Source organism: Borostomias antarcticus, assembly GCF_949987555.1.
Source record: "Borostomias antarcticus genome assembly, chromosome: 6".
Classification (NCBI taxonomy): Eukaryota; Metazoa; Chordata; class Actinopteri; order Stomiiformes; family Stomiidae; genus Borostomias; species Borostomias antarcticus.
This window is the reverse complement of record NC_140239.1, coordinates 19,186,247-19,258,335: the sequence shown is the minus strand read 5'-3', so window position 1 is coordinate 19,258,335 and position 72,089 is coordinate 19,186,247. Positions and strand designations below refer to the sequence as shown.

Below are 72,089 nucleotides of genomic sequence, written 5' to 3'. Positions count from 1 at the left end.
CCCTCCCTCTGTTGAATGTTGACCTGCATTTCTCTGTTAGCACCACAAGAGGCAGTAGTCGCAGCACACAAAAATAAAGAAGGACACCAAAATCAACCCACCAATCTCCACTGTACAAGTAGAGTAGTGGTGAGAGCATTGGACTCCCACCTGGGAGACCGGGGTTCAAGGCCCCTGTGGGGATGACTTTATGGGACTATACCCCAAACCTCCACATGTTCATCCTTTCACTCCAGCCTTTACCCCTTGCCTTATAGGTCAGATCCTGTCCCAAACCTTATTCTAACCCCAACCCTTATTCTAACCCCAACCCAGACAAGGGGCTGGAAGAAGGACACCAAAACCAACCCACCGATCTCCACTGCACAAGTAGAGTAGTGGTGAGAGCATAGGACTCCCACCCGGTGGGGATGACTTTATGGGACTATACCCCAAACCTCCACGTGTTCATCCTTTCACTCCAATCTTTACCCTTTGCCTTATAGGTCAGATCCTGTCCCAACCCCAACCCTTATTCTAACCCCAACCAACACTAGGGACTGGAAGAAGGACACCAAAATCAACCTGTCAATCTTTTTTTATCCCTTACCTTTGTTCAGAAACAGAAGTTGAACCAATTGCAGCAAAATAGCTAAATTTACAGGAATCATCAGTGTAACTGCTTTAGCCACTGACCGCTACCATTAATACATGGTACCATTAATACATGTATGATGGAAGCTGCTGCAAGATTGTTGTGAGCTAATGAGTTAACTGGCTGTCCTGCTCTTATTGTGCTGGATTAGCATTGAAAGCATTGAAACTGATGTGTCCAGGCAACAAGACCTATCTTAATTTATCAGACATTATTTCATGTCATTTCAATTCACAGCTATTTCAGTGGCATGACTAGCTTCCGTCCTACCAGTCCTGAACAGAAACAAGCCAGCCATGCACATAAGCTAGGCTGGACCTGGCCAGGTTATTTTCTTGTTGAGGCATGTTGTTATTAGTTATATCAGAATAATCATTTCTGAACCAGACAACCCATATTGCTAATTAAAAATTGTACCATTACAATTATTTTCACACTAATCTGTCTGAAATCAATTATATGGATTTTGTCTCTACAGATGATACGGTTATCATCTAGGCTACATTAGATTAATTGAAGACAGGGCCAAACAAATCCAACTTGCCACTAATCTCTAGTTTTCAAGTTCCCCGATAGTAAGCATGGACTCACTGACAGCAGTGCTGACTGTTAACTTTGAATAGCAAGGGATGCTTGAATGCACCTGAGTACAATCTCAGAATAGTGTTCTCCCTGTCTGCTACCCTTCCCTCCCTCTTGTCTGCTCACCATTGATAAACACATCACTACAGAGGTGGCTGGATCTCTTCAATGGGATTACATTAGTTCAATGGGACTCTTTAATTAGGTATTTCAGTATGCTGCACACACACACTCTCTCTCTCTCTCTCCCTCTCTCTCTCTTTCGCCCCCCTTCCCTCCTGGATATACCAGCATGTCAGGGACAGGATAGGAGCTGAGCTTGTTAAACAGCATGAAAGCCAAGGTTTGTAAGATGGTGTTTGCAAGCTGACTCAGACTTGAGCAGAGAAACGTCCTTTACACGCCTCCAAGGTGCTAGAGGTTCAGAGGAGGTGCCAAGGAGATACAGGTTTTACCCTGATACCCCAACATGCATTATTCATGGTCTCTTCAAGACCAGGGGTGGAGTAGGGGGAGTAGGGGGAGGACGAAGCGGAGTAGGGGGCGTGGTGGTGGTGGAGTAGGGGGAAGAGGAAGAGGAGTAGGGGGGCGTGGTGGTGGAGTAGGGGGAAGAGGAGTAGGGGTGCGTGGTGGTGGAGTAGGGGGAGGAGGAGTAGGGGGGCGTGGTGGTGGAGTAGGGGGAGGAGGAAGAGGAGTAGGGGGGCGTGGTGGAGGAGTAGGGGGAGGAGGAGTAGGGGGGCGTGGTGGTGGAGTAGGGGGAGGAGGAGTAGGGGGGCGTGGTGGTGGAGTAGGGGGAGGAGGAGGAAGAGGAGTAGGGGGGCGTGGTGGAGGAGTAGGGGGAGGAGGAAGAGGAGTAGGGGGGCGTGGTGGAGGAGTAGGGGGAGGAGGAAGAGGAGTAGGGGGGCGTGGTGGAGGAGTAGGGGGAGGAGGAAGAGGAGTAGGGGGGCGTGGTGGTGGAGTAGAGAGAAGAGGAAAAGGAGTAAGGGTGCGTGGTGGTGGAGTAGGGGGAGGAGGAAGAGGAGTAGGGGGCGCGGTGGTTGAGGAGTAGGGAAGAGGAAGAGGAGTAGGGGGGCGTGTTGGAGGAGTAGGGGGAGGAGGAAGAGGAGTAGGGAGGTGTGGTGGAGGAGTAGGGGGAGGAGGAAGAGGAGTAGGGGGGCGTGGTGATGGAGGAGTAGGGAAGAGGAAGAGGAGTAGGGGGGCGTGGTGGAGGAGTAGGGGGAGGAGGAAGAGGAGTAGGGGGCGCGGTGGTTGAGGAGTAGGGAAGAGGAAGAGGAGTAGGGGGGCGTGGTGGAGGAGTAGGGGGAGGAGGAAGAGGAGTAGGGGGGCGTGGTGGTGGAGGAGAAGGGGGAGGAGGAAGAGGAGTAGGGGGGCGTGGTGGTGGAGTAGGGGAGGAGGAAGAGGAGTAAGGGGGCATGGTGGAGGAGTAGGGGGAAGAGGAAGAGGAGTAGGGGGGCGTGGTGGAGGAGTAGGCGGAAGAGGAGGAGGAGTAGGGGGGCGTGGTGGAGGAGTAGGCGGAAGAGGAGGAGGAGTAGGGGGGCGTGGTGGAGGAGTAGGGGGAAGAGGAAGAGGAGTAGGGGAGGAGGAAGAGGAGTAGGGGGGCGTGGTGGAGTAGGGGGAGGAGGAAGAGGAGTAGGGGGACATGGTGGTGGAGTAGGGAAGAGGAAGAGGAGTAGGGGGAAGAGGAAGAGGAGTAGGGGGGCGTGGTGGTGGAGTAGGGGGAGGAGGAAGAGGAGTAAGGGGGGCATGGTGGTGGAGTAGGGGGAGAGGAAGAGGAGTAGGGGGGCATGGTGGTGGAGTAGGGGGAAGAGAAAGAGGAGTAGGAGGGCATGGTGGTGGAGTAGGGGGAAGAGGAGGAGGAGTAGGGGGAAGTGGAAGAGGAGCACAAAGACACCAAGCTGTCCCAGATCAAATTCGGACTACACTTGTAGACCATGTTATCAACCATGGCCTCACAATGGCAGAGGCAGGTCGTGGAGTGCAGCCTAATGTACCCCGCTCTACAGTCCCTTCCATCACCCAAACCTTCCTAAAGTACCCCTCTCTACAGTCCCTTCCATCACCCAAACCTTCCTAAAGTACCCCTCTCTACAGTCTCTTCCATCACCCAAACCTTCCTAATGTACCCCTCTCTACAGTCTCTTCCATCACCCAAACCTTCCTAATGTACCCCGCTCGACAGTCTCTTCCATCATCCAAACCTTCCTAATGTACCCCTCTCTACAGTCCCTTCCATCACCCAAACCTTCCTGAAGTACCCCTCTCTACAGTCTCTTCCATCACCCAAACCTTCCTAGTGTACCCCTCTCTACAGTCTCTTCCATCACCCAAACCTTCCTCAGGGAGAACAGGTATGTACTCAGTCTACAATGGAATGTTGATTGATGGTACAGTTAACAGTGGTAATCCAGTAACTGTACAACAATGCATTAGAATTGCAGTTACAGTAAGTTACAGTAACAAACAGTACACAATTACATTGGTAACTCATTCTATAAGAAATTCATAAGGCATACAGTAGGCCTGCTACAGCACAGGACATCGCATTACAAATGGTAATATTGTCCATTTGTGAATTCTATGTCTAGGATTGAACGACAACCTCGTACGGGTGGCAGAAGAACACTTCTAAAAACAGCAGGAACAAGAGATCTGCAATATGGTGATGGTAAATAAAGCCATCACACTGAGACAAATTTGCACTACCATTCTACAGGACAGTGTTCCAGGATATGAACTCTATCAGCATCTCAACAATAGACAGGGTGTTGAACAAGCATCAGATGAGCATGAAACAACTGTACAAGGTACCATTTGAGAGGAACTCTGATAGAGTGAAAGACCTGCGGTTCCATTATGTACATGTAAGTCAGTGGTGTGTTACTGGTTGTCTATCATTATAACCTGTTTACAGAGGCTAGTATATTGAACTTGTGGAGGAGAACACAGAACATTCCTATGTCATTTGCTGTTACATGTATTGGATGATTCTATGTATAACTGATTTGATGTTTACTGTATTGTAGAGAATAATGGCATTGGAAGGGAATGAGACCCCTCATACCCTCATCTTTGTGGATGAAGCCGGCTTCAACCTGGCCAAAGGACGAAGACATTACATTACATTACAGTCATTTAGCAGACGCTTTTATCCAAAGCGACTAACAATAATTGCATTTAACGTAGGAAAAGCCAATGTACTACTACTTGCCAGAACTCACAAGTGCATCTTCTTTCTAAAACAAGTGACTAAGAGCATAATCTAGTGCTGAAGGCAAAGTGTAAGAATAGCAATCTAAAGTACAGTGCAATACAATACAATACAATAAGTGCTTAGGAGGGAGGATTGTTGTAGTACTTCTTGAAGAGATGAGTTTTGAGCCTGCGACGAAAGATGGGCAGCGACTCTGCTGTCCTGACATCAGTGGGCAGTTCATTCCACCACTGCGGGGCCAGGACAGAGAAGAGCCGTGACCGCGTCGATCGACCGCAGGGGCCCCGGAGTGACGGGGCAACCAGTCTCCCCGAGGTAGCAGAGCGTAGCGGTCGGGAGGGGGTGTAGGGTTTGACCATGGCCTGGAGGTAGGAGGGGGCTGTTCCTTTCATTACCCTGTAGGTTAGCGCCAGAGTTTTAAACTGGATGCGAGCCGCTACAGGGAGCCAGTGTAGGGAACGGAGGAGGGAAGTTGTGTGGGAGAACTTGGGGTGGTTGAACACCAGGCGAGCAGCGGCTTTTTGGACAAGTTCCAGAGGTTTAATGGCTGACGCTGGGGCCCCAGCGAGGAGGGAGTTGCAGTAGTCCAGGCAGGACATGACCAGGGCCTGGATGAGTACCTGCGCCGTTTCATCAGTGAGGAAAGGGCGAATCCTCCTGATGTTGTAGAGCATGAATCTGCAGGAGCGTGTGACGGATGTGACATGTGCGGAAAACGGCAGTTGGTCATCCAGGGTCACACCCAGATTCCTCGCAGTCCGAGTCGGGGTCACCACTGTGTCTTCAATGGTGATGGCCAGGTCCCGGTGCGGGCAGCCCTTCCCCGGGAGGAACAGCAGCTCAGTCTTGTCCAGATTAAGCTTGAGGTGATGTGTCGTCATCCACTCCGAGATGTCAGCCAAGCACCCAGCTATGCGTGTCTCCACTTGTGTATCAGAAGGGGGAAATGACAGGACCAGTTGGGTGTCATCGGCATAGCAGTGATAGGAGAAGCCATGCGAGCGAATGACAGAGCCCAGAGATGTAGTGTAGAGGGAAAACAGGAGAGGACCCAGGACAGACCCTTGTGGAACCCCCGTAGTCAGACTACGCGGTTCCAACATCGACCCTCTCCATGTCACCTGGTAGGAGCGGCCCATCAGGTAGGATGCAAACAGGGAGTGTGCAGAGCCAGCGACGCCTTTCGCCTCGAGGGTGGAGAGGAGGATCTGGTGGTCTACCGTATCAAATGCTGCTGACAGGTCTAGGAGTATCAGGACAGAGGAGAGAGAGTTCGCTCTTGCGGAATATTATCGGCCACCGGGCGTCGGTGGATGTCCCAGGCCAGCGTGGGAGCAATATAACTTTGTGTGCTGCCATTTCTGAAAATGGTGTGGCCGCCCACATTCCCAGTCTTGGCCCATACAATACTCAGAAACTCCTGGTGTTCTTGGATCACCTTCATTCAGATCTGATACCGGAAAATGAGAGAGGCTTGATACAGCCTCACTTACCAGAATTTGTCATTGTGTGGGACAATGTCAGCTTCCACCGTGGCCCGCTCATCAGGGCCTGGTTCACTGCCCACCCAAGAATGTGAATGGTGTTCCTACCCCCTTGTTCCCCATTCCTCAATCCCATGGAGGAGTTTTTTCTGCTTGGAGGTGGAGGGTCTATGAGCATCGGGCTCAGAACAAGAGGTCCCTGATCCAAGCAATGGATGCAGCTTCTGACGGTGTCACAGCGGACCAGTGTAGGGGATGGCTGCGGCATGCATGTCGATTCTTCCCCCGGTGCATCGCAAGAGAGAACATCCGGTGTGATGTGGACTAAAATCTGTGGCCAGACAGACAGCAGCTTGAGGACAACCACGAGGGTGAGGAGGACGGCCAGGAGACTGAGGACGCGGAGGACGACCAGTGAGGTGGAGTTACAGTGTGAAACTTCAGTTACTGTAGGCTACATATCACTTTCATTTTTTTGTGTTGATGTGTTTATATTACAGTATTTTGCTGTATATATTTTGTTTTTACTGTAATGTATGGCAGTTACTTTATGTTACTTTACACTATGTATGAGAATAAAAATACAGTAACAATTTCCATGGCAGTGTGAGTGCAATGTGTGATGTCAAACCTTGTAGGTGTAGCATGGTCCACTCTGCGTTGTGTAGAATGATGACACTGCCACAACATTTTGGAGATTTTGGTAGTTTACGTATTGTACTGTACCAGTCTGTGCGAAGAGAGAAACCAGTTAGCTACTTCGCTCCGCACGCACATTCAGCTCTCCTTCGCTAAGCAGCACCTAGCATCACAAGCACAGGAAATCTTTTAGCTGAAACATGGTACAGTGGACTGCATAACTTAGCTAGCCAGCTGAATACAATGTGGTGTTCATACAATACATGGTGTATCATTACTGTAACATGTTTATAAACAGTGGAGCAGCAGAACCACAGCATACCTTGCTACTTGCGCGAACAAGAGAACGAGGGGTGCACTGGGACACACACAACCCCCCATGGACCAAACCAAATACGTAACATACAGTACATGGGTACCTGTACCACTTTACCGTAAGTAAAACAGAATAGAGTATAACCAAATACTTACACATAAATTATAACAACAGCAACGCTGTGATACTGTAAAAAATAAAAAGCATGTTTTGGAATATTTCTACAGTATTACGTAGTATGACCATGTTGAGGTCACGTCTTGACCTGACCCACTTGGGCTGCTCCACCCACTCTATACAAACACAGTGGATAATCTAGTGTAACAACATCTCATTGCTACATAGGGTACTCTTGAAATCATATATTTCTTCAGTTTGATACACAATTGTTAGCAGACAAAAACATCTAGTACAGTAACCATTCAGTGTCAATGAAGGACTGGGCCGAGACTGAAATGTGGGCATGATATATTTCCATGATCCACTGCCAAGTGACAAAACGGTGTTTACACAATGCCAAAGGGACTTTGCATTTTGGGGGCACTGACTATTTATATGAGAAAATTATTTAGTTTTGACACACAAGTTAACTGTTTTGGTAGAGATATGACCTTTTGCTGTGGCAGTGGCTAGTTGCAAAACTAGAATGGAGAAGTAAGACGCCTCCTTCCCTCCACTAGTCTGGGGGTCCACCTTGGGCAAGTGGTAGTACCCCCTAGCCCCCCTACCTGGGGTTACAGGCAAAAACTCTGATGACAAAACAACCTAAAGGAAGAGAGACCCGGCCCGGAGGAAGCCCGGGGCCCTTGTCTGGAGCCAGGCCCAGACGGAGGGCCCGCATGCGAGCGCCTGGTGGCCGGGCTTAGCCCAGCCCGAATAAGCAACGTGGAAGCACCATCTCCTCCTCCATCGTCCCGTGGACCCACCACCCGCGGGAGGAATTGTCGGGGTCGGGTGCGCTGCCAACTAGGTGGCGGTGAAGGCGGGGGACACCGACGGACCGGACCCGGGCGGCAAAGGCTGGCTCTGGGGACATGGAATGTGACCTCGCTGGGGGGGAAGGAGCCGGAGCTTGTGAGGGAGGTGGAGCGATACCAATTACACCTGGTGGGGCTAACCTCCACGCACAGCACCGGCGCCGGAACCAAACTCCTGGATAGGGGTTGGACCCTGTTCTTCTCCGGAGTTGCTCACGGTATGAGGCGTAAGGCAGGTGTGGCTATACTAGCTAGCCCCCAGCTGAGCGCCTCTGCGCTGGAGTTCACCCCAGTGGACGAGAGGGTCGCCTCCCTGCGCCTTAGGACTGTGGGGGGGGGGGCTCTGACTGTGGTTTGTGCTTATGCACCGAACAGCAGTTCAGAGTACTCAGCCTTCCTGCAGACCCTGAGTGGAGTCCTTTTGGGGGCTCCTGCAGGGGACTCCAGTGTCCTACTGGGGGACTTCAATGCACACGTAGGCAATGATGGAGAAACTTGGAGGGGCGTGATTGGGAGGCATGGCCACCACGATCTGAACCCGAGTGGTGTTTTGTTGTTGGACTTCTGTGCTAGTCACGGTTTGGCCATAACAAACACCATGTTCGAACACAAGGATGCCCACAAGTACACCTGGCATCAGAACACCTTAGGCCGAAGGTCGATGATCGATTTCGTTATCGTATCATCTGATCTGAGGCCATGCGTTTTGGACACTCGGGTAAAGAGAGGGGCAGAGCTGTCCACTGATCACCACCTGGTGGTGAGCTGGTTTCGATGGCGGGGGAAACTTCTGGACAGACCTGGAAAACCCAAGCGTGTAGTGAGGGTGAACTGGGAACGTCTGGAGGAAGAGCCTGTCCGGAGAGATTTCAATTGCCACCTCCGGCGGAGCTTCTCAGGCATCCCTGTGGAGGTTGGGGACATCGAGCATGAGTGGTCGGTGTTCAAAGCCTCCATTGCTGAAGCTGCGGCTGGGAGCTGTGGCCTGAGGGCCATAGGTACCTCAAGGGGCGGTAACCCTCGGACACCGTGGTGGACAGCGGTGGTGAGGGAAGCCGTCCGACTGAAGAAGGAGGCCTTCCGGGTTATGTTAGCCCGGGAGACCCCAGAAACAGTTGCAGGGTATCGACTGGCCCGGAGGGCTGCGGCTTCGGCCGTGACCAAGGCAAAGCAGCGGGTGTGGGAGGAGTTCGGAGAAACCATGGAGAAGGACTTTCGGTCGGCACCAAAGTGTTTCTGGAAGACCATCAGACACCTCAGGAAGGGAAAGCGGGGGACCATCCAAGCTGTATACAGCAAGGAGGGGACACTGCTGATCTCAACTGAGGAGGTTGTTGAGCGTTGGAAGGAGCACTTTGAGGAACTCCTGAACCCAACTAATCCACCCTCTACGATCAAGGCAGAGCCGGAAGATGATGGGGGGTCGTCAATGTCCTTGGAGGAGGTCACTGAGGTAGTCAAACAACTCCACAGTGGCAGAGCCCCAGGGACTGATGAGATCCGTCCAGAAATGCTGAAAGCGCTGGGTGTAGAGGGGCTGTCTTGGTTGACACGCCTCTGTAACTTTGCGTGGAAGTCTGGGTCAACGCCGAAGGAGTGGTAGACTGGGGTGGTGGTCCCAATATTCAAAAAAGGGGACCAGAGGGTGTGTGCGAATTATAGAGGCATCACATTACTCAGCCTCCCAGGGAAAGTTTACTCCAAGGTGCTGGAAAGGAGGGTCCGGCCGATAGTCGAACCTCAGATCGAAGAGGAACAATGCGGATTTCGTCCTGGTCGTGGAACTACCGACCAGCTCTTCACTCTCGCAAGGATCTTGGAGGGGGCTTGGGAGTTTGCCCAACCTGTCTACATGTGTTTTGTGGACTTGGAGAAGGCTTACGACCGGGTCCCCCGAGAGGTCTTGTGGAGGGTTATGCGGGAGTATGGGGTGAGGGGGTCCCTACTTAGGGCCATCCAATCCCTGTACACCCAGAGCGAGAGCTGTGTCCGGGTCCTCGGCAGTAAGTCGTCTTCCTTTCCGGTGGGTGTTGGCCTCCGCCAGGGCTGCGCTTTGTCACCAATCCTGTTTGTGATTTTCATGGACAGGATATCGAGGCGTAGCCGGGGGGAGGTGGGTTTGCAGTTCGGTGAGCTGGGGATCACGTCACTGCTTTTTGCAGATGATGTGGTCCTGATGGCATCAGCTGCCTGCGACCTCCAGCACTCTCTGGATAGGTTCGCAACTGAGTGTGAAGCGGCTGGGATGAGAATAAGCACTTCTAAATCTAAGGCCATGGTTCTCAGCAGGAAACCGGTGGCCTGTCCGCTCCGAGTAGGAAATGAGTCCTTACCCCAAGTGAAGGAGTTCAAGTATCTGGGGGTCTTGTTCACGAGTGAGGGAACCATGGAGAGGGAGTTTAGCCGGAGAATCGGAGCAGCTGGTGCGGTTCTGCAGTCGCTTTACCGCACTGTTGTGACGAAAAGAGAGCTGAGCCAAAAGGCAAAGCTCTCGATCTACCGGTCTATCTTCGTCCCCACCCTCACCTATGGTCATGAAGGATGGGTCATGACCGAAAGAACGAGATCACGGATACAAGCGGCCGAAATGAGTTTTCTCCGGAGGGTGGCTGGGGTCTCCCTGAGAGATCGGGTGAGAAGTTCAGTCATCCGGGAGAGACTCGGAGTAGAGCCGCTGCTCCTTTGCGTCGAAAGGAGCCAGTTGAGGTGGTTCGGGCATCTAGTGAGGATGCCTCCTGGGCGCCTCCCTAGGGAGGTGTTCCAGGCGTGTCCGGCTGGGAGGAGGCCGCGGGGTAGACCCAGGACTAGGTGGCGGGACTACATCTCCGCACTGGCCTGTGAGCGGCTAAAGATTCCCCAGGCAGAGCTGGTTGATGCTGCTAGGGAAAGGGATGTCTGGGGCCCCCTGCTGGAGCTGCTGCCTCCGCGACCCGACCCTGGATAAGCGGATGAAGATGATGATGATGATGATGACCTTTTGCAGCTGAGCTATGGTGTTGTGCTGAACCATATAGCCTACTGTATATTGCCAAATGCATCTAGAGCTTTTAGAATATAATTTCTGTTTCAAGAAGTGAGCCAAAGCAATCGAGAAAAACTGTAATTCCTGCGGTGCCAATCAGATTCAATCCTAAAACACTATTTTGCAAGGGCACCGCTGAACCAGGCCAGGTCGAGCCTGACTTATGGCTGATGGGCATACATATACCGTAGATGTTCTTTTGATAGCACTGGATACATTTCATTTCCCCATGCACTTCCTTTTAGGTGGTTAAGTAAGTAGGCCAAGACACAGTGGCTTATCTGGACATTGAGTCAGCAGGTAGCATTATCAGCAGGTAGCATCATGAGTGTGTTGCATTGACCTTGAGTGGTGACCATGTTAAATTGTGCTTATTGACCCTCATGGAACGTGCATATTACAATAACTAGAATGTTAAATGCGTTAAGCAATGAGAATACACTTTCTGTTTATGCTGCGTTGCAATGTTAAAGGGATAACACAGTGAAAACCTTACTTTCTGGTGTTTTGTATGATATTGTTACCACACCCGATCTCACCCATCTGTATTATGCGCAGAATTGCGATTTGGCGTATGATATGAACGGTGTAAAAGCGTGTTATTTATACGCAGATTTGCGAAATTGGGCTGTTGGTACATTGTGTGAACACCATCAACCTATCAAATGTGTGTGTTCTTTTGTTTTGGAGAACTAGAAGATTACATTTTTTTGTCCTGTTTTCAGCTCGTTTCTCATGTGACGTCACATGAGAGATGACCACTTTCCCGTGTCTCAGGAGCAGTCCCCCATCCCCCCACAAAAAAAGGTGACTTTAATGCCATAACCACCATCGGTTGTTACTGCTTTAACACAGAGTATGATTGATTACCATCTCACCAGTGATAACATCCATGATCAACCATAGCTACATAAGTTACCAACATTTTAAAACATTGACTTTTTACAATATCTCACCAATTTACAACCTCGACACAAGGGTAGTTTTAGGCTAACGTTAGCCCGCTAGCTGACTGAGCATGTGGCTATATACTGTAGCTAGTTTGATAACGTTAACATTACAAAAGTTGTCTAGAAGTTGGTTGTGTCCACATATATATCTCACTCAAACTAACATACAACCATCCTGCTGACATTAAGCTACTGTATGCATTTGCTTTTGGTAAGCCCTCCTGTGCAATGGCAGTAACATGCACAGCGCACCATAGTGACTGTATCCTTCCCTGGCATTAAACACCGAATTAATCAGGTGCAAACTGTGCTGTAAGGTTTGCTTAAGTGATACTGTTGTGACTGTGTTGTATAGGCCTATAGGCAATGTTATAAAGTCAAAGTTGGTTTGAAGTCAATTTATCTCCCCAAGAATCCCCCGACTGTTCTCTCTTGCTGAAACTACAGATATGCTGTAGACTTACCGATAAATAGCCTATTGTTGTAATTTCTGCTGTTTTGTATATACTATTACTAATCGCTTTTATTAGTCCCCTTTTAGCCCCTCTTGTAGCCCGATAACTACATTTCCAATACTGGGACTCAGGAGGTCCAGGTCCCGTGCTTCAGGGCTCTGGAGGTGTGCAGGTTCCTGGAAGGCGGGTTGTTATCAATGTCACCTACAGCGGGAGCAGAGGTGATGTCCCACGTTGCTGTAGCGAGTGCCGCAACCGCAGAATCTATCAGGCAGACTAGGCAGCGCAGACCGGGGGTCCCCGGTGAGTCTGTGTGTAGTCATCTTCGGTTCTTCTCTTTTTAGTCATCTTCGTTTCTTCTCCTCTCAGTCATCTTCGCGAGCTGAAATTTTCAAAGGAGCAGTTGTGCAGGCGAAGCCCGCTTATACACTGGTTGGACACAGGTGCGTGTATGTTTTTTTCTTCTTCTTCAGTCAATTGGTAAATGGACTGCACATATATAGCGCTTTTATCCAAAGCCCTTTACAATGGCCTCTCATTCACCCATTCACACACACATTCACACACCAATGGCGGGAGCTGCCATGCAAGGTGCTAGCCTGCTCATTGGGAGCAATTTGGGGTTCAGTGTCTTGCCCAAGGACACTTGTGGACAGGAGGAGGTGATATTCCCCGTAATTGTAGTTAGCTAGCTAGGTTTAAAAGCTAGCTAGCAGGTTTTAGCTAGCTACGTTTTAGTATATAGGAGCTAGCCCTGTGGGGCTTTGCTCCACTCATAGAGCTAGGGTTATAATGCGTAACCGTCTTTATGCGAGACTAGGGTTAGAGTGAGGCTTAGGCTTTGGGTTAGGGTATGGGGATATGGAAAGAATGTAAGTCAATATAATGTTCTCAAAAAATTTAAAAGTCAACGTGTGTGTGTGTGTTTATGTGCGTGTGTGTGTGTGCTGGTGTATGCGTATTGTGTGTGTGGGCGTGTGTTTGTGTAAGCCTTTCCACACCCTGATCAGGAGAGTTTGTGTGATGGTCAATTCCTGCTCAAGGGAAACACCATTGGCTTCTGTTCTTTCATATTTTCTCTATAATTTCATTCAATTTCACGAATACCGAAACCTTGGCACTAAGCTATTTCTGTGAAGGGCTTCTGAGTCACATTGGCCAAATGAAATTTCTCAGAATCATTCTCCTGCAGCAGATGCAATGACATAACTTTCCCTGAGCCAGAGTTATGAAACAATCATGAGTCATAAACCGATCCCTCATGCATTATGATCCAAATGGAATAAGTTGGTGAGATGAGAACATTGTTTTGCAGAATAATTTGCATTGTTTATCGTAGGTGAGCCATATTTCATAGACAGTGACCTCAGTGGGTGGATGGTAGCTATCGTTTCTACTGCTGTAGCCTTCCTCTTCTTCTCAATATGCATCAATTTGATGGCTTTTGAGAATTTGCTAACAGGAGTCCTGGAGGAGTTTCTACGGTTCAGATGGATTCTTGAGGTATTTCAGAGACCTCTGAAATACTTTTATTTTCTTTATCCACTACAGTATCTTACTGTACATTTGCAGTTTTGGAGAACAATATATTTCTCCCTTGCTCTCTTTAGATCTCTCTCTCGCTCTCTCTCTCTCTCTCCTATCTCTCTCTCTCTCTCTCTCTCTCTCTCACACACACACATGCAGGCTCCTACTAATAACCCCCCCCCCCCCACACACACACACAAACACACTCACTCACTAACTCTCTCTCTACCTCTATCAATCTAGAGTATGTAAAATACAAAACACTAATCAAAGGCTTCAGCACTGGGATCAATTAGAGACCATGAAGCTCACCGGCTATAGTAGTTCTCTAATTGCCACGAATTGAGTAGGCTGTTATAGAATTTCATTCCATCTATGATTGATAGCATTGTGAAGATGACTTCTGACACTAAGCAGAAGCAGATCATTTCCTGTCTTTCTGTAGAAGATAGTTTCTTACGTCTCGCAGTAGCAGATAGTTTCCTATTTCCTACGTCTCAGTAGAAGATCATTTCCTATGTCAGTAGGAGATAGTTTCCTACAGGTATGTCTCTCTGTAGGAGATAGTTAGTAGCTGAATCCCAAATCGCGCACTTAGGCGAAAGTGCAGAGCACTCGCGGCCTTGTGGCCTTACATGCGCGTTCCCGCTAAGTCCACAAGGGCTCAGGGTAGTCCCAAAACGGAATTGCTAGGTCCACAAGTGCGCCACTGCCGCCACTTTGCGCACTTTAACCGCACTTACCGAAAGTCCACAATTTCGCGGACTTGGGAGCAGAAAATACCCACAGACCACCGCGTCTCATGTGATGCATCCGAGTCATGATCCGAGTGCATCACATATAAATGATGACATTTGCCGATAACACAACATTTATCTTGAAATCCACATGCTGCAAACATATCCCACCCAACATCATTTTTAAATTATTATTCAATTAAAACAGACGTCAGTCGGTCAATTTGCAGTGCAAGAGCGGAGAGCTGAGGAGCGCGTCAGAGCAGCCTCTGCGTCGGAGGGACGCGGCAGCCAATGAAAACGAAGTGGGAGGGGCATTGAGCTAAACTGGCTTGGGAATCGCTGGAAGTGCTGTCCCATTTAATTCACGGCCGTGCACCCTCTGGCCCTTCCAGCTGACGTCAATTAAGTGCTCAGGCCTCAGGCAAGTGCGAGGGGCCGCAAGGGTGATTTGCACACTCAGATTGGGATTCAGCTTATGTCTCTCAGTTTGAGATAGTTTCCTATGTCTGTCTGTAGGAGATAGTTTCCTATGTCTGTCTGTAGGAGATAGTTTCCTACGTCTCTAAGTAGCAGATAGTTTCCTACAGTTATCTCTCTGTAGGAGATAGCTTCCTACATCTCTCAGTAAGTGAAAGTTTCCTACGTCTCTATGTAAAACAAAGTTGTGAACTTGTAGGGGAGGGGGATTGGGCATATAAAAAGGAGTTTTATAGTACAAATGACGGAATAACAACACTAATGGACATATTCACTTTGATTTTACCTAAAGATAACTGGCATGTGTCACATTTAACCACTGTATTATCCCTTTAAGTAAGGTAGCCTATACCTTAGCTAAGGAGGCTCTGGAAAACTGAGGTGAGGTGCTCGGTAATCCCGGGCTGGAATCAAGTGAAGGGGAGCGAGAACGCACCCTTGTCCTGGCAGGGGAGGGCGGGAACTCCACATGAGTCCGAATGCCGTGGGGAGGAGCTTGGGCCTCACACAGAATTGCGCATTGATCACCTGGAGCACACAGGGGACCCGGAGGAGGCAGAGAGGGACGGTTGTGGAGGCGAAGAATTGTGGAGCCGTAACAATTTTGACTGGGATTGTTTACAATTCTGCTTATTATTTCTTGCTCGGTTGCATAAGCATTTACCCCCCTCACCCCGCTCTTTCTCTCAGAAACTGTTACAACTCTCAACCTGTGTATCTGATGGATCATTACCAATGCAGCACCACATGAAGCAGGAGGATGATTCTTTTGGCATGTCTCCTTGTTTGGGTTGTTCAACAGCGCTGCAAAAAATCATTGTTCTTCTTTTGGCCTTCCTCCCTCACTAATGCAATCTGCTGCCTTGCTTTGTGTCATGTTCTACAGCATGTTTATCACTCTGCCGAAACAATGGAATCGTACTGAGTAAAATAATGCATTTCAAACCGTTGTTTCCTCCAGAGGACTAGGTGAGCTGTGCTGTACTGTTTAGGTTCAGGCTCCTGACAGCCAGGGAGCTGGATGGAGAGTACTACTCACTTGGCAGAAGATGTAGGCATCCCACCCATCTCTCTCTCTCTCTATCTCTCTCTCTCTCTCTCTCTCACACACACACACACACACACACACACACACACACACACACACACACACACACACACACACACACACAGACAGAAAGACCAGACAAGAGGATTGGCCTGCATGGTGGGGTTTAGCTGTGTGGGAGTGTTCAATCAATCAATCAAAGCTTTATTTATATAGCGCATTTCATACCCAGAGGCAACACAATGCGCTTTACAGAGAACAAGGGAGGTGGGCAGACATCCCACCCCTACATATTCCAGAGTGTTGAGACAAAGCCCTTTCATGTAGGGGATAATGAGAGAAACAGGCTCCCAGATAATTGTCACACACGTATGGTAGAAAGTCTTTAATTGGCAGAAAGTCAGACCCTGCCCGAGTGTGGTTAACTACATGAGAAAGCTGTGAAATCTGTTGTCTGTTGTGGAATGCTGCCAGCTGTGAGTGTGTAGGTGCTTAAGAATGATTACGCATCATGGATCCATGATCAATAAAACAGTTGATAGCATTTGCTCAGGCTGAACAAGTTACTGTAATGACATTCAGTCATTATTGCAAGCCAGACCATAGAGATATCCATGTCAAAAATACTCCAGTAAGATTCCCAGCAGAGCATTTTGAGACTGGTCAGTCTTTGAGGTTCTCTAAAGCCAGGTTCACATACATACAATAGCCAAGAGCAGTTTTGTGACTGCCAGTTTGGAGCCTTGAAAGTGCTTCTGAAACTGCCGTTTTCTTACATAGATGCTCACGATGTAGTCTCACAATAACAGATAATCGGAGATCTTCGGCTACCAATCATCTGTAGATTTCTACATTTAAGCTAGTCGCTAAAAAATACACCAGAACGGCCACTAACTAGACTATGCCTACTACCTAAGTGTCAAGGATACGCCTTACCGGAAATTATATCTTCATCCCTATAGTGAAATGTGGAGAGCGTCTATGTCAGGACCATGCTGGCTGACTACGGGGTTTCCACAAGGGTCAATTCTGGGTCCTCTTCTTTTTTCCTCTACACTACATCCCTGGGTTGCATTTGCTCACATGGCTTCTCCTACCATTGTTATTCCAGTGACACCCAGCTGGTCCTGTCATTTTCCCCCTCTGACACACAAGTGGAGGTGCACATTGCTGCGTGCTTGCCTGACATCTCGGAGCGGATGGTGACTCACTACCTTAAGCTTAACCTGGACAACACTGAGCTGCTGTTCCTCCCTGGGAAGGGTTGCTCCCATCGTGACCTGCCCTCACCAAATCTGATCTAGTGGCAGCACCAACTTGGACTGCGAGGGATCTGGGATTCTCTAGTTGAGCGAAGCGTTTAGAGACTGATTTGTGAGTCTACTCAAGATGAGAAACATTCTAGCTTTTCATCTCAGCTATTGTACCCGAACTCAGCTGACTGGATTGAGACTTACCTAACAACAGACAGTCATCATGATCTTCTCTTTTGTTTTATTTTACATTACATGGAACATTTCTCTTATTTGCACTATTTACATATTTTCTTCACACAAGAGGAGCAAATCCAAAACAATAGAGGAAATTAAAAATAAATTTAGGTTGTTTAGGTCTGTTTTATTTTGCCAGATATCACAATACTAAGATAACACGATCACCCTGGTATTGAGGAATGCAGCCACCAAAAGCCTTTGAAACAGACAGACCTTTAACTTCAACAAGGACTATCATTGACATTCATGTACTATTAGCCCCACATTGAACAATACCAGGTTACCAAGAGGCAGATAAAACACATCATTTGAATGACACGGTACAGAACACAAAGCATTCATCGTTATCAGCAATGAAACGTTTCCTCGAAAGATAAAACAAACATACATTGTCTCTCCATATAGTTTACAGTGTAGGTCATAAATGTGGGACGGGTTGCCATGACAACACGTTGGTGGAAGGGGGGGGGGGGGCGTCGGCACAAGGTCGTAAGGCCAAAAAGGACATGGTACTGTAGGTTTCAGGTTATGACGTTGTGATTGAGGAAAATACTGAGGGCCACACAAAGGCAGTGGAAACCAATTAATCCATAATGGTTTGTAATCTGGCCACCAACCATCCAACCACGTCTCATTTACGTGTACTGATAAGCGTGGTCAGAAAATGGCTGCCAAGTAATACTGCTGCATCTGCAGTGAGCTTTTAATGATGAACTTTCTAGCTAAACAGTTTTAGCTTCTACTCTCTGGAGCAAAATCACCATTGTTCACATTCAATTAGGTCACTTGAATTGTCTTCCCATTTGTTCCAAGTAGTTTGCAAAGGATGAGGTTGTGCAAATGAGAATGTGCAAATGCTTTGTCATAAGTCTTGATTGCAACCTGCGACTAGCAAACTGGCTTATTTGTGAAATGAATTTGCTTGTGCTGTTTTCGGGCTGTGCTCCACAGAGTGCAGATAGATTCTGTCTCAGAAAAAGCCATTATGGGGAGCTATGGAAAGCTAATTGTGAACCATAAATGTCAGATATGACTAATGTATGACCTGCACTGAGAAACAGAGTGTATAATGTTGCCTCTCAATGCTTCACTGCTCTTACTGTACGTGGGATGCAGTTGTTGAGGTGTTTATTTCCTAGAGGGACCTGGGAGTTTAAACGTTTCAGTAAGAGTTGAGCTGAAGTGTCTTAAAGTGAACTATGAGTTCTCCTTTTCTCTCAAAGGTGACAAATTAATGAAAAAAGACTTGGCTAAATATCTTAAGAACCAGGGATGGAAACGATCCTGGAGACTATGTTGACACTGGTGCCTGTAGCATTTTCAACTTCATACATCATAAAAAGAGATGAATTGAATCAAATTTGAAGCCAAGTACTGCAGTTTACAGTACTCATGCGCAGCAGTATACTGTTGGCTTGATATCATGCAATACATTTTCCAGTACCCAAACCTAGTATCCTTCTATCCCACGAGGATATGAATGACCAACCTGATCTGACATATATCTGATTCATAGCTACATCGTAGACATTGGTATGAGCCCTACATGCGAACACTTCATAAGAAGACCGTAACCAGTCTTCACGAGCCTGAGAAATAACATCCTTTATTTTGATATGATCCATGGTCAGCCATCACATCATGCTGTGCTGTCAGACAGGGTCAATCTTTTGCTCAGAAATACTGAATAGATCAAGACGAGTACACAGCCCTCTGTCATTCTTCTTGTTATTCTGATGTGTTGGCTACATCTGAGCTTTGTTCCAGGGGGGGATTGAGTGCTCCAGGCAAGGTAACATAGCCTGGCACCGCCAGATTTAATTCGCAAATGCGTAGAGAGAAATAGAATGGGAGACCACGTGATCAGGATGGCAAAGCCAGGCTAAGGGGGCGGCTGTAGCTCAGTTGGTAGAGCGGGTCGTTCAGTGATCGAAGGGTCAGTGGTTCGAATCCCAGCTCCAACTGTCTGCATGTCGAAGTCTCCTTGAGCAAGACACCTAACCCCAAAATTGCTCCCAATGAGCAGGTTAGCATCTTGCATGGCAGCTACCACCATTGGTGTGTGAATGTGTGTGTGAATGGGTGAATGAGAGGCCATTGTACAGCGCTTTGAGTGCCGCTAAGGTGGAAAAGCGCTATATAAGTGCAGTCCATTTACCATTTAATGGGACTTAAAGTTAGAGGGAACCTATAGAAGATTCTGATGTATGAAGTCTAACCCACAGAAACGGACGCTGTTAGTTTTCCAGGCCTATCTCTTTCAAAGCATATCTCTTTAACGGAGGACTGACAATGACACCTCTTCAGGGGAGAAAACAGCAATGAGGCATGTTATCTGTTTCCAACATTCGCTCGGGGATGGCAATGAGCCTTTTCCCTCATTCAATTCATGCCAATGCATTTGGATCAGATAGGAAATAGACACATATGAATGTATTTTCATAGACAACTGGTGATTATATCTGTCTGTGAGTTTGCCAGTGTTTTATTTTGTTGATATTTTCATTTGAAATTGAACACATGCCTTTGTCTAGGCAGTATTAGGAAAATCTTTGTCTTTCAGTCAAAAGGTGATTAGTGATATGTTACGATAGCATGTGTGTAAAGTCATCTCTCTCTACAAGTCCAGAGAGTGAGTGAGAAACAGGCAAAGTCTGCCCACAGTTCACAAAGGACAGAACTGGGAGGGCTGTTTTTTTTTTGTGGCCGCTGAGGAAAATATCTGAAGGTGAATTACAAGATAGACTGTAGACTGCCTTAGGGGCTTCAGTTCAAATGTCTCTCCAAAATGTCTCTTCACTGCCAAAAGCAGTTCAGATGATACAGATGGAAATGGTGAGAGAATAAATTCAAGGCAGTGTTTTGTGTTGAGTTGTAATCCTCCCTCACAGACCTTTGCTGCGATGGCGTCCCTTGAAGTTCGCTAAAGTTCCAGTAATTGGCTCCCATGTTTTTTCTCTCCCCAGTCTTTTCTCCCACTGCTGCTGTAGTGGCCTCTGATGTAAAAAAAACACACATCAGAGTGCAAAGAGCCGACAGGAGGGGGGGGGGGGGGCGGCTAGGCCGACGAGACGCAACCCGGGCTCCAAATTGGAATGTTCACATTACCAAGGTACTTCTCATTCCGACACCCCCTTAGCAAAACTGTGTCTCTCCCCTCACAACAGCCCCCCCCCCAAAAAACTGTGTCTCTCTGTCCCCAGCCCTCCTTCCTGTCCCTTCATCTAATATTAGCTGTCAGGAGGTCTGTGGGGAAGGGAGGTTGGTGAGAGAGAAAGGTGGATGAATAAGCCCCAAGAAGAACATCCCAGGCAGCACTGTCCCCGGAGGGGGTGTCTCCTCCGCTGTGGGTCCCTGGGGGCCTGGTGGGCGGGGGGATGATGGAGCTGCTATATGTGTCCTGGTTTGGAGAGGTAGGCGATGAGGGCCACCACCACCCCCACATAGACGCCCGTCCCTATGGTGATGGAAAGGGCGGCCAGGAACAGAGCCCTCCGTGATGCAATGCTGGCCAGAGGGAAGTCGCCCTTGGTCACCGCCTTGCTGGTCTGGAAGACAGGAAGGGGACAGGAGGGAGAAATAAGGAAAGAGAAATGGAGGACTCAAAGGAAAGAGAGAGGGAGAGAAAGAGAGAGAGAAATTGAGGTCTCATCGGAGAGAGAGAGAGAGAGAGAGAGAGAGAAGGGGGGTGAGAGAGAGAGAGAAACATAATGACCCATTTTTTCCCAAGCAGGAATAATTTCAAGAGATACAGTATCTATCATTTCTCTATCGGTGTACTGAGGTGGACTGGAATGGTAAGGAGAGATTGTTGGCAGGGACATAATGGAATCAAGTTGAGTTTGAGTTTGTCTTGCATTGTGGGATTGAAATATGGCAGTGTTGTCAGGGACATAAGACTGCGAGTTGAGTTGAATGAAGAATGGTGGATGATGAATTATGCCTGTTCATTTTCAGCAAATCTTCTTCAACGTGATAAGTGTGTTTCCTGAAAGGAGACGGGATAATGAAAGCCTTCCTGAAGTGATGGATCACTCCTTGAAGAGGACGGCACATGGTGCCAGGAATCAGTGTTCTTGAAAAAAACACATAATTCTGTGATTTAAATAACAAAGGTCTTGTTTATACTACTGTAGTTATCTTAGGTGAGCTCTCTCTCAAGGCCTGAGGCCTGTTGGTGTAACAGCGTCCTCACTCTGCCCAGAGCAAAACCACCAGATGGAGGATTTTCATATGTCAACATTTCCTCTCTACTCCTCTCTTTTCATTCACACCCAATTATATACTTTTTCCACAAATGCGGGGAAAGTTTCAGGAGACAACAGATAGAAAGTGAGACAGCCACCCTGCCGGCAGCAATAACCGAGGTTGCAATACCAAATTAAACAACGCAAAATATATTCAGGATGCAATCATTCGTTTCCATGCCGACAAAGTGAATATTGAAACAATGGCATCATTAAGGGGGTCTTATGGGAAATGAGCTCCAGGAGCGGTTTCAAAACAGGGAGGAAACACACCCCTTTTGTGCTTGTAATTGTGCCTCTTGTATGGCTGTTGGGGGAATGAGTCTTTAAAAGTGTCTTAATGAGTCTTAATTTGACAGTGGATGGCTTTATTTGGATTGTGTGTGATTGTGTGTGTGTGTGTGTGTGTGCGGGTATGGGTGTGTGCAGGTATGTGTGTGTTTTTAATGCTGTGTTCACACCGGCCAGGATTCGCCACGCGGCGACATTCGCAAAAGTTCAATTTTTTGAACTTTCTGCGGCGGATTCGTGTGGCGACCCATTGATCCCGCGGCGAGATTGGGCGAACTGGGCGGCGCGAATTTTCTCGCCGTGCCCGGTGTGAACACAGCATAAGGATCGTTATTTGTCATATGTACAAACTAGAAGTGCACTCAGGGAGATCTAGCCTCAGTGTACACTGAAATGCTCAAATTGTGTGTGTGTGTGTGTGTGTATGTCTACAGTATGTGTGTGCTGTGTGTTTGTGTGAATACTGTACGTACAGTGGGTAGGTGTCTGTGAGCTTTCCCTTTAATCCCCTTGGGTAGTAAATGGCCAAGGCATTAGAGCTTTATCTCCACAACCTTGACAGGATGACAAACGTGCGGTTCTAGAGGTAGATAACATCACAGATTCTGCTCCCTGCTCGCTCATCCTCAGACATGCTATTGAAAGTCAGCTCAACACTTCCTCCATAAGGACCACTCCACTCCACAGAGCCCAGGCAAAATAAAAATACAAAATGTCTGTCCAATGACATCCAATGACATGACATTCCTTATATTTTCTCATTCTGGATTACGACTCAGGCTATGATTATGACTCAGACTACGTATAGTAAATCTCTGATTATCATATTTGGACAGTGAAATAAATACATCTTCTATATTTCTATAAGCTGTGAGCTGAGATGCTTTGCTGGATTTCATTTCTAAAGCTGAAAGGAGCATTCATCTGCATCTCCAAACAAGGGTGCCAGGCCAATTAGTCTAAGTAATTACAGTATAAGTAATTTTCCTGCTATCTGGAGCTTATTAACTCAGACACACATGTAATACACTACATTATCAGTTTGAATGTTTGCGTTGGATAGCGGACACTGATTCCTTGAACTTTTAGAGAAGCGCAAAAGAACTCCACTGAAGAAAGGACTCCAAAAGTTGCAATTGAAAACGGTGTGTGTGTGTGTGCGTGCATGCATGTGTGTTTTTCCTTGCCATTGCCTGACCTTCTATTCTGAGGAAAACACCATCGATCCACTGCTCCCCTGCCTCTATGACAGTCACTAATATGTCATCTGGACATGTCCTCACGTCACCACAGAAATGCTGCTGGGTTAATAATCTCACACACTCCGTGGCTCCGTCCCTTCATCTACCTCCTGTGAAATCCAGTGTGATAATCCCATTGAGGAGTGTTGCATTTAATCTCCCCAGTCAAGACTAGGGATGAGACGGTATACCGTAAAACCGTGAACCGTGGTATAAAATGTCCACGGTATTAGAACCATGACATTCCCTGTGTTTACGGTATGACGTTTACGGTATTACACAATAATGTGCTGCTGAAACTTCACATTTCAATTTGCTTGCAACAGTTAATTTTGTAATTTAATATAAGCTTGCTATTAAACTGACACACTAATGTTCAATAAAGCTGTTTTCCTTCAAAGTAAAATACTTTTTATGTGTGTTGGGGAGGTGAAATGCCGTATACCGTGAAATACCGTTAACCGTACCATGTAACTAGATACCGTTCGGTAATGCAAAAATCTATACAGTCTCATCCCTAACCAAGACATTTGATGTTTTATGAGATTACGAGATTATGATTCTTTTTCTATTTCTCAGCAGGCTCGTCGCCACCCATCATGTGATCTGCATGGCTAGGTGTCGAGGATGCATTTCTGAAGTAACGTGCTACGAGATAGATAGATGGTGGACAGCAAACTGAGCCCAGTCAACACCCAGGCCATTTTCTCTCGAATATTGATGAAACTGACATGGAAAATGATGGACATGAACATTATAACACTGGTAGGAATAGAGAGAGAGACGGGAGAGAGGGATGGAAATAGGAATGGACAAAACAGGAAACAGAAAATCAATGCAGATTTTGGGTTACCAGAATAGATCTAATGAAAAGGGTGGGAAAACATTGTGCTTTTGTAGGAAACAAAAACCAGGGACTAATGCTTTACATTCACAGCCTTATTTCAGATGTAATGTCTTACTCCGTGCTCTGTTATGGTGGTCAATTAGAGAATCAGTTGTTATGTGATTAGTACATTGTGACCACCACATTACCCTGTTGTTTCAGGAAATACAATGACAGGAAACGCTGAATGGAAAGATAATGCCTGTAGCTTCCAGGAGCTTCCTGATCGTCTTATTGAGAGGTCAGGGAAGATTTATTTACAGTTTCTGCCACAATGGCCCGAATGGGTGAACTGTTTTACTTCCCTCTGAAAAATGAGTGTTAGTAAAACCCTTTTTCATCTTTTCTCTGAAGCACATTGTGTTGACTCTGTGTATGTGAAGTGTGCTATGTAAATAAAGTTAGATTTGATGTGGTCCACCATGTCATATTTTCATTACATTTCATTAGGTCTGGAGTGTTCTTTCTTTCTCTCTTTCTGGGGGAGATTGACAGAAGAATCAGCCAGCTCTAAACACTAATTATTTCCCAAGATTACACAGGAAGAATTCAATTAGCCCCTGACGATAATTCTGTCATTCGTCATCTACCTCGGTTGCATCAACCGATAAGACTTCTAAATGGTTAGCCTTTTGATAAAAATTCACACTTGAGGTAGAATTACATTTTTAATGGAAAGTCAGCTGTCTGCATTTGAACGATGCTTGCCGAGAGAAATTTGCATTGATTGGATTTTTGCAGCAAGCCCTCAGAGTAATATGAGGGATGTGCACACATGCATGTGTGCTTGTGTATCTGTGTGTGTATCTGTGTGTGTGTGTGTGTGTGTGTGTGTGAGAGAGAGAGAGAGAGAGAGAGAGAGAGAAGGTCAAGTGTCTATTTTATGCAGATGAACTACTGCTGCTATCAAAAACAGGGGAAGGACTTCAAGAACACTTAAATATACTCCATAACTACTGAAACTGAAAATTGGGCACTGAAATTAAATCTAGATGAAACCAAAATTATGATATTTAAAAAAAAGCAAGATCACAAATTAAGAAATATCAGTTCTTGGAGACACAACACTGAGCCACACAATGGAATACACATACTGTACTGTACTGTACCTTGGTCTGATAATCAGTGCTTTGGGAGATTTTGGCAAGACTATGAAGACACTGGCAGATAAAGTTCATAGAACGTATTATAGTATAAGGAGGTTTCTATCTAAATTAAATCTCCCAATAACAATTTAGTTCAAAATCTTTCAAAGTATTATCGAACCAATCCTTTTATACAGTTTTCTGGAACAAACTTCCAGAAAACTGCAGGTCTGCTGCAACTCTTGGTTCTTTTAAAACAAGCCTGAAGACTTTTCTTTTTGCCACTGCTTTCTAAGAGGAGTTATGTTTATCAGTATACTGCACTGTAACTTTTATTCCTGTATTCTATTTGTCCTGCTTTTTGTTTAAATGTCTATAATGACTTGCTTTTTGTTTTAATGCTTTTAATTTGTCCTGCCTTTTGTTTTAAATGTCTATAATGTCTTGCTTTTTGTTTTAATGCTTTTAATGTCTCATGTAAAGCACCTTGAATTGCCCTGTGGCTGAAATGTGCTATATAAATAAACTTGACTTGCCTTGCCTTTATATGGAAGTGACATTTGGGGCCCAGTGATGAAACAAGACCAAATGGCAGTCCCTCCAGAAAAACGCAATTATGCAATTGCATAATTCATTGCATAATCAGGCAAAAGGCGCAGATTATGCAAGGGTCACATAATTTTAGAAAGAGCGCATTTTCATCGCGATAATCACTGAACAACGCGCAAAAAACAATGAATATGTATGCAGGGCTCGCTTGATTTCATACTTCCTGCATTTTTCTGCTTAACGTTTTAATGTTTTTCACCTTGTTTGGAATAAAACCAAGGGGCCAGGAAGAATGGAGGTTAAGCGATTTACTTCCTGAAATATTTTGATCACACCGGGGAGCAAATTCAAATTTTTCCGGCCGCGCAGCGAGTTTACATAGAAAGTCAATACAATTCGCGCGAACTGGGCGGCGGGCGGCACGGGCGGTGCGAATCAGGCGAACCTGGCGGCGCGGCGGTCAGGATTCGCCGTGCGGCGACATTCGCAAAAGTTCAATTTTTGGAACTTTTCGTGGCGGACCATTGGATCCCGCGGTGAGATTGGGGCGAACTGGCTGGCGTGAATTTTCTTGCTGCGCCCGGTGTGAACACAGCATAACACAGACCCATATCTATAACATATTAATTCTGATTTAAGATCATTAAGTCATTTGACAATCTCATTATCATCAGAAAAAAAAAACAACTGAATTGCCACTCTGGCATATCTCTGTGCCCCCCTTGTGCCACCCCAGTCAAAAAGGTCTAGAATCGCCACTGGGTAGGCTACCATTGTATGAAAGATCCATCCAGAACAGAAGTAGGCTACCTGTTTCATTATAGCGGAGCAGGTTATATTTGCTCGTATGTGATATTTATTCTGTTCACAACTTCGCGATCGTACAGCCAGGCTACAGATAAATTCCTTCAATCCATAAATGCTTCAAATGTCAACTCATCTGTCCTGTGTAAATTACAGTATTTGTAGAACTATTGCAGTGTTTTCCACCGAATTTTGTGAAACTATGGGAGAGGAACTATTGAAGAGTTCATTCACAGTTTCAGACTGCTGTAACCATTAGGGTTTTGAGTAGCCTACACTGCACTGAAGGTGTGTAGGCCTATACTAACAGCTACAGAAAACAACATCATATGCATAGTTGAAATGTTAAGTGGGATATTCTCGCAATATTCACAAGTTCCCGCAACTTCAGAAAATCCCCGCATTTTCAACGCATAAAATCACATAAAACCCCCGCATATTCCATTGCATATTCAAGGATTTTTGCCTGCATAATTAAGGATTTTTGCCCACATAATCAAAGACTTTTGCCTGCGTTTTTCTGGAGGGACTGAAAGGGACTCAATGACCAAATTTAAAAAGTACACCTTGAATTCTGCAAAAAATATAGCCTACTTAAAGTCCACAGAAACTGCACAAACCTTCGGTGCAGAGCAGAGCTCGGCCAATTCCCTCTCTTATTTAAAATAAAAGAGAGATGAGAAAGAGGGGAGGCGGGAGGTGTACAGAATGTAAACTGTTTGTACCCAGGTGGTTTGAGAAAGCACTTGCTGTGATTTTGAGTCGAATGGGAAATACTGTTAAAGTCGCCTACTGCTACAGCAACCTATGCGTGCACCATACCCCAAGTGACCCAGTCTAATGCAACATTAAACCTAACATGAAGCAAATCACTGCAAACTCACTGTATTTGCACTGCACCCTGTCCTTCTGTATGTAGTCTTCATCAGCGTATGCCATTACCCTAGTGAACACCATGCACATGGCAAATAAATGGTTCTTGAATCTTGAAATCGCAGGCAAAAAGGAAAAGTCTAACGTCTACTACCATGACATTGTAACATTGCAATACTGTAACTGTTGTTTACTTTCTCTAACAGGTGGGATATTTTTAATGAAGACCTACTAAAGTTATTTAGCTTTACATTCTTGTTCATAGTAGAACTATGAAATTGTGTGCAAAATAGGCTTTGCAAGTAATGCGTGTGTGGGTGAGGCAAATTCACCCTGTGAATCATAGGCCTACATACTGTATAAATGGTGAAAATCACTAGATCAGTGGGCTTATGTAAAAGTAGGCCATGTAAATGCGAGTAGCATCCCTATTGAGCAATTAGGATGTGATTATGGATGTGAATGTGAAAATCACTGGAATGTGTGGGTAGGGCAAGTGTCTTAAAAGCTCCCTTTACATGCTCATGTGTGAATGTTCATCAGCCTTGGACGAGAGTACAAGTACAGTATGTATTGAACTTCATCGCCAACTTCGATGGCACTCAGAGAGAAGACTATGCACTATAGGAACCAGTGGCGGCTGGTGACTCAAAAAACTGAGGAGGACACGAGGAAGAGAGGCGAACCGCCAATGGGCGCCGGGGGGCACTTTCCCTTAGTCAGTTATTATTTGAAATATCAGCTTTAAAATGTGGATTTACAGTCAATTTTAGCATATGAAAAACTGAATAACACTTTCTTTAACTACATGCAGCATTTATTTATCATATTCATAATAAAATATTACAAAACAACAATAAAACATTGTAAGCAATAGTTGTTGTAATGGATTGTACTCTTCTCTAAAGAGAGAAAATAATTGATATTGGTGAGGTGCTGGAGAGGTTAGGTGATATATGAAAAATGTTTTTGATTAGGGGACACTGAGGTGTGCTGGCTCTCAAACAGTTTGTTGGCAAATAGATTTGACAACTGGACAATAGAATACGTTGCACAGCAAATGCAGTATCCAACAGTTTGCTCATGGCTAGCTAGCAATGGTACAGCTATGGGATTAGCTCATTTGGGTTGCTGTCAATGCTGCCACTCTTATGTTGCTATAGCCTAGAATTATCAGAACAATATGAACATTCAGTTGAAAGTTTTCCATCCACCCATCCATCACTGGATGAGGAATAAGCACCGCAAAGCGATCAATTCTCATGCAAGCAGGAGCCAGTCTGTTCAGTGCATTTCTCTGATCCGGTGTTGCGACCCAGTCTCTAGAAATGTTTTGGACGAGTTGCCGACAGTTTGCGCCTCCAGCCAATCTGCGCACCTGCCTATGCCGTAGCCTGACATGCACCTTGTAGCCCCCGTAGCTAACGTTACCGGCTATAGCCAGCCAGTGGAACTGTCATGTTCAGATGGCTCTAGCTCAAAAAGTATTTATGTCAACTTAGATATTTAGATGGCTAGAATCAAGACAAATAGACAAACAGTTTGATGTATAATATGTCCCATAATACTTTCGGATGTATTATATTATGTAGCTACGAAATCACAAAGGGTCTCCATGGCACAGGGAAGAGAAACACAGACATCAACGCCGACTCAATCGGCCTTCACTGTGGTAAATCTGGAATCTGGAATGTGATTGGACTAACAAAATGTCAATCATTAAATCCTGTTCAGAGTACTGTCCCCCCTTGCGGTAATTTTTCAGCGTTTTGGCTAATCACAAATTAGCATGAAAAAATTGCATTACATTGATAGACCCCTAAGGGACACGCCCAAGGGAGGAATTCCTCCCTTCCATAGATATCTATGGTTCCTCCAGCTGCATGTTATAAATGTCACTGTTGGAGCTTTAGAATTTCAATAATGGGTTTTTATCTATAGGGACAACCTGATGTATGAACAAAACTGAGATAATATTAAATATTAATTATAAATAAATGCATATATTTATATTTTAATCCCTCTCTTCTCTCCAAAAACTGAGTACTGTCCTCCTCTACCTCAATGGAGGAGCCTCCTCTGATAGGAACTGTCCATCCCCTAACTGAGCAGACTGCTTAATGAAAATGCATAATCTGAATACACCTCCTTTTGATTTATGTCTAGTTTAATGTACTGTTTAATGTGTATTTTTAACATGTGTATATTGTAAAGGGCATGTAATTCATCTTGTGTAAAATTGAACTTAATGTTAAACGGTCGATTTCTCGTTTGGCTTAGAGCGAAATGGATCCGTGTGAACCTTTCTTCGTTAACTCTGTCCGTGGAAAGCTGATTTTGATCCATGAGCTGTTCGCCTACATGCATCTATCTATCGATGATTAAATCCGTAACCCATACAGCAAACTCTGCAGCAGATGCACAGAACCCTAAACTGAAGAAACACACTGTTTCAACACCTGGCTCTATCCCCGCACACCTCAGTCCAAACCTCTAGGGTCCCCACACAGGGAGCTGGCTTCGCTCAAAGTTTTGTTTTGGCTGTATACGTGTGCATGTGCGTGCAAGCGGGACATGTTTGGCATTGCTGCGTCCGTATGTTGAGACCTTTCTGCCAGTCCAACCCACGTGTGTCTGTGACTTCCCACACAGAGAAATGGCAGTTTCAGTTAAGTGTTTGGTCGCCTCTCCCACCACCCGCCCGTGACTGTCCACCCGCCGTAAATTCTAAGCCTATTATTTGTTATTATTCGTTATTGTAATGGTCTATTACTATAGGCCTATTCAACTATAAATAACATATTTTTTCACTCCTTGTGTTGCAGCTACATTATGTGGAATTTTCAACGCTGTGGAGGGCTGGCATCGAGTGTTCAGCTCATAGCATCCCCTCCCCCTACACTGTGGCGGTTCATTGGTGCCTTGAAAGAGCAGCGCCACTGGTGAGCCAATGAGCCACCAGAGGCTTCAGTTCCAGAAGCTGATGGCCCACCTAAGGAGGGTGGTTGAAGAGTATACCAACCGTAGGGCAGTGAATTACTTGCGTGGCATCGCTCTGACATTTGAGCTGCAAGTCTGAAAGACTAAACTGACTTAAACGGTCTCTCCAGCCAAAAATACGCTTTTGGTACGCTAGGCCTATATAGTTCAAAAAGCGTAAGTAACTTGTCATGCGCTACGCATATTTTGATAGGCTATATGAGGCTAAAGTATATTGTTAGAGTTCATGAAAATGACGCCTTGATGAAGGCCCTAAATAAAGCATTGTTAAAAATAACTTGATGTCTTTCTTCTTATTTTGGTAAATGACATTCATTCGTCTACATCTGATTTAGAGTCCATGAAAGTGTCGACTCGAAGTAATGAATCCCTTGCTGCAATACACACTCTCTGCACTGTCATCATTGCAGTTTTGCATCACACTCATTGCGCATCGCAGTGGTGGGGTACCTCAAAGTTTTGGGGCACTCGATGTATTTGTGGGACACAGTGTAAACCTGTATGTGTGTGTGTGTGAGAGAGAGAGAGTGAGAGTGAGAAAGAGTGTGTATACGGGGGGTGCATGTGTGTTAAAATCTGTTTGTGTGTGTGTGCGTGTGTGTGTGTGTGTGTGTGTGTGTGAGAGAGAGTGAGAGCGAGTGAGTGTGTGTGTGTGTATGTGTGTGTGGGAGGGGTGCATGCAGGGGTGAAAATTAACTTTTTGGCTCACGGTGAGTCACCTGCCAAGGGCACTGTAGATGAAAAAATCTACCAGCCAAGTATATATTTTTTTCAGATAGCCTTCTGAAATCTAGTTGCCAATTGGAAATTTTACCTGCATTTGGCCGGTAGCAGGTGTTCATTTTCAGCCCTGGGTGCATGTGTTTGTAAACCTGTATGTGTATGTGTGTGTTCTTACCCCCTGAGAGAAGTAGAAGGCAGCTATGCCGAGGGGCCAGAAGCAGCAGAGCATGGAGAAGATGGCCAGGCCCAGGTGATCCCGCGGGGGAACCACAATGAAGTTATCTTCACTTTCACTGTCGCTGGAGCAGTCCGTCTGTGGGGATAGGTAGAACACAGAACAGCTCAAAGCACAGACGTTTGGAACAAGTAAAGAAGCAACAAAGGTCACTATGCAACGTGGGAATGTTGTTCCTCTAGAAATGCGGTGGGATCGTTGTATGAAGTCATGTAATGTCAGTCAGGGTGCGGTTTCCTCAGCCCGCGATCTCTGGACAGACGCGACAGATGGTACACGGACTCAAGACCGCCTGCACACTTCCACGAAGGTATGAAAATGGCTGACAGAATGCGTCTTCGAAAACACCCACCCAAAGTTGCATGCAACCGTCGTTTTATGCCTAAAGCACTACCCTTCTCATCTTGAACTCCCTTGTTGAGAGACTAATACAGGAACATTCTGTGCTGTTATATACAGTAGGATATTCTGGTGCATAGAGGCTGCATGCAGCCAAACCTCAAATCCTGTGTCATTACCCACAAATCATCCCAACAGTACAATGAAAAAGGATATGGAGATGTTATATATATATATTTTTTTTTTCTTCTTTTTTTTTCTTTTTTCATCTTCTGACAACAAGAGAGGCACTAAAAATACCAGTGTGGGTCTGCTGGAACGTGTTCCAGAGCAAGATGAGCTCTAATAGGAGGAACACAGGAGGACTGGAGGGGGCGAGTCGATAAGCTGCAATCATCCCATGTGAGGGATAAGGCTCAGGAAATAACCCCAGGAGAGGGGGGTGGCGGACTAAGAAAAATGGAGGAACAGGGACTGAAATGTGTATGTGCGTGTGTGTGTGTGTGTGAAAGAGATAAGATGCTGAAGTGGAGAGGGATGAGACACATAGAGAGGGAGAGAAAGAGGGATAGAAAGAGACAAAGAGAGAGGAAGAGGATTAGTGTAGTGAAATACAAGGTGAGAGCCAGTTAGAGACTCACTAGATGATGAGCACAGTGCGCCATACAGCATGTGAGTTATCACAGCATTACCATTACTACCTACTGTTTTTCTATCAGTTTGACTGCCTGTAATGCTAACCAACCAAAGGATGGATGGATGGATAGATAGATAGATAGATAGGTAGGTAGACAGAAAGATAGATACTAGATTAATAGACAGATAGTTAGATACTCAAGTCAAAATGAATGGAATTGAATGGGTCGCTGTGTTTGGGCGCCCCCCTCGGGTCGGTGCCAGTGGGAAGCAGTTTAGTACACTTGGGGCTCTACCCCCGCACACCCCAATCCAAACCCTGTGTCTCTAGCACCCCCACACAGGGGGCTGGCTTTCCTCAAAGCTTTTTGGAGGCACCATGGACAAACAGGACAAGCGGGACAAGTTGCTGTGTCCATTACGTCGAGACGTTTCTGGCAGTCCAAACCGTGTGTCTCTGTGACCTTCCCACGTGGAGATAGGTTTGCTTCAATCCCGTGCCTTTATTTGGCTGTGTGCACGCATGTGTTGACCAAATCTTGGCCTTGCTGCATTCGTTACGTCAAGACCTTTCTGACGCCATTGTATGCGAGAGCGTCGTGAAGTGTCAATACTCACACCAGAAGTGCACTTCTCCGCGCTGGTAACCAAGCAAACCTGCTCCTCTGCACTTAATTCACGCACAGGGCGCGAGCCGGCCGCGGAGCGAGATGTGAACGGTCTCGTTGGTTAACACGGGCGCCGAAGGGAAGCGGGCTGCGCCTCGCTGCGCTTTCGCATCCAGTCTGAACCCACTGTGACAGTGCAAACTGCATGAGGCGGTGAGGTGCATGGTCGGCCCGTCCACCTGTCCGTTTACGCATTTAATAATAGATACTGTAGATGTACGCATCACAAGTAATCAGTCTGATATTCCCGTTATATCTGAATGGCACAGGAGGAGCACGTGGATCAGTCACCCACAGCATTGGCTCTCCTACGCACAGCAGCAGTAGCTGGAGGGGGGGAGACAATGACAAATGCAAACTCCCTCATTTGGCTTCCGATGCTTATGAATTTCCTGACGCTGCCGTCGACCAAGATGATCTATGGGGCTGTCGTTTCCTGAGCCGTAAAGGTCATGTCAGACGTAATGCTTATATTATGCTGAAACACCATCTGTGAGAACCTCAGCACCGTTCCAGGATGGCGTGCTGTCGCACAGCCCGGTCCCAATACCCTAGATGGGACCAATTCACCATGGCCCGAGAGACACAGGTGAGATGCAGAGGTGGAGAAGGAGGGAGGGAGAGAGAGAGGGAGGGAGAGAGAGACTAGCCCACCGCTGCAGAGACGCAGACAGGCCAGAGCCATAGACGCGGTGCGACCTTCATATCAGTAAGGCCCTGGGCTGAGCCGTGAGGCGAACCAGAACTCTGGAAAGGTCAGGCTTCGCAAGCCAGCCTCAGGTCTCAGGAGGTAATAAAAATACGGAAAGAGAAAACTCACCTTGGTTTGAACCCTCCGCATTCTCCCTGACATGACGGGGAGAGTAATCGCATGATTATACCGTACCATTATCTTTTATCACAACAAATCCTTCCTGAATAGCTGTGTCTGGCTGTCAGCCAACAGGTAGCTTAGTTAAGCCCCCCGGAGCACTAACATACTAACTGCTTTTTTGATGGAAATGGGATTGTTTACAAACGTTCCACCCATTTCGTTTTTCTTTTTCCCGTGCTGTCATTTGTTAGCCACGGGGACACTGAATATGTTAGTCCCTGACGAGCACGTATTGTACGCGCACCTGCTGGTTGGTGACGGCGGCGGCGCGGGCTGCTGATGGCTCCTGTGCCGCGGCACCCTGTGGGGTGCTCACGCTGTCATCCCGGGGCGTCATCCTGACAGGTAACGAAGGACTTATGTATAGTTTCATTCGTCTTCCGTGACAGCACACCCAGGACAGGGCCTGTGTAATTTATGTTGCCAAATTGCCTTCACAGCAGGGTGATGGGCCAACAACCCCCCACCTCCTTCCATAGCTTCTTCCCCTCTCTCTCTGTCTGTCTGTCTCTGTCTATCTCTCTCTGCCTGTCTCTCTCTCTCCCTTAAAGACAGCCTATTCAAGGTGGGAATGTTGTGCCTCTATTCTGCCTAGCCTTTCTGTATAAAACAGTAATGGAGGGAGTGGGGGGAGGGGGGGGGGGGTGCCTGCCCTGGGCCCACAATTCTAAGGACTGAACATGCATTTTTATTGTGTTTTATTGTGTTGACCAAATCTTGGCCTTGCTGAATTCGTTACGTCAAGACCTTTCTGACGCCATTGGATGCGAGAGCGTCGTGCAGCGTCAATACTCACACCAGAAGTGCACTTCTCCGCGCTAGTAACCAAGCAACCCTGCTCCTCTGCACTTAATTCACGCGCAGAGCGCGGAGCAAACTATGGGTAAAATCCATGGTGCCGACGATGGTGCTGAAATATCCTATCAGCAGCTGTTTTGTTGAAATATCAGCAGGCCACCATTTGTTGATAAATCATGGCACTGTCCATGGTGCTGAAATAAATCACCTAATTGTAATCTGCATTTTCTTTCCATTCTGTCTAGTAAGTTTCCCCTTGGATCTGCCTTGCATCTCCATACAGCCTATAGGAACCCACTTTGAGGTACCCGCCCCCTCTGCAATGACCTATTAGCTCCACCCCGGTATAAAAGATGCAAACATGGAATGCGGGGTCATTTTTGTCCTGCCTTTAGGGTACGGTCACACATGCGCAAAAGTAATATTTGCCTGGCAAAATTTGCGTTTTGTGTGGGCAGTGCTGGATGTGATGCAAACAAAACCAGTTGGTTTGCAGTCCATTTGGGCTTGAGTCAGCAGCCATTGTTATGAATTTGGTTCTCATGACTGATAATACTGTTATGACGTTCACATTTGAAGGACAACACAGTGACACCGTCGTAGCATGAACACGTCTGTTTTAGCTTTTAATCTGCGCTCCACACACTCTACTCACAGACCCTATCAATCAACTCAAGAAGTACTGTCTAGGCATCACATAACAATCGCAGCACAATAGAACGTTCACTCAAATGTAGCAGTGCTGACCCTGGTGTGCAGACATAACATTTCCCCCCCCCCACCCCTGGCAGGATGTCAAACATGAAAAGTAGACACAAAGTCCCCTAAGTAGCCAGGGCGTGACCGGATGCAAACAGGTCGTGGGGAAGCATGAGGAACTGGAATGTCTGGGACCTGCGTGGGGGCTGCCTGAGGCCCCGGGCGTCCTGCCATGCTGAGGGTATCATGGCTTGGGTCGTGTCACCAGCTGGGTTCTGTGACGGGGCTGGCACCTTCCGGAGGCGGGTGGAGTGCCACCGAGTGCCATCATTCAGCAGGTAGGTGGCTGGACTGAGCTGACGGGTGACCTGGAGGGGAGAGGACCAGTATGAAGCCATTTTACTGTTCTGGTGGGGCCTGCGGAACCTGATCCAGTCTGACACGTTGATGTCCGATACCCTGGCTTGTTTGGCCTGATCAAAGCGTTGCTTCATCCTCCCCTGCTGCTGGACGACTGAGGCTCTGACCCCAGGGGGAGGTGCCTGGTGTGTAGAGGGGCGGAGCCTGTCGAGGGGCAGGTTTAGCTCCCGGCCCAGCATGAGAGAGGCTAGGGAGATACCCGTGGTCGAGTCCTGCGTGGCCCTGTAGAGCAGCAGGGTGAGACGGATGGCCTGTGTGAAGGAGCACCCTTGGGCCATGTGTGCTCTGAGGCCGTTTTTCAGTGACTGGTGAAAGTGTTCGACGCCGCCATTGGCCTGGGGGTGGTAATTCGCAGTGCGTACATGAAGAATGCCCTTGCTCTCAAGGTAAGCAGTGAACTCAGCAGAGACCAGTTGAGGGCCGTTGTCAGTGGTGATTGTCTTTGGTAGACCCCAGAGAGAGAAGAGAGAGTCCAGGAAGTCAATAATGACCTGAGAAGTCACAGAGCTGGTAGTGGTGAGCTCAGGCCATTTCGAGTGTAGGTCGTAGGCAACCACCAAGTAGCGTTGGTGGTGGGGAACCCCGTGGATCTCACCAAAGATGTCCAACTGCAGGTGGTCCCAGGGCTGCAAGGGCCATGCAAGGGGTTGCAGAGGTGGGGGAGCATGGTGGCCAGTCTTGCCACTCACGAGGCAGGCTGAGCAGTCCTCGACTAGGGCTTCAATGTCTCTGTCTATTCCTGGCCACCACACCAAGCCTCGGCAGCGCTGTTTCAGCTTCACAATGCCCAGGTGACCCTCATGCGCCATAGTCAAAACACGCGCCCGGAAGGCACCTGGGACGGCGTTGAAGGATATTTATTCAGTTAATCATTTATTTAGTTAATTATTCGTATGTTTAATTATCCACCTATCCATCCGTTAATGTATTTATGTATTTATAGCCTATATTTGATTAGGCTTTTATGTAAACCCGAATGACCACTGAGGCAAGCCGCAATTACAATGATGTTGAATGGTGAATGGAAATGTCCTACTTGAGGCAACTGTAGGCTACATTAGGCTATATTGTACATCATCATATATCCTCATATTGCCATATGATTGTAATTTAGCAGGCATGCGAGGAATGTGGGCCTAAAAACGCATGTCATCCCAATGCTCACATGCCGCTTTGGTAGAATTAGCTGTGCGCAAAACCGCTCATGGAGGTGATGCGTCTCCAAGTTGTAAGAACACAAGGGAGCAAGTTAGATTATTAATTTGCCGAATTATCATGTGTGTAGCTATAATTACACTTTATAGAATCACATGAAACCCATCCATGGACCCCATATATTTACAAGACCTCGATACAGCTGATATAGCTGGATTATAGTAGGCCATGACGCACGGGGCCTTGGATATGCCGGGGCTTGGCACAGATGTTCTAATATGTGCTTGGCTATCCCGCAACATCCATTAGAACACGCAGCTTCTATATGCCTACCGAATGTTTTGAGAAAGTATGTGAAATGCATGATATCCCGGAAAATACACAAATTGGCTGCTGCAAAGAACCCTCAGATCTGTCGTACAGTTAAATTGGGGATACTTGCCTTAAGTAGTCACTATAGGCCTACATGTTTGCATTGTTATGGATGTCATTGTAAATTGACCCGTTTATACGTTGATAATTTAGGCCTTATATAGCCTGCATGATAGATAATTAATTATAATCTAAATGGGACCACTCAGGCCTAACGGGTGCTCTTATCAGTCGTGCACATGGAAAATCATCGTTCCGAAAAGATCCTTTTGCCGCGTCTCTACCTCATTGATCAATACCTCCACCTCGCACTCAGTAAAATGTCTCTTTCTCTTTCTGCCTTTTGCACTCGGGTCAAGTGTTGATTGTGATTTATAAAGGGCAGCTGGCGTTGGCGTGGCGTAAGTCAACATAGTACCCTGGAGTTGATTAATCGCCTTTTTCGGTGGGCCAGACTGGAAAGCGTTAAAATAGTCCAACCTCCTAGTAATAAATGCATGTCTCTCAGTATCGGTCTGGGAGAGGAAAGGTTTTACCTTGGCAATGTTTCTTAGGTGATAAAATGAGGTCCTTGTTACATTCTTTAGGGGTCTCAAAGCTAAGGTCAGAGTCCAGCACGACACCTACATTTCTTGTCTGGCGTTGCATATTCAGTGACAGTGTTTTTAAGTACACCGATAGTCTCTCTCTTTCATCCTTTTCACCAATGATCGATCTTTCAGTTTTGTCCTGGTTCAACTGGAGGACATTCTGTGACATACACACATTTATGTCAGCAATACATTCTGTCAAGCAGTCAATTGAGCTGTAGTCGAGGGGTGTCACAGAAATGTAGAGCTGGGTGTCATCTGCATAGCTGTGGTAGCTAATGTTGTTCCTTCTCATGACATAGCATAGCATGCACAGACTGCGAAGTTGGGCCCCTATAATTAAAAAGGTTAAATATGTCCTGAACCAGTCAAGGACAGGTCAGGAGAGGCCTACACAGTTTTCCAGTCTTCTAATAAGGATACTACGGTCTACTGTGTCAAACACTGCACTCCGGTCTAGGAGGACAAGGACGGAGAGCTTTTTCGAGTCTGCATTTATTCTGAGGTTGTTAACAACCTTGACCAGCGCTGTCTCTGTGCTATGATGCTGGCGAAAACCTGACTGAAAAGTGTCTAATATCAAATTTGTAGCTAGGAAATCATTTAGCTGTTTAAATAAAAAAAAATCTAGAATTTTAATTAAAAAGGGGAGGTTGAAGATAGGTCTAAAAGTACTGAGGACTGAGGATTCCACATTGTTTTTCTTCAAGATGGGTTTTACCACCTCCGTTTTAAGTGCTGATGGAAAGTGGGAGCAATTTACAATAGCTAGTGTGTCCCCGGATACAGAGTCGAAAATAGTCCTGAAGAACTTGGTTGGAATAGGTTCAAGGGGGCACATAGACAACTTAAGTTGAGACACTAGTTTGTTCAGTATCTCTGTGTCAACTGGAGTGAACAAGTTCATAACCCTGCTCTGCAGGGGAAGAGGGTCATCAATCAAAACATTTGGTCTTGACTGGGTGATATTCATTCTAATGCCAGTTATCTTATCTGTAAAATATGCAACAAATTCCTCCCACTTTGAAGTAGAGGACATGTTCATATCAATCGTTCAAAAGAGTGCCCTGGAATTGTTTTGATTTCTAGAGATCACTTTTGTGAAGTGACCTCTTCTAGCATTTCTTATAGCCTTGTTAAAAGAGTGAAGGTGTTCTTTGAGAATATTGTGGTGGACCTGCAGCTTGGTCTTCCTCCATGTGCGCTCAGCTCTCCTACATGTTCTCTTAAGTTCATATATCTCCTCAGTCCTCCATGGAGCTTTTTTCTTAGTTACAACCTTTTTCAGTTTTATGTGTGCTATAGAGTCAAGGGCTGCACCCAGTCTGTCATTAATAATAATAACTAAATCGTTAACATGTGGACTAGCATGTGAATATGTGAATCGTAACATGTGTAACATATCCACTCCCAGAGCCTTGTATATAGTAGAGCTCTATAGGGACCGCTGTTTGTCCATGATTCACAGGCATTAGGAATTCACAGGCACTGCAACAGCCAACCTGTATGTGGGACGCATTTTAAGAGGAATTCTACGGTGCACATAGACGCTTGAGTAATAGAGCAAGCAGAACACGCGCACCCCCACTATTAAACCTGGGGGAGCAGACGTGTGCTTTTGCATCCCCACTTTTTGATCAAACAGTATACATTTGCTATTTTTAAACCATTTTAGCTAGTTTGGAAAAATAGTTAAATTCATCTAGTCTATGAACTATCCACTGATCAAAGGATATGAGAAGACGGAGACAAAACTGCCCATCAAAAAGGCAAAACAAACTGAAGGACAAAATTAGCTTGCTGGATTGATGTCAAAGCTAGGGTAGTGCAGACCTGTTTGACACACACACATACTTATGCCGATGCACGCACACATGCGCACACACACACACCCCTGCTATCGAGAGTGAATGACCTTTCAGTTGACGCAGGTATCTATCCAAGCTGCCTGTTTGTGTAAACATGAGAAACGGTTTATTCAGTCATTCATGTGCCGTTGCAGTCCTGCATGGATCCAAACTCAGCCTGGCATCCATGGGGGGGAGGGGGAGGGGGGAACTCATACATCTGGAGCCAAGGGGAGGAGAGGAGAGAAAGACAGTCTGTCACTGATGGCTTAATGTGATACCAAATGTGACAAAGGCTGCAGGGTAAATCACAATACTGTACATTCCAGACAGGCAGCATAGCACGTGATTTCTTCACTGGCGCACACACAACGGACCAGAAAAGCTACCTGAGCCATTACTTACAGCCATTCTTAAGCCGGTTTCCCATACAACACCCAAGACGGATTTAAGCAGTTCTAGGACAAAATTAGCTCATTAATCCTTAAAGACTGTAAATTCTACTACTGCTTTCAAGACTCAACCTGTCAGATCTCATGGAGGGACTCGCAACATTCTAAAACTAGCATCTCGTTGTGGCTGTTTTACAGTAAGCATATGTGACTTAGCAGGAGGAGCAGGTGGACCAGTAGGTCTCAGGTCGTCCTGTAGCGCCAGGACAACCCTCTCAGTTAATCAGCCTGGTCATCAGCAGGTCATCATGTCCCTCCTGCCTCCGGGAGCCAGCTAGCTACAGAGATGAAGAGCGGCCTACATCCTAATGTGTGGTGTCTGCATCCTCGCCACGCTTCCTCGCGCCTCGTCCAGACAATGAGCTGCTTAAATTATGCCGGGTCAGGCGCTTGCAGCCCCGCCGGCAACTGGCTTTCTCGGTGGGTGGGTGGGGTTTTTTATAATTAATCAGGTAATTTTATAGACGTCTGGAAGCCGGGGGGCCCAGGCCGGTATGAAAACGCTGGGTTATTGAGCTCCTTAATCAAAGCGGTCTGATTTACACAGCTGCTCCGTGTGACGGCCCGCGTTCAAGGACCTCCGAGGGACCGTCCATCACCGAGTGTGCGATCAAGGTCACGTGGGGACATTGGAGGGGCACACCCCTGAATGGTGCGAGACTGTCTTTCCTGGGTGGTCTGTCTCTGTCCATGTCTAGGACTGTGTTGTGCTTGTGTTTGTTTTGAAACCAGCAACCCCCCCCCCCCCCCCCCCCCACCATCCAGCTACCCGCTCCCTCCCAGTAAGAGTCGATTCATCTTCAAAAACGGCTGCCGGGGATCTAAAAGAGATCTGTATGAACTAGAGGGCTTTTGTAGAGGTTTTGTAGAGGCGTCTGCAGCGGCACCACACATTTCAAGCTACGCTAAGACCAACTCAAAAGGATTACGCTAAGACCAACTGAAAAGGATGGAGTTCAAAAACGGTTTGTTTCAAATATTTGTTTTTAAGCAGTGCAGCCGCCTCTGGTATATGGGACGCGTGTCCGTCTGAGTGTTGCGTCCATTATGAGATTTAGACCAATCAGGCCTATGCAAATCAGAACTAGCCGATTGCTGTGACAACACGTCCAATCTGCGCCAGGGGCTGTCACAGCTGTTCAGATCAGAGTTAATGGCTCATACACCTGCACCACTGGGTGTCTGGGTGTGATTATTTTTATTTGCCATACCGACATCCTCTGGTGGTGTCGCAGTGAAGCGCTGACATCAATGATTTGGTAGGTAATTGATCACCTGTGACCATTGCGTATAATATGGGACATGGCTAGTCAGAGCAGCCACGTTATCTATGCAGAGCCAATGAGGAGGGTCTGTCAGGATGGTCTGTCACTGAAGTACTGCAAGTGCACGAGGGAAAGGCCAGACAAAGTCACACGTTCCCGTCAGATCTCCATGGCGATCTCACCTGTATCTCTTATTAGCCTCGTATTACTTCTGCTTAAAAGGACCTGAACATTGTGAGAATGTGTGTCAATTTGTCCTGCAGAGAGATAAAAAGCCGCCACCCTCTTCCCGACTGAGGGTGTCTAATCCTCCTTGAGAGGCCGATACACAGCCAGGCTCTCGTCTGCATCACAGGGGCATCTTCAGTGCCATTAATCATTTCCTAGCACAGCTCCAACTGTGCGCTGACTTCACTCAGTGGAAGATTAATAAAGCACATGGAGCCTCGCAAGTAGCCGATACTGTTGTTGCTGTGTTCCTCTTTCTGGACCTTTAAAATACACAATCTGGGGTAAGCATCTTCTTCTCTGCCTGGCTGCCTGGCGCACAGCGAATGCATCTGATGGGTGCGTTTTTCCATTTCATCTTTGGAGCTGCATCCAGCAAAGCAGTTGTATGAAAGGCTCTCGCCTGTTGCAGATCACAGATTGACTGTATGAAAGACGCAGCCCCCCCAATGAGGAAGTGTGCCGTTGTCCCAGTGTTCCTCTCGGTTTGTTTGTAGGGAACTTGACAGCTGTGGTGTGTGAGAGTGTGTGTGCGTGGGCGGGTGAGCCAGTGAAGAAAACGCATGCATGAAAGGGTTCTTGCTGGTACTCGCACGACCTAACCTGGGGTATGTTACGACAAAAACACACGGTGTTTAGCTTCATTGATTGTTATTTATAGTCTTACCGTACGTATAACCCTCTGAAAGCAGAACAGCAATAGACTATGCCAAAGAGAGAGAGAGATAGAGAGAGAGAGAGCATGAGAACAAAAGAGAGAAGACAGAAAGTGAAAGAGAGGAAAAGAGAGAGATGGTGAGAGTGAGAGAGGAAAAGAGAGGGAAGGGGGTGTGTGGTGAAAGGAAATGAGAGAGAGAGAGAGAGAGAGAGAGAGAGAGAGAGAGGGGGACTGGTGGAGGGGTTGGATATGCACCAAATTACCTGAGAGATTACTACTGGCACTCAGAGATTGGTTTTTGTCATTTACTGCTAAATGAGACTTGGGATATCCATGGTGGATTCCACAGGAAGGGTACCCTGGATAGCTGGCTTCTAATGAGAGCTGAGAGCGCTCTCTCGGAGACGACGCACAGCGTGAGCATTGGAGCGAGGCGCAGCCACAATCTAGATTCAATAAAGATATAAGGCCTGCCGTCCTCTAAAGTCTGCCTTCTGTCCCCTGGAGAGGCACCTTCTGCTCATCGTGTCGGGACAGGGCAAGAAGCGGTTTGCTTCCAGGCAAATCCATTTTGAAATGCATTTTTAAAATGGATTTCTGTATTAATTGCAGACTAACTTTGGTGATCTCTATCGCGTCAGAACACACATGGTGATGAGAAACTGAAGTCAGTTGTTAAATGCTAATTTCATGCGATTGCAGATGGTGAACAATTTCCTCCTGGTCTTTAATATATTTTTTTTAACACATGAAGCGCCTAGTGCTCCAAACGTTTCATCTGGGCCATCAAGGGGACATGGTATCGGAGGGAGATTAATTCTACAGTTCTTCTGGTTCCATGCATGACTCTCCAGCCCAGGGAAACTCACTTATGATCACTGCAGCATACTGGACCTCCCTCTGGTCACGGTTCACGCCTTCCGTTGAAACGCTCTGGTAATTCTGGTGCTACACAGACAACGCTGGTGCTCATCTCACACATTATCATCAAGATCATTATCATCTCCCCTAAGCCCAGAGGAGCTATGCACGCCATTCAGCCTAAAAAAGACACTCATGGCCGTGACAATAACCATCACTGTATACTAATCAAGGGCCCTCAAATGGTGCAATTTAGCTTGCCTGAATAAAAATACCTTTTCTTTTCTCCAAATGCTCACTCTCAAAGTTCACAAGCAATGTCAACCTTTTGTTATAGTTTCTAATAGCACTTCTCTCTCTCTCTTCCTCTTTCTCGCCCTCTCTCTTTATCTCCCTCTCTCTCTCTCTCTCTCTCTCTCTCTCTCTTGAGCTCCCTCTCACAAAGAGGTGAGATCTGTATCTTGCACATAGAGTTTTAAATTGGGGATAAAGATGGTCTTTCAAGCCAATTGTGTATCCCAGAGAACTAGAGAGAGGCTATTAGGTGGAGGCGTCTGCCAGCCTCACGTCTGAGAGGAACACGTTACACGTTATTTTGGTGATGTTAAAATGTGCCATTTACAGACTTTACTCATTGCCTCTGAACATGTCATTCCAAAATATTATGAAGCACGAAACAACATAAATTCCTTTATATTTTCAAAGAGCAATTCAAAGAGCTATGATGTTTTGTAAAGCACTTGCCTCATGGAAATTTGACTAGATAAAGAGTGTGATCTTACTAGGGCTGTCCCGAATTCCATATTACAGGCTTCGAGTCCTTGTTGGTGGGAACGAGCGAATAGCGAATAGTATTCGTTCTCAACCCCTAGGTGGCAGCTTTGCATAGTCTATATGTACCGATGACAAGTGGAGCAACGTGCCTGACAGTCATTCCCTTGTTCAACTTTTGCCTTCTGCTACTTATAGATTGTTGCTAGATTGTTTAGCTTGCTAGAGTTTGTTTATGATTTAATCATGTGTGTTTTTTTTTAATCATGGCTTGTGACTGTCAGTTTGCCCAAGTTTAGGTTTCATTTTCACGTTCTGATAAGTTTCATTTTCATGTTTTGGCTACTGTAGCCTACATCCATAAATTCTTGAAAAGCACGTCCAATTCTGTTTTATAAAAATCTATTTTGTACCACAATAAAGGCTGATAGTAGCGTACCAAAATCAATCAAAACTTGAAAAGGCTTAAAAAACGTTTTGGGCTGTTTGCTGCTCAACTTTGGCTACGTCATCCTAGTCCAGCTTTGCTTGCTCCAACGCGCACTCCAACCAACGTGTTTGTGTCGTGTTTACAAAGGAAAAACAATATATGCTTGCTAAATAGCAAGCTAATAGATAGGTTAGGGCTAGAGATGCACCGATCCACTTTTTTTTCAGTTCCAGGTGACCGGGCGTTTGCAGTTAGGGATCCTAACCATTGGAATGCGCTGCCTGAGGATCTGAGACTAGTCAACATTGTCTCTACCTTTAAATCTCGTCTTAAGACTCATTTGTACATCAATTGTTTTTATATTTTACATCATGCATTTTTATAATGATTTTACTCTATGTGTTCTTGTTGTTGCTGTAATTTTATTATTTTATTTGATCTTTTTATGCCACCTTCCCTGTGAATTTTGAATTACTTTTTTACTTATTTTCCATTGTTTGTGTTTTATCCTGTGTTTTGGTGTACTGCTGATTGTAAAGTACTTTGTAACATTTGTTTAGTAAGGTGCTATATAAATAAAGTTTATTATTATTATTATTATTGTTGATGAGGAGCCAAAACATAATTGGTCACACTTTACAATAAGGGTCACAAAAAACATTAAATAATGCTTACTGTATTTAGGGTTAGGTTAGGTTACTAATGTTAATTAATACCTTAGTTAGGGTTAGGGTTTGGTGAGTTAACCTTAGTTAACATAAATAACATTAGTAAATGGTTAATAGAGACATTAGTTAACTGTTAATTAATGCTTAATAATGCATTAGCTAATACTTATTAATGTAACCTTATTGTAAAGTGTTACCACATAATTTGATACCACTTTACATTACAGCATGGTAATAACAGTAATACCCTGGTAATATCTAGGATACCTTATTACTGGGGAATTACCAACAAATTACTAGTAGTCAGGGCTCGACGCTTACCTTTTCCCAAGTAGCACTGTGCTACCATGTTGAAAAACTTAGTAGCACACAGAATTTTAGTAGCATAATGGAAATTCCGCAATTTTGTATGACAACAAATTATCATGATTATTTTTTATGTTACGACCGGCTCTTGGCTGTAACAAAAATGGAGACACAATGTAAAGGGGAAGTAAGAATAAATGTATTAATTTATTAATAATATAAAGATGCAGCAAATGGGATGTGGCATCAGTAAATAAGTGGTGTAAGTGAGAGGATGTAGTGGAATGTATGGGTGTAGGGGTTTTGTATAGTGAGTGGATGTAGTGGAATGTATGGGTGTAGGGGTTTTGTATAGTGAGTGGATGTAGTGGAATGTATGGGTGTAGGGGTGTTGTATAGTGAGTGGATGTAGTGGAATGTATGGGTGTAGGGGTGTTGTATAGTGAGTGGATGTAGTGGAATGTATGGGTGTAGGGGTGTTGTATAGTGAGTTGATGTAGTGGAATGTATGGGTGTAGGGGTGTTGTATAGTGAGTGGATGTAGTGGAATGTATGGGTGTAGGGGTGTTGTATAGTGAGTGGAGGTAGTTGAATGTATGGGTGTAGGGGAGTTGTATAGTGCAAAAACATGAGAAACAACCAAACAAGAAAGGAGAGAGAGAGACTGTCACGTTTCAGCTGTGCGTCTCCTGAAACGAACACGGTCTTTCCAGCTAACCTTTTATGACACACCACTTACAGTACATTTTTCCTTCCTTTAAAACCAGCCACGGGAACGTGTTCTGCCACTGGGCATTGTACCTGTAGACCTTCGACTTTGCGTTGGCAGTGTGGCACCGATGCCTCCTGCTTCCCCCTGAGCCTCCCCTGACCCGCTCTCTGACCGGGCTCTCTCCTCCTCGCTTCACCCGTCTCTGTCTTCTTCGTCGCTATTAATACTGCTCTGAGAACTCTCGTCTCCACCTGTAGTCATCAGCGAATGATAAGACCAAATAGGCCAGAGATAGGCAGGAGCTGTCGGCACTTCTTACTGGAACGTTATCTAGATCTACGCTGTATATTGAGTCCAATTATTGATTACAAACATTCATATATTTTAAACTGCTATGTACGCTAGTGAGGAGAACGCTAGGTATACCAGCACATTTTGGTCCAATTCAAACACTGGTTAAACACTAGCCTACATTATTTTGTAATAGGCTCTCTGAAGAAAACATTACTTCACGCGCAAAGTCTGAGTTCACCACAGAAAGCAGCATTCACGGAGCACGTGGCCCAAACTATTGTTGAAAATAAAAATGCAGACACGAAATTGTCATGGTTTTGAAAGCGCATTTGGGCAGAAATATTTATAGAGTTTATGGTTTTTAATTTAAGACTTAAAGTATATAGCCTAATTTGTATTATTATTTTTTGTAGCAAATGTATGGTGTGTCGCAAGGATTTTGCCGTGGCACGGCAAAACCTTACCAGCGGAAACACTGGTTTAGATGAGTAGCACTGTGGTCTTATTAACAAACATAGATTGACTGCGCATGACAGCTAGATTCAGAATCAGAACAGTAGGCCTAGTCTAAACATTAGTCATCTTTCCGACCAACTGATGAAGAAACCAACTGATGTTAATGTTAAACAAGAAAACAAGTGTCTGTTCTATTCTGGATGCAAACTCAGGAAAAACCACCAACATTTGAAGTCTGTCTAATACTGAATGTATTTCCGAGTCGCACAGAAATATATTCGCTCGCAAATGCGACCAAAACAGTCGCACTGTCAAGCCTTGGTAGTTACCAGGAGTAGTTACCATAGTAACCAACTAATAATATAGTTTGTGTAGATATGTAGATATTGCATGGTTTACCAGTGGGTTACTATATGGTAACTAACTACTACTAGTAACTACCGTTAACTAATGGTAATTACTTGGTAATTTCCTAGAAATTATAGATATTAGATAGTAGATATTACAGCAGGCATCGTCAACTGGCGCCCCATGGGCCAAATCCGGCCCCCCAAAGCTTACCATCCGGCCCTCAGAAGTATTTGAATATCAAAAAAAAAAAAAATCTTCCAATATTGAAGCAACACCAACAATAGTTGTGATCGGAATAATTTCATTAGGAATAATTTATCGACCCCAAATATGTGTTTTTGACAGTGGGTTCTAAAGAATATGTCATCTTATTATTAACCAGTAGTCTAGCCTACACAACCCGATGCAAGAAATTAAGGGCAGGCTCACTCGCAAAATTGTGCTTGCTTCGCTGTTTGTGAATAGCGGTAGAATGACTTGTGCAGTAGCTTCCTCATGCAAGATTATGGACAACTCATAGGCTAGCTCTCATTTAACATTTCATTTTACTTATATGCTCTTGTTTGACATTTTGTTTCATTTTATTTTTCACATGCACAATGACAGTAGGCCTAGGCTAAATGTTGCTTTCAAGAGTCCTTAGAACGGAATGGGTTCACAGCGGCTTCTAAACACTAAAGCAGGCCAAAGTCATTTCGGCGGAACAGGGTGGCGACAACGGATAGCAAAAGCAATTGCCAGCATAATTAAAATAAACAGAAGGAATGATGAGGAGAACCTGGAATCAGGGAGAGAGGTGGAGATGAGGACGTGAGTAGGCTAGGCTACGGAGATGGTGAGGAGTCTTTGATGGGGGAATTTACAAGTAGTATGCTGGCCAGCGGTTTAATGCTTTTTGGTGTCATTTTGGCCAAATTATTACATTACTGTAAGCCCCACAGCTAAGTAAGTGGCCATTTGTACTGTGAAATGGTGGGCATGATTCGCGCTTCACAGATTTTGCGCATGCGCGCGCTTGCACACATAGGCTGTTCTGGGACTTCCTGATATATAAATTAAGCACTGGGGTGCAGTATAGGTCTTAAGAGTCTGTACAAACCACTGTTGGGCAAGGTACTGAAAATGTGTAATTAGTTACAGTTTACTAAGAAAGTGAAAGTAATAAAAAAAATTTTTTTTATATGATTTGAGTCTGGCCCCCACCGTGTCTGCTGAGAAAAATTCTGGCCCTTGGACAAATGTAGTTGATGACCCCTGTATTACAGGCTTTATTAGTTGGTAATTACATGGTAACTAGTCCTGGAAACTACCGGTAACTACTAGTAATTTGTTGGTAATTCCCGAGTAATAATGTAGATATCAGGGTATTACTATGTTATTACCGTGCTGTAATGTAAAGTGGTACCCATAATTTTACGCATCAATTGCATAAGGGCCTCGCAATGCCTGTTTCGCACAGGGCCTCACATATCTCCCAGACGGCCCTGTGTGTTGTAACATAACGGTGTAAAGTTTTATCACCACCCCTCGGAACATTGACTGTGCAAATATTGCAAGCAGCTGTCAAACTAATTGGTATAGTTAGCATGAAAAATCTCAGAATGGGTGATCCTTTGGCTCGCTCCATGTTTGCTCCATGCATAGCTTGTTGTGTTTACCTCGCGGGGTGAGCACGTTGCTTGCACATGATGTCACATGCACGCACAGCATAGAAATGGATAGAATAGATAGTTTCCTATGGATTGGACCCACTGCCACCAATATCCGATCTAGTTATTTATTCAATATCATAGCCGATACCCAATCTAAATATTGGATCGGTGCATCCCTAGTTAGGGCTGTCAATTTAAGAAACATTTTAGCCGATGGCTGTATCCCAAACGGTAGACAGCTGCCTGCTGCCTTGCTGTCTAGCGCGGAAGTATCCTTTGGAGCCAGTGTTTTTGCCTGAAGTTGCCTGGAAAGGAGTCTGGATTGAGACGGACTTCCAAGGAAGCAACGCGTAACAACGTCATGATGTCATGTCGATACCTGTCGGTCAATCATCATTAAAATATCATTCTGGAAAAAGTGTTTCCTGTATAACAGAATTTATCAGTTGTCAAAACGAAAAGCCAACAAACTGGTTGTTATGCTGGCCAGCTAACGTGTTCCCAAATAAATACATGTCTGATACGTTAGCCTAGTATTTGACTAACGTTACCTGTAGCCTTCACGAATGGTCCTAGCTTCAGATGAAGGAACAAGTTTGCTTTTTGTATCCTGTTCTTTTAACAACTGCAAAGACAACAATATAATAAGCTAGTTACTTTAGCTACATAGCTATTTAGCTATCTAGCTATTTTTTCCGACGTTTCTGTCAAACCCTGCAGGTATCTCGGTAACTAACGTAGCCTAGCTAGCTACCGTAACTAACATAGCCTAGCTAACCGTTAGCCTACAGAAGAGGAAAACTAACGTCAGATCAGATATATAAACAGGCTATTTTGATAAACTGACCACATTTTGGGAATCTACATTGTTACTTTCTCATCTTAAAACATATTCACACTTCATAAAGTGACATATTAACAGTCATGGAGACAAAAATGCTATTTTGGTCGGAGCAGTGGGGTGAGCGCATGGGATTGTGGGATATCTTGACCAACAAAGGATACATCCGTGCTGCCTTCAAAATCTGCCCAGTCGGAGGAGCCTCAGCAGGCAGCATTTTTGTAAATATTCGATTGGGACATGACTTGATGCCTCCCTGCCTCCGAATGCTGCCTAAAAAGGCAACATTTTAGCCATTTGAGACACAGCCTCTGTCTCTCCGCTCCGCTGCTGCTCCACACATGCGTGCACGTGTGTGTGCTTGTGTGGCAGCAGCAGCACAGCAGCGGAGGAGAGACAGGCAAAAATGCTTCTTAATGCTCGTTAATGTTATGGAAGCTGCTGTTGTGAGCCAACTAGCTATCACGGTCTTATTGTGCAACTTTACAGCTTGCTATTAGCAGACAGCACCATAGTTGACAAAACCACACTTGCACATCATTAGAATTTCAGCAATTTATTTGGGATTCAACATTCAAAACTGAACATGGAAACTGAGTTCTGAGTACATTTCAACTTGCTGCCAGTGCCATCAGTGCTCGGTTTGTTTACATTACGCACGCTGCTTGTGTCCATGAATACCCAACGGAATGACGTTCCATGTAGTGTCCGAAAAACCCTTTAATCATTCCCTATGTAGTTCACTATATGGGGAACACTACATAGGGAATAGGGAGTGAGTGAACGAGTGAACAATTTCGAACACAGCTACTGTTTACTTCCTGTGTTGGCCATGGAGGTAGGTTTACCTGTGTTTACCGTCGCTCTGACGTCAAACAATGGAGACAAGCAATAAAAGACTGCGGTTATCATATCCACACGCAACCGCTGAAACTGTAATTTTCCAAAACATTCACCCTGGACTGAAGGCAAATACACGGTTGCAAAAGTACACAGGCTCGTGTGGACAGGGCCTTAAATTGACAGCCATAACCAAGCTACTAGCTTGCTATTTAGCAAGCATATATTATTTTTCATTTGTTAACGCAACACAAGCACGCTGGTGGGGTGAGAGTTGGAGCGACAGACCCGCAGAGTGTTTTGAAGGAGAAAACACAAGCATGAAATCAGCTTATGTTCAGTTGCGCTTTCGCGTGTCACTCAGTGTAACTTTATGACGATGTTGATATCGGTTTGGAGTATCTAGACAAAAAACGAATACTCCGAATGCTGAATTGAGCTCAGAATACTAACGTACCAAACGAATAGTGGAATACTCTAATTACTCAGCCTACAGCCCTCATGAATTTTCCAGCATCTTAATTCTGCGTCTACGGTATGTGTACAGTAGGCCATAGGTGTTTGAATACAACAGAGTATGGCGATAAATCACTGGTACTTTGTCCACCTATAGATGACCCAGTACATCTCCTCCCCATCCTAAGCTTGGTTCAATGATTATATTCAGTTTGCTAAAAGCCTAGGCCCTGGGTTCACTAACTACTAACTACCCTTCATAGATATAGGAAAGATTTGGAAGAGCAAAACGATAATGTTTCCCAAGAGCGTTTTGGATGGTTGGAGGGGGTTCCGCTACGCTCATTACAGTTTGAGGGAAGAAGGACAAAGGAGAACCACTGAACACGTTGAGTACAAGGAAGGGCCCAGTCTCTTCAGGCACACACTAGGACACCTATAGGCCTAAAGCAGAACAGCGGACACCGGAGGGGGCGGGGGAGGGGGGTCCTTCTCGACTCCCTGCTCTTTCGAGCGTGAGGTGCTAACGTCACCCAGCTAGTGGAGAAACATGTTTCTCTGGACCTGGGGGCTTTTATGTTATTCATGCCTGAAGTAGCAGCTCCTCGCCGAGGTCCCTATATGGCAGGGGCCACGTTGCGCTGGTTAACGTTTCAGTGGGTTTATCACTGCAACTAGTGGACGGCGGGTGGGGGGATGCATGGCGAACAGTCCATTAAAGCCTGCATTATCGTGGTTCAGTGATGCGGTTCCCTACCCTCAGTGGCACTTTAACGCTCCGCTGCCCCCAACTGTCTCCCCCCCACCCCCCCCGCCCGCCCGCCCGAGACCACCCGGAGTGCCGGATGGCACGCTGTGAAAGACGGAGACTCAAACAGCCTAGATCATAGAGGCTGTGAACGTTCTTATTCGCAAGATGATACCATAGGCTTTACAGGGAGAGAACCTTGGGCGTGGGGTAGACGCACGCTCGCGCACGCACAAGCACTCGCGCGCGCGCTCCCTCACCTCGTACTCCACGTACTCCTCCTCCTCCACCTCGTAGGAGACCGTCTGGATCTTGACGTGGTCGCCGTCTTCCAGCAGCTTGGCCTGAGGGTCCTCTGTGCCTGGCGCCGTGTCTCCCGCCCCAGACGCCAGCACGCCGCCTGTCTCCTTTGCCTCTCTCTTCTCCGTGAAGGTAGTCTCGCAGCACTCGCTTTTGTAATCCTTGGCCTTGACTCCTCCTCCCCCGTCCTCCTTGTACAGGATGAAGTTGGGCCGATAGAAGGCCTCCACCGCCAGGTGCAGGGAGGTGGCGTCCAGCAGCTGCTGGGTTTTCATCTTACCATTGTTGTTATGGTGACCTCCGCCTCCTCCCCCGACTACAGTACCGTTGTTTACCTCGTCTCCTCCTCTTCCTCCTCCTCCCGTGACAAAGTAGTTGATAATGTTCTCTTGGTACTGGTTGTTAGAGAAGTCACCACCATAGCCGTTGATGACGTGCTTGCTGTTCTTGTCCAGAAGGGGGTTCTGGAGCTCGCTTAGGTTCTCCATAGCGACTAGGGTGGGGGGAGGGGTTAGTGGGAGGGGCTGTGATGAAGTCAACTGTGATAGGAGAGGGAAGGACGGGGCGAGGCTGTGGGCTAACGGGCGCTAACGGCGATCAACACGCTGGAAGCTGGAAGAGAGAGAGAGAGAGAGAGATGTTTGAGTGATGTCAAATAATCAAGAGGAACACATTTGGTTGTTTATGTGACACCTGTTACTTTGGGCAGGTGGCAAAACCTTCTTACATAATCAGTCCTCCCCACAGCTGCAAACCTTCACAACAGCCCCACCTGTCAATTATAATCAATCTGGAACCACCACACACACACACACACACACACACACACACACACACATACACATACACACATGCGCACCCACCCACACACACGCACTTAAGCACACACACGCACACCTACATAATCAGTATGCTGCTTAGATCAAGCACACATCTTAATGAATTCATATGGAAGAGTGTGTATGCGTGTCTGTGTGTGTGTATGCGTGTCTGTGTGTGTGTGTATGTGTGTCTGTGTGTGTGAACGCGTGCGCTCACAGGGTGTTGTCATGCCTCTAGTGCAGTAGTGCTATAGCTAGAGGCAAGGCGCATGCTTACTTGCCATCTGCTTGCAACACTTGGCCTACAGCTTGTTGCCGCTGGCTAGCCCTGTGTGGTGAATAGGGTAGCAGCCCTGGGTGTACACCATTTCCTGACAGTACACAGCCTCTCACAAACACACACAGCCTCTCACAAACACACACAAACACACACACACACACACCCTAATCCTAGACATCCCCTGCTAGTATGCAGCCTTTCCCTCACAAAGACTCCCGCCAGGACTCCTCATTGCCAAACAGTAACTAAGTGTCCCAGGCGAATTGGCAGGGGATCTCGGAGCTGCAGTGGTCCCCAGAGGTCTATTCTGAGTACCCAGAAGCCCTTGCTACGACAATAACTTCTGGGAACAGGCTATGATATTCGTGGCACCAATGAGAATCTGATCGGATTTTCACATGGATGCTGATTGGCCCGCACAGGTAGTGGGCTGTGCAGAGAGGCTGACTTGGCCTCTGATTGGTCACTGACTGCAGATTTCCACCTTTCAAGTATTCCAATCCAATCCAATCCAACTTTATTTATAGAGCACATTTAAAACAACAAGAGTTGACCAAAGTGCTTTCCATTTCAAACAATACAAGAAACACAACAAACACAGAAGGGCAATAGGAACTAATGGAACATAAGAAACACAACAACACAATAGAACAAGCTACTCTGATAGCCTACTAAGTATTAAAACGCCAGTGAGAATAGATGTGTTTTTAAGCGGGACTTAAACACTGGAAGCGTAGGGGCCAACCTAATGGGCAGTGGCAGTTAATTCCAGAGTTTTGGGGCTACGACAGCAAAAGCTCGGTCCCCCCTGTGCTTTAGCCTAGATTTAGGGACGACGAGGAGCGACTGATCAGCCGACCTGAGAGATCATCGTGGAACATAGGGATGTAGGGTGTCGGCGAGGTAGGGTGGAGCCAGACCATTCAAGGCTTTATAAGCAAACAATAGAATCTTAAAATGAATCCTAAACTGCACGGGAAGCCAATGGAGGGAGGCCAGGACAGGAGTAATGTGTTCCCGTCTACGTGTCCCTGTCAGTAGCCGGGCAGCAGCGTTCTGTACTAGCTGGAGACGTGACAGTGAGGCTTGGCTGAGACCAACATAGAGGGCGTTGCAGTAGTCAAGGTGGGTAGATAGAAACCAGGCCCGGCCCCAGGATGAAAAAACTGAGGGGGCAGTCATGAATTGCTAGGGGGCATACAACCTGTAGGGGGGTCCGGGGGCATGGTCCCCCGGAAGAAAATTTTGAACAGTGTTAATTGAGAGGCATCAATCTGGTGCACCTTGAGAGCGAGATCTAGAAAGCTACAATACAACTTTTATAACTTTTATAGGGGTGCTCCCAGGTAAAAGAAAGAAGTCTCCCACACAGCGTCAAGATGATGATGACACACTGACACATACCTTTTTTTTTTTAACACCCATGTTTTTTTCATTTATTTTTTATTTTTTTCATTATGTATTCCTATTTCAGTTAGAAGTGTTTTTGATGTAGATATAAATTATATATGAAGAGCCTTAAAAAAAAAAAAAAAAAAAAACTGGATTTGTAAAAGGCCCTTGAGGGCTCTGATTGACCAAAGGCCCATGGGCACGTGCTCAGATTGCCCCTATTATAACACGGGAATGACTATATCTAAACATTGTAAATAATATATAATTAACCTATTTATTAGCATTCATTTATCATCATAAAATTAGGCTACATTTTTAATACAGTGAACTAAATGTAGCCTATGTCGTTTCACTTATGGAATAAATAGAATCATGATCGAAAGTGTTATGTTTCCATAGAAGAAGATACAGACGACGGGTTGTAAAAATAAAATAATCAATCAATCAGTGTATCAGTCAATCAATGATAAAAGCAGTCAAAATACATATAACAGAGTAGCCTACAAAGAAAATGGAGAGGTGAGGTCATTCCAGTCCCATAAACACAACTGATTGAAGGGAGGAGGCTTGTCTAAATGGATGAGTTCAGGTGAGAGATAGGGCCGTTAGGCTGCCTATTATTTAACATGAATAGGAAAAGCCTATAATGTGCATCTAAAATGGATTATGGTAGAATGACAAAAGAAGTGCAAGTAGCCTGTAAACAGTGTGAGAGTTTTATTTTCATTCTGTCAAGCACTTTTTTGGGCTGTAGCCTAATTAAAAGTGAGGTGGCATAAAGGCAGACGCGCAAGAAACCAATGACTCGTAGACCTCATCTCTCGCCAATATTTAGGTTGTTCTTGCAATTTTGATAGGTTGGCTACATAAAATATTTTGGGCTGTAATTTAAGGGCAGAATAAGCACACAAAATGCACAAGAAACCAATGACTTGAAGATCTCACCTCTGGCCAATATTTGAGTTGTTCTTGCAATTTCGATAGGTTGGCTATATTAAATAGTTTGGGCTGTAGGCCTAATTTAAAGTGAGGGGGCAGAATAGGCCAAGAGTGTCTGCCTGCAGGCCAACCTTCTCAAGACAGTGTGTTGCTACACCACTCTCAGAACACACCACCGCCACGCCCACCGCCACGCTCAGGACAGTGTAGGAGCGAACTGCTCCGATAGATGGCGGTAGGTTGCGCAACGACTTGGATCCAAGCCGCTGTTGAAAGTAGAAGAAGAAGTAGTAAGAAGAAGACAACGACGACGATTTATATGTAATACCATAGAATCCAGGCTAAGAAAATGTATTTTTTCCTAATACAATCACTGTTTATCTGATTTGTTTGTCATAAATCCGATATTATTTTGTTTTACATGTATAGAAAGATAAGATAATATTGTTTGCGAAAACAGCAAATCAATTTGACTGCTCATTCTAAAGTGCAATCATTCTGAAAAAAAAAAAAAAAGTCATCCTTTCACCGGGACGTCACACTGACATTCCAAATCCTTAACCATTCGGCCACTGGGAAGTGTGGTAATCCTAGTAAAATAGGTGTATTTGAAGTGGAACAAATGTTAATTTTCCTTCGTATATCCCCCCAGTTATTCGGATCGGCTCTACAATGTTATGGGTTCTAGGTTGGCCCATTCTACACCCCTCCACCAAGTTTTGTGAAAATCGCTCTGGTAGTTTTTGCCTGAGAGTGGTGTGGGCATGGCCTCATTGTCCTGAGAGTGGTGTGGGCATGGCCTCATTGTCCTGAGATTGGTGTGGGCGTGGCCTCATTGTTCTGAGAGTGGTGTGGGCGTGGCAATGGTGTGTCCTGAGAGTGGTGTAGCAACACTGTGTCTTGAGAAGGTAGGCAGACAACACGCGCAAGAAACCGATGACTTGTAGAGTAGACATTAACTCCCGCCAATATTTGGGTTGTTCTTGCAATTTCGATAGGTTACAAAAAAAAAATGTTGGGCTGTAATTTAAAGTGAGGGGGCAGAAATTTAAACTGAGGGGGCAATGCCCACTCATGCCCCCACGTAGAACCGCCCCCACGTAGAACCGGGCCTGGGGTGCGTTTCCTAGAGGCATCGTAGCGCTACGTTCATCGTAAGAACGTCGTTAGGTCCCCCTCTAGGTGGTGAGGCATTTCCCAGAGCCTTCTTGGTTTAGGTATACCTTGGCTACGAAGGCTCTGGGAAACAGCTCCACCCAAGGTACATCGTAAATCGGCCTTACGATGTACTTCCAAAGATACATTGTAAGCTCTCCCTGGAGCCGAAGCGCTGTTTCCCAGAGCCTTCTTAGCCAAGGTATACCATAGCCAAGGGATACTTCTTGAAGGGTGGTCTGAACCCATCGTAAGCTGTCCCTTGGCGATGTGCTCCGTTCATCCCGTTATAGTTTTCGCACGATCAGAGCAAAATTATACTTTTAAAAAGGAGAGTTGCAATAAAGCGCATATCTATCTACCCTACCTGCGCAAACTACATCATTAGTGTAAAAATAAAAGGAGAGTTGCAATATAGGGCACATCTATCTACCCTACCTGCGCATAGCCTACATAACACATCATAGGAATGGTGTCGTTAAACATTTTATTGAGCCAAATAAAATATAGGGACTATCCATAATATAAATTCAACACTTTCTTATGTAAAGGAGCAATAGTTTCTTATGTTAAGATCAAGAGTATGCCCATGTTCTTGGGTTGGACCAGACACAGACTGCACAAGATTGAAAGCATCAATGAGATTTCAAAAGTCCCTAGGCCAGCAGCTTGGTGGGGCAGCAGACGTGAATGTTCATATCGGCCAGGATTAAAACACGGTCATACTTCGGCATTTTATCAGCCAGGAACTTGGAAAAGTCATTGTTAAAGTTCCTGTTGTATTTAGGTGGGTAGATCAGCGCACACAGAACAGGGTGAGGACGGCCAAGCTCAAAGATGTTCATTTCAAAGCTAGAGAAGGAGGCGGGCAAAAGCTGTCGACAGTCAAAGCTGGTTTTATACACAGTCGCCACCCCTCCGCCTCGAGTATTGCTACGGAGTCCTGCACTCTGGCGAGCTGTCGGTAGCACTTGCCACCGGATCCCACCCTCACGCAGTGAAGTGGTGATGCTGGGACATGTGCACCCCCAACGACACTCCAAATTACCTCTTTGCGCAGGTATCAACCTCTGCCTCGGTGAGATGAGCAGCATAACAACGGAACAACCCTTCATCTGGCAGCAGCTCTGCCAACCTCGAGCGCATAAGCTTGAGGAGGACGGAGGTGATCGACGACGGACCAGAAAATGTCTAAAGAGACATGAAGCCAACACCACATCTCCAGCCCCAGTCACTGCTTTCACCTGTTCTGTCTGTGGCAGACAGTGTGGATCGCGGATTGGGCTCCACAGACACAAGAAGACTCACAAGTAGAGGCAGGGTTGTCATCGTCAGACACAACGGGACAACCTTAAACATGCGTGTGCACGCATATGAGTGTGTGCTCGCATATGTGTGTGTGCATGCATATGTGTGCACACGCGTGTGTCAGTGTACTCATCCCCCATCAATATTAAATTAAAGTTATTCACTGGAGCAAGATATGTCTACTGCTTCTGCCAACCGTCATCAAGAGTATCAGCTGACACAGGAGACACGAATCACATTCATCCATGCATATACTGTAAGCTACTGCACATGATGAGATCCTCAATCCTGTTTGGTACTCAGCACTAGATCAGAGAGGTCTGCATGAGCTGACTGTGTGCCAGCAAGACCTGATGACCTTTACTTGATTAATCTGGGATTAAAACATAGCAGCAATCAGATCGAAAGGCAGATTATTCCTCGGGGTTCCTGGTCGTCAGGTTCCCTCACTGAAAGTTGTAGAAATACATAAATAAGATAAGATAAAGTATGATCAAATCAAATTAACTTTAATCATCCCCGGCAGGGGTGGGGGGGGGGGGGGGTTAGGCGTATCATTGGCGGCTGGTGACTCAAAAAACTGAGGAGGACACGAGGAAGAGAGGCGAACCGCCCATGGGCGCCGGGGGGCACTTTCCCTCAGTCAGTTATTATTTGAAATATCAGCTTTAAAGTGGATTTACAGTCAATTTTAGCATATGAAAAACTGAATAACACTTTCTTTAACTACATGCAGCATTTATTTATCATATTCATGATAAAATATTACAAAACAACAATAAAACATTGTAAGCAATAGTTGTTGTAATGGATTGTACTCTTCTCTAAAGAGAGAAAATAATTGATATTGGTGAGGTGCTGGAGAAGTTAGGTGATATATGAAAAATGTTTTTGATTAGGGGACACTGAGGTGTGCTGGCTCTCAAACAGTTTGTTGGCAAATAGATTTGACAACCGGATTTAATACTTTCAAATGTATTTTATTATGGAGCTACGAACACACAAAAAGTCTCCAATGGCACAGGGAAGAGAAACACAGACATCAACGCCGACTCGATCGGCCTTCACTGTGGTAAATCTGGAATCTGGAATGTGATTGGACTAACAAAATGTAAATATCTGAATCCTGTTCAGACAGGGCCGGAGTACTGTCCTCCCTAGCAGTAATTTTTCAGCGTTTTGGCCAATCACAAATTAGCAAGAAAAAAGGCATTACATTGATTGAAGAGAAAAGAACCCGCCCTGAGGGAGGCTAGCCTCCCTTCCATAGATATCTATGGGTCCTCCAGCTGCATGTTATAGATGTCACTGTTGGAGCTTTAGAATTTCAATAATGGGTTTTTATCCATAGGGAAAACCTGCTTTATGAACAAAACTGAGATAATATTAATTATGAATAAATAAATTCATATATTTATATTTTAATCCCTCTCTTCTCTCCAAAAACTGAGGAGGACTGTCCTCCCCTGCCTCAATGGACGAGCCTCCACTGGTGGACATGTACTAAGGGGTTGGCAGCCAGGATTCCAGAACTTTCTGTTTCTCACCATCACACGGTACTACCTCTACCGGTGCTCTGCTAGCATATTAACGCATGTCTCCTACAGAACTCGGCAGATGAGAGAAATGTTGGCCAAAGGCAGAGATTGATTAGACATCCAGTGACCTTTTTCTCTGGGTTTCACCCCCTCCTGACGCACAGCCCACAAAGACCAGCAGGGCCACACTGCCTCACTCTTTCTATCTCTCCATCCCTCATTATAAATCTCTCTTACCTCCCTCCCACCTTCTCAAGTTTTTCCCTTTCTCCTCCTGCCTCCTTCTCCTCTTCCGCTCTCCACGCACCTCTCTCTCTCTATCACCCTATCTCTCTCTCTCTCTCTGTGTGAACAAGCTGCAAGGCCCAGCACTCTGAGGTTCACTGGGCCAGGGTGAACAATGACGGAGCCTGCTCTGCATCCCTGCGCACGTTCAACAGTAGCCAATATATCTACCGGTACAGCCTACACCTAACAGACATAGAGGATATAACCTAGAAATTATAGGCTACACCTAACAGACATAGAGGATATAACCTAGCAATTATAGCCTACACCTAACAGACATAGAGCATAACTTACACCTAACAGATATAGCAGGTACAGTATAGCCTACACCTAACAGACATAGAGTATCTAGCCTACACCTAACAGACATAGAGTATCTAGCCTACACCTAACAGACAGAGAGTATATAGCCTACACCTAACAGACAGAGAGTATATAGCCTACACCTAACAGACATAGAGGATATAGCCTACACCTAACAGACATAGAGGATATAGCCTACACCTAACAGACATAGAGGATATAGCCTACATCTAACAGACATAGAGTATATATAGCCTACACCTAACAGGCATAGAGGATATAGCCTACACCTAACAGACATAGAGTATATATAGCCTACACCTAACAGACATAGAGGATATAGCCTACACCTAACAGACATAGAGGATATAGCCTACACCTAACAGACATAGAGGATAAAGCCTACACCTAACAGACTTAGGGCCTGATCTACTTAAGGTTTGCACATATAAAAACGTATGCAAAGGCCTTAATACCCACAAATAAATGTGCCAGGTGATCTATGAACAGTGTGCATGGAGGAGGTGATCTGTGAACGGTGTGCATGGAGGAGGTGATCTATGAACGGTGTGCATGGAGGAGGTGATCTGTGAACGGTGTGCATTGAGGAGGTGATCTATGAACGGTGTGCATGGAGGAGGTGATCTGTGAACGGTGTGCATTGAGGAGGTGATCTATGAACGGTGTGCATGGAGGAGGTGATCTGTGAATGGTGTGCATGGAGGAGGTGATCTATGAACGGTGTGGATGGAGGAGGTGATCTGTGAACGGTGTGCATGGAGGAGGTGATCTATGAACGGTGTGCATGGAGGAGGTGATCTGTCAACGGTGTGCATGGAGGATTATGTCCTTCAAGGGCGCACATTTGCACTCTATCCAATTAGTACTTTTGGCCGAAATGAATATGTAATAAGGGGCGTGCCTACCCTCGCGTGCAAAATATGGGAGGACAAAATGCAAATACATAATTGTAGCACACGCTCAGTGACTTATCAACCCTGAAAGCAGTTTCAGTTATTGTATTTGTGTGTGCTATTTAGTTTAGTAATTTTGGTTCTATCACGTTACCGCCGAGCTAAGGTCTCATGCTAGAGGAAATAATTGTACTATTTTTATGTTTGCGCTGCAGTAGGCTTAACTATTATTTCATTTTACAAAACTTTTTGTTCATCAGTCAGGCTTCACATAGGCAACGGTAGCCCTGTTTAACTTTTATAGGCTGTCAAATAGGCCAATATGCTATGCTTTTTTCCCCAGGTGTGGGTCGGGATAAATTAATGAGTGTGTGTGAGCCGAGTGAGGGGGGCATCCAGTCTCATCATAGGCCACTGTTCTCCTGATACAGGCAAGTGTTTCGTTTTAGGTTCAGAAATGTTTAATCAGCAAACCTTGCCCATCCTTAAACAGAACCAAAGCATCATCTCAGTTCATATCTCATGTTCCTTTTTAGTTGATAGCGCATATCCCCTACTACAGCCCCTCCTCATGATTCCAGTTCTGCACCCAAATACTCCCGGGGAGCACAGATACAATGCGGCCCATATCCGCACGAGGAACATCGTTGAGAGTACCTTTGGCGTGTTGCAAAACAAAATAGCCTACTGCTTTTGCGTTTTCGCTCCTCTTCCATGGTGCAATTGTGGAAGACAACACGCAAAACCCCTCATTTAAATAGGGCTGTCTTCACACTTTTGCACCTTTTGTCATTCACACAATTATCCTTGATAGATCACCTGCAAAATGCATTCCAACTAAATGTGTAATCTGAAGGACTGCCAATGCAATTTTACGCTCTTTATTTGGGATCTTAGTAGATCAGGCCCATAGAGTATAACCTACACCTATACAGATATAGCAGATAGGGCCTACACTACTCTGGTGTGGATGTCCAAGTGATTTTGCAAGTGACAAGTGATTTCCTATCATCTATTGCCTATTGTTGTGCCCTTGAGCAAGGCACTTAACCCCAGCACTAGCTTAGAATTTTAAGTCGCTTTGGATAAAAGTGTCTGCTAAATGACAAAAAATGTAAAACATAGAGTAAGCTGTTCCAAATGCTGCACTAATTAATTGTCCATAACTGCAGAGTGGGGGTGTAAGAACTGAGTTTAAATTCTCCCTCATGTGCTCTCAGGCAGACAAGGTGTTGAAAGCCGCTCATCGCATATTCCACACATATGAATTGCAATGACAAAGTAATTCTTCAGCTCTGTCAGGTTCTCAGCAGTCAGCTGTCACTGCCACTCGAGACATTCAAAAGCCACCAGACTAAAAACTCGCTATTTATGCATCCTCGAAGCCCATAGAAAAACATTGCTATTTCTGTCACTGTGCCTCTCTGTTTCTGTCTCCCTGAAAGACAGATTGCTCATCATCTTACTCCCAGAGAGGCTCTGGCAAATTATTTTGGACGGCCTGCTTTTTAAAAAGGCGTGTATTTTATTGTGGAGGCATGGCCTCATCAGGAAATGGGAGTTGAAGCGTAAATGGGCTGAGTGTGTGCTGCTGTCTGGGCAATGCAGGACAACACAAGACAAACACACCACAAATGGTGTTCTAGTTGCCTCTGGAACTCGGTGAAATATAATCTGGAATACCTCTTGAACTGGTATTTCCACCTTGGAAACTTGGGGTAACCTCACCTACCCCGACCTGACTCACCTCAAAATCAAGATGGCTGCTCTGTGCATCAATAATAAGCACTCTGTCTAATTTGTGTCTCTTATTCTTATTTGTTTTTTCCATCTTGCTGTTTCTGGAACATGGTCAACTGAGGTGTGACGTTATTCCCAGCTACAAATTCCTACTTTGCAGGCAACTGTAACATGACTGCCTCAGGAATGGGACTGGGTGACTGGATGTGTCTGAGAATGAAAGAGGGAGAAAGAGAGAGAGAGGTTATGTGTGTTTGTTTGTTTATGTATGGTGTGTGTGTGTGTATTTGTGTCTGCATAAGTAAATGCATGTGCTTTTGTACTAGGGACAAACCCAAAGAGAAGTGCAGTAGAGAAAGAGAGAGAGAGAGAGAGAGAGAGAGAGAGAGAGAGAGAGAATAAAAGAAAGAGGAAGGGAGAGATAGAGAGAGGGAGCGAAAGAGACAGTGATACATGCATGCAAGCATTGTTGTTGTTGTTGCTGTTGTTGTTGTTGTTATTATTGTGTGAGATAGCCCGGGGGCGGCTGACGGGGAGGAGAACAGATGAGAGGTGGCTACTGAGGAACACGCGGGTGGGTGCCAGTATGAGTGGGGCCGTGACACTGCCGGCCCAACTGATACGTCTGTCTGCCGTGAACTCATTAGCCTCCAGTCGGCACACGGCATCTGCCTGTGCCAGCCCCCCGCCCGCAAATCAACCTGTGACCTCGGACCTCTCGGCAGAGAACAAGGCAGTCTCAAACAAGTCCCGACGCCAGCAGCCAAGGATGCAGCGGAATACTGATGTGGTTCATCTGTCTGCCTGCTTTTAAAGGTATAACATAGCAATTTTCACTTTTTTGAGTCTGTACGTGCTATTCTTCGAAGATAATATCAAAGAAACACAATAAAAACATTAAATATATCCGTTTTGTAGTTTTGGAGAAACTGGAAGCTTAACAACAGTCCAGTTTGCAGGGTGCCCATGGGTGCTGGAAATCCTTGAAAATGCTTGAATTTCAATGTGGCATTTTCAAGGTTTGAAAAGTGCTTAAATTTTGTATAAAGTACTGGAAACCCCTTGAAACTGTAATAACTTGGCTACTTTCATAATAAATTGCTATCTGACAGAATTTGCGTTTTAGAATAAGTCAGAGACAGACTTTTTTCATCCTAATTGCTTTCACACAAAATGAAGATGAGTCCTCTCGAGCATCGTACGTGATTTGGCTTGGCTTGACTTGTGATCAGTAGTGTTTTTTTATGTGGCGCCTGATGACAGCGAGTTGGACAGACAGACTAGGCCTACAACATGCCAGGAGGTTGGTGTCTTAATGACCGCTGGCTTGATGAAGACAAATACAAGCTGTCTTAGTCACTGTTGTAGTTTTAGTGTTTTGAAATTCATGGAAAGGAATGGATGACTAGGCTATGCTAGGCTATGCATCACTGCATAACGTCCCACTTGGCGAATTCACGGGCTAATGATGGTCGATTTTCGTGAGGGAGGTGATATATTAGTACTAGTATTGTGTGTCAATTATGGCATGTTAATTTATGGAATATGCAACTGCACAATACAAAGTGTTTGATTTTGTATACATTTTAAGGCTTAAGGAGCTCATTGATTGCCTACCTCAAAGACTACTGTTCTCTTATTTTGCCCATTGTCAATCAAGTCTTTATTGAATTTGAAGTTTTGTCTGGTGGTTGTTTGAAGTGGTTGCTTTAGACTCAGCCAGGCTATGTACAGTAGGATGCTAAGGCCCAAATCCACACAGAATGGATTGCTCCCGCTAATAGCTCGATATTTTGCACAGCAATTGCAACGGAAATCTGTTCCAGTTTAGCAAAATATCCAGAAAAGATTTTGCTCTAATGATATACCGGGGCAAACACGGCCACAAATTTGCCAACTGTGTGCAATTTGGCCCATGACTACAATTAGCGATGTACGCGTTCTTGCGCACGCCTGGCATGACGGTGCTTTCGTCTGGTTACAATAACTACTGCCATGATCCCTGGAGAGCCCGGGCATGTCAGCCCCTTATATCTGTTTTGGCCCGGCCATACGAGGGGGCTTGGTCAGGCTTAGCCCCCTCAGTTTTAATTTCAGCCCCCAAGTTTAATGTAATGTTACACTAATGCGTAGTATGCTGTGTGGATGTGTGCTGCTGTGGATGTCGTAGCATGTCCGTAGAATGTTCTCTCTCCTATGATGCTTTTTAGCCTCTCTTATTCTGAAATGTAATTTAATGTAATGTATTGCTTTATAAATGTTATGTTAAACTGATGGGGACTTCTGTGATGGTTTACTAGAGAACAGACTAGAGACTACTATAGTAGTTACTGACAGGGTTGGGAAGGTTACTTTTAAAAAGTAATCCCTTACAGTTACAAGTTACTTGTGAAAAATTGTAGTCAGTAACGTAATCCGATTACCACAATTTAAAAGTAAAGTAAGGGATTACTTTCAGTTACTTTTGGATTACTTTAAATAAAATGTACTGTGTATTTCACCAGATATAAAATGTACTGTGTATTTCACCAGAAATCCTACATTATTTATTCTTTTTCTGTGTTCTAGAGCTGACAACATAGCTAAACAGCAGTTGCCCAGCGCCCGCCCAGTTAGAGCAAGTGTTAATGCCAAGAGTTTAGGGTGTGTGTGTCATCTTGCCTTGGCTAGTTAATTGCAGTCTGCAAAACACGACACTCGTTGCTAATGTAGCTAACGTTAGGTGTAAACGTCGGAGCCAGCTCTAAACTCCAGCTCTAATGCATTCTAAGCAGCTGTGATTGGCGCTATTCAGCTATACAGCTTGCCAGTGGACACACAGCCTTATATATTATGGATAAAGCACCCACTGACCAGTTTTCCCAGGCAGTTAGTTATAGCTCTTGAATAATGGTGCATTTGTTTATAACTGGGAGGTGGCAAATTGCGACTTGCTACTAGGAATGATTAAATAAAACGCTGCATGAACTCGCACTTCCTCGTCGCAAATTCGGATATGTTTCTCAGCCTCCAGTTGCCGGCTGATGTCAATATCATATCATATCATCATCGTATCATTCGCTATTGCTCGAATGCACACAGGTCGGAGGTAGGTATTTTGCCACTTGCGACTTGCCACCTCCAACCACAAACGAACGCACCATAACACCGACAGGCACTATTGAGTGAAAATAATCTGAATGGGCGCTTGGGTCTGGTTTTCTGGTTGAACATTAGTGCTATACTGTAGAAGCCTACTGCTAGCTAATTTGGAAGTAAAGTAAGGTCAGTGGAAGTAAGGTTAACGTTAGCTACCCTAACGTTTGACATTAGCTAACGTTAACTTACAGGAAAATGTTTTTTCAGGTTGAACATTGAGTCCTTGGCCGTCGAGGCAGGTAGCTGGGAGGCATAGTTTACACTGTGCTGTAATATTGTTGTGGTTCTGTGACAGGTAAATAAAAAAAATGCTGGTATTTCCAGGATTTTAATGCACATTGCGGTATTTCTGCCATGATGCCCGTGCTGCTCGCTGTCTGTCTGGCAGCTTTGGTCCAACGAGCACATCAGTGGGAATCTTGTTGGCGCGCTGCGCGCAATTGGTATTACTAGCCTACTTCTTTTTTTTTTTTTTTAAGCTATTTTGTAAAACTGATGAGGAGGCGAGGGGTGATTGTAATCACGCCTGTAATCCCCGTTACTATGCAAATGTAACTGTAATCTAGATTACATATTTAAATTGTACTGTAACGGATTACAGTTACTGTTTTTTTTTTTATGTGATTACGTAACGGCGTTACATGTAATCCGTTACTCCCCAACCCTGGTTACTGAGGAACCAATAATTAGTTAATGAGTAGTTACTGATTAACTCTCAATCCATCACTGTATAGTAGATCATGGTGGGTTACTAGAGAAAAGACTGGGGACTACTATGATAGTTAGGGACCGAGGACAACTATAGAAGTTACTGAGGAACCAATGGTTAGTTAATGAGTAGTTAATAATTTATTTACCAGGTAGTCCTTCATTACCTGATAATTTCTTATTCTTTTGTGTACCTTGTTGTAGAGTCAGACAGCATACAGAGTAGTTAATAGTCCTCATTACCTAACCATTACTTAATCATGAGTTACTATTTTGTGTACCTTATTGTAAATTAAGACAATTTATTCCAATATACATGAGTTCATGGTTTACAATCATTCATCTCTTACAACATACCTACATAAATAAATAATAAGGTGAACAGTAGCCTAGTAATAATATGCTATAATATTGTTATCACAGCAGCACAGATAGAGATTAAAATAAGATTGGATTCAAGATTATTTTAAAAGCAAAGAATGTGCACCGGACATGAAGGCAGGCAAGGCAAGGCAAGGCAAGGCAAGTTTATTTATATAGCACATTTCAGCCACAGGGCAATTCAAGGTGCTTTACATGAGACATTAAAAGCATTAAAACAAAAAGCAAGACATGAAGACAAACAAGGATGGAAATGGAATGGAAATGGAAATTATTTTAGTAGACTATTCATTAGTAACTAACAAGTAGTTTGTTGTTCGGCACACGTTTGGCCTGAACCCGAATCGTAAATTCCTTAGCGATGTGCTCCGTTCATCCGGGCCCGTTGTTTTAGACCGAGAGCAAAATTATGCTTTTAAAAAGGAGAGTTGCAGTATAGCGCACAACTATCTACTCTACCTGCGCAAATTACGTCCTTAGTGTAGTCCCACAATAAACTTTATGAAAATGAATGTAATGTTTTTGAATAGTGTAATGTTTTTGTAGCCTACATAACACATAAGGGGAATGTTGTGTTTTAAAATCGTATTGAGCCATATAGGGACTATCCACAGCTTAATATAAATCCAATCTGTGGACAAAAAACACATTTTATTATGTAAAGGAGCAATTTGATGTCATGGCTTTTCTAGCTGTCTGTAGCCTAGGCGTCGTGTTGGGTTACTGACGGCCAGAAAAGCCATGTCACCAAATTGCCCCTTAAATAAGAAAATGTTGTTGTTCTCAGATTGGATTTATATTAGGCTACCGATAGTGACCCGACAGTGAGTATGGGTCAGTAGCCTACTATTGTATTCCCTTCTTTCACTTTCTTCACGTCATAGTTGGCACTACTTGTTTACCTCAGGTTTTGTTTGCCTCCACTACTTTCTGCCACCACACTGCGCACGCAACTGCAGTGATGCAACTGTGACGTTGACTCCAAATATTGGTCTATAGAGTAGTTAATAGCTAGTCCTCATTGCCTAACCATTACCTAATCATTAGTTACTCTTTTGCATCCCTTATTGTAAAGTAAGACATCATACAGAGTAGTTAATAGCTAGTCCTCATTACCTAACCATTACCTAATCATTAGTTACTCTTTTGCCTACCTTGGTTCCTCAGTAACTACTATAGTAGTCTCCAGTCTGTTCTCTAGTTCCTCAGTAACTACTATAGTAGTCAGTCAGTAACTACTCATTAACTAATCTCAGAGTTGATCAGTAACTACTCATTACCTAACCAATGGTTCCTAAGTAACTACTATAGTAGTTCCCAGTCTGTTCTCTAGTAACCCATCATTATGTACTATACAGTGATGGATTGAGTAATCAGTAACTACTCATTGGTTCCTAAGTAACTACTATAGTAGTCCCCATCAAGAACTACTCATTAACTAATCTCAGAGTTAATCAGTAACTAATCATTAACTAATCATTGGTTCATCAGTAGTTACTCAGTAACAACTCAATTCTGACTGACAACTCTCTTTGACATGCCCACAAAACGAGGTGAGCTTGTACAGGGGGCAATTTGGGCATATAAAAATGAGTTTTAAAGTACTTAAAAATTATGGAATAACAACACTTATGGTCATATTCACTTTGATTTTATCTAAAGATAACTGTCATGTGTCACGTTCTACCACTGTATTATTCCTCTAAGCTGGACATCTTCTACCAGATGCTGTTTGGTTACCAGGAGCATCATGGTTATGAGGAGCATGCTTCTGTGAGAAGTAAAAAAAAAAAAAAAAAAATGTAGTGGACTATAGTACAGGATTAATATGACCTTTATTTGCACATCGTTATGACCCAAATTATTTAGGCTTTTAGTGATATATAATGGATTGGTCTTCTCATTATAGAAATATTAAGGACTTTTAATCAAACTACTTATACTCATACTGCCTGATTCTTCTCTTGGAAGAAGAGGGTGAGTAATGGGCTTAGTAGCATTGCTGACTAATCCTTTTAGGAACTATTATCATCAAAGAAAACTGTGCAGAATAGTTCCTAATCTTCTTGAACTTAATCTGCCTCTAATTCATTTGTCAAGAGCCATTGCTGATAGTACCCGCTTAGTGTCATCTAATAGCGGATAAAAGCCTCTGCCTGGATTTTCCCTATAGTGACCTCTCTCTCCTTGCCTCAGTCATTTCACTTCCTGTTCACACCTCTGGAAGAAGATGAAAAGTGCTCCTTGATGTGTAAATGTTCGATTGGTAACGGCTAGTGAATAATTCAGACAGAGCCAGGGTGCTGTCTGACTCTCCTGTTCACTGCCTGCTGATGTCCCAGGGGCTGGGAATGTGGGGTGGGATTGGTTCCGTTGATTACGGGTCCCTACGCTGATCACATGCTGGAACTCTTCAGTCCCAATGCAGTCAACCTCCCCAAAATAAAAGGTTTCCTATTGCCAGACTGTCTGGAAGGGCTGGGTTTCTCCTTTTTCAATGCATGAATTCAATTTAAAACCGGAAAAAACACCTGTCAGTGGTTGTATTCAAATTTTGACCAACTCTCACTTTCCGCCTCCAGGCCAAAAAATAAAAATAGAACAGCATAATCCTTTCCTCACAAACTTCCTCTGCTTCCTATAATGGCTTCCTGCATTTCTGATAACTCATTTTCAGCATTTTTAGTGCGTAAGGACTCTTCTTAAAGCTGACATGAGTGGAGGGGTGTGTCTGGTATTCATAATTGCCTCCGTAAGGCAGAGTGCAGTTGTACCCCGCCTGGCGGAGGTACAACTTGGCTTTAATTGCCCTCCTCTAACTCACCTCTGACTCCCCTGAGGGATATTTGAGCGGCAGAGAGAAGGAACACAGACCAACACCTCTAATTGACATTCTGTTGGTTTCCTTCCTCTCTGCCATCATTGGAGAGGACTGAAACGATCACAAGAGATCTGATCAGATGATCAGAGAACCGGCTGTACACAGACGGTCTCAATTCAGATGTTTTATTATTAGTCTATCTTACACCGAGTGATACAAATGAGCGAAATACACACATCATCTACAGTATTGATATTTAAATAGTCTATACTAGTCTACTGACGGCTGAGGTTAAGCCCTTACAGTATATATTTCATTTCCCATTTGCCAGCCTTATAAGCTCACATATGCGAGGATAATAAAAAACGGCTCCACATTTTTAAAATTATATGTAGCCTAACATAATCATGTAAAATTGATAGCTTGTCAACAGATATTTTAATAGTTCTGGAAATAATTGTATGCAGTCCACCGTTATGCACACGCACAAGATGTAGCCTAGTGCGCACAGCTGAGCGCGCGCTCTCTCCATTTGGATTGTGCAAAACACGGTAATCATCCATACAATGATGTCATTAAAGCGTGTAGTTCAACACACCGAAGGACTATCAATTAACGACTGCAGGACTGCGTTCACTCCAAAAACAAACAACAAAAACTAGGGTACACAGCATTATGCAACACAGTGACACTATAACACAGTAGGCTAGGACTACAATCCTGTAGCATACAGTGCTTAAAACAGACTTGGCCACACAGAGAAATAATGAAAGAAATTGCGCTTTAATATTTTACCTGTGAATTCCTCTCAATCCGAAGGTTGCATGACACACGCATCCAATTGCTGGTATTTTTTGTCGGCATGGTGTCTGGTAGGTTAGTCTTTGCCTTTTAAAACGAGTCTTCTGATTTGATCCGAGTCTTTTGGGGGGCTAGTCAAGCCAATTACTTCATTGAGTGTTCTGGAACGAGGCACATCTGCGGGCTAAAGGTCGTCTGTGTCAGTATAGGATATCTACATCTCGCGACTCAATCAATTTTCTACTATCGATTTCTCGGCGTAATCAATAAGAAAAACAGGCAGCGATGTAGGTAGTGTCGATGTCGAATGTCACAGCTAGTTTTGATACCCCCGGTTTATGACGGATTGGTTTCCACGTGCGGTAGTTCACCGATACAGCTGGAGGTGAGGAGAATGGTGCCTGGAAAAAAACGCTGTTCACGGAGCCAACTGTTTTTCCAAGTCCACCCACCTGCTCCTTTAACAGTCTGTAGTCACTGTTTGTTGCACTGTTGGTGAAGGCGAGCGGCTCTGGTGTTCATAAAGAAAGATGTTTATAATTCTTGCAATCAAGTTCCTTAAGTTGGGCACGCGTAGTCACCCGTCAGGTATCCGTCATTTCTAATTTATTGTCAGATGCAGCCTTAAGTTTGCAAAACCATCACAGGTTACAAAATCGCAACTGCAAGCCGATAACAATTATTGTTATTGTCACATCGTATAGCATCAGCGCGCGGGGTAAAACAAAAAAAACGGTTGTACAAGCTACTGTAGCGCACGCGACAATAGCAAAGGAGAATGGTGAATCAACATTGTAGCGCGCGGTGTTGATGAACGGAGCATGAGCGCCCTGTTCTGAGGGGAGGACAGAAAATGGGCTTTGCCACTGGCGCGTCCTGCGTTACGCGCGGGAGGATTTGGAGCCGTCACTTGAGTCCAGCCACCAACTGCAGGTGACACGGATACAGTGCCCACAGTCCGAAACCTACTCAGTGCAACAACTAAAATGTGTGGCTTTATATACTGTACACTCACAGCAATGCACGTCACCCATGATCTATTGAATGTCAATATCCTTTTCTCTTGTTTCGAGAGTGGGATTGCATGTTCCAAGTACCTTTCAGGTTTAAAAAGCTTCAGCAACGTACAATGTAACTGATAGCTGCCTCTGAGTCTGAATGGCCAGCCGGACACACCGCTGGGAAAGATAGCCATGAGAAATGGCATCTGTGCAAAACAACAACAACAACAACACAAAAAACGAAGGTGTTCATTCATCACCACATATCTCAAGGTCACTGTTGGCTTTGGTAAATTACTTTACTTTAAACTGACTCATGGGAACACATACGCACGCAGGCACACATTCAGTGATGTTGCTAGTAATTACATCAGACAAGAGA

The 72,089-nt window shown here is 45.2% G+C and overlaps 1 protein-coding gene across 1 annotated transcript; it reads right to left on the bottom strand.

The window, feature by feature from the left end:
• Window positions 1-20,944: 20,944 nt before the first annotated feature.
• syndig1l (synapse differentiation inducing 1-like) lies at window positions 20,945-52,664 on the bottom strand (the record flags this gene model as incomplete). The annotated part of the gene is made up of 3 exons (XM_084440240.1): window positions 20,945-21,103; window positions 31,430-31,567; window positions 52,137-52,664. The coding sequence occupies 3 exons, from the start codon at window positions 52,662-52,664 to the stop codon at window positions 20,945-20,947; spliced, it is 825 nt and encodes a 274-aa protein (XP_084296366.1).
• Between the last annotated feature and the right edge of the window lie 19,425 nt (window positions 52,665-72,089).